General features: G+C 45.8%; 1 protein-coding gene and 1 long non-coding RNA gene across 9 annotated transcripts; one reads left to right on the top strand and one right to left on the bottom strand.

Moving 5' to 3' along the window:
- Positions 1–16,237: 16,237 nt before the first annotated feature.
- LOC309891650 lies at positions 16,238–20,427 on the bottom strand. Its single transcript, XR_014319537.1, has 3 exons — positions 20,274–20,427; positions 16,787–16,868; positions 16,238–16,462 (listed from the first exon to the last, which is right to left on the bottom strand). It is a non-coding gene; the product is annotated as an uncharacterized lncRNA (long non-coding RNA).
- Positions 20,428–20,501: 74 nt separating this feature from the next.
- Positions 20,502–49,254, top strand: LCMT2 (leucine carboxyl methyltransferase 2). 8 transcript variants are annotated; one of them, XR_014319570.1, is made up of 16 exons: positions 20,502–20,630; positions 20,924–21,048; positions 21,429–21,510; positions 21,846–22,026; positions 24,759–24,918; positions 25,626–25,815; positions 26,891–26,998; positions 28,774–28,864; positions 30,940–31,197; positions 31,378–31,605; positions 34,541–34,638; positions 38,376–38,563; positions 38,654–38,789; positions 42,039–42,245; positions 44,511–44,849; positions 47,727–47,861. XR_014319570.1 is itself a non-coding variant. In XM_082784808.1 (15 exons), the coding sequence occupies exons 1-14, from the start codon at positions 20,592–20,594 to the stop codon at positions 42,204–42,206; spliced, it is 2,052 nt and encodes a 683-aa protein (XP_082640934.1). In that variant the 5' UTR covers positions 20,502–20,591; the 3' UTR covers positions 42,207–42,245; positions 47,727–47,834. The 8 variants fall into 8 exon arrangements, 6 of the variants coding, with proteins under 6 accessions (XP_082640934.1, XP_082640933.1, XP_082640935.1 ...); XR_014319569.1 differs by lacking the exons at positions 42,039–42,245; positions 44,511–44,849 and adding an exon at positions 48,624–49,254 and having other exon boundaries at positions 47,727–47,864; XM_082784808.1 differs by lacking the exon at positions 44,511–44,849 and having other exon boundaries at positions 47,727–47,834.
- Positions 49,255–70,627: the final 21,373 nt, after the last annotated feature.

The following is a 70,627-nucleotide window of genomic DNA, read 5'->3' as shown; positions in this document are numbered from 1 at the left end:
ATTATTTTCAAATCTAGAAAATGAAGGCAGAACAGAAGCAATAGGAAGGAAACTAAAATTGTAAACAATGAAAGAAAAGAGCTGCTATTCAATGGAGAGAGGAATTAATCACTAGAATAACTAAGACAAGGTCATAACAGCTACCCAGCAGACAGGATTATCCATCTTTATTGAGAGATGTGATAGTTCAGCAAAGGAGCAGGTTTTTAAAGAGGAGTCTCTCCTTGAAGTTCTGTGGGTTTTGTGATTCAGAAAAGTCAGTGTCACCCAGTCCCAGTCTCTGAACTGCCCTTTGTGTGCTGCTTGCCCTGTTACACCCTCCTAAAGAGATGGCTGAACTGTATCAAACCATGGAATGATTTTTATGATGAGAAAAGGGAATGAGAAAATTATGAGAAGGAAACTATCTAACACATTTTAGTCTGTGAGCCAAGACAGAACTGAAATCAACATTTCCAGAGAGGGAAGTTGACTGAGCTGAGCCCTGTGCTACTGACTGCTCTACTTCCTGTCCTGGCTTCTTCCATCCTCCTGGAATCTCTTCATCCACGTTTCTGCAGCAGGGTGACCTCATTTGGCAGCAACCTCTGAGAACTTACACTGACTAAAGTGCCTCATTCTCATAGGTGCCTCTTAGAAAGTTGCTCGGTAAGGCCTGGACTTCCTCCCTGGTAGCAAACAAGTCTCCTTCTGTTCCCCTGAAAATCAGCTGGGAGGAAGTGAGATGGGGAGGTGGTTTCCGAAATACTGTGGATTGTGATTACAGACATAGTCTCAAAATCCATGTGATGGGGGTAGGGAGCACAGGACCTGCATGGGGAATCCAGATTATTTTGGTGTGAGCTGAACATGTGCCTTTGATCAGCACTGTTCACAGGCAGATAAAAACCTGACAGCAAAGGGCTTGCTGGTGTTTTGTAAAAGGAAGAAAACAATTTGAGGGATATCCCTTTCCAAAGAAAAAGGCTTTTGCTTTGGAGGAGGTGGTGCTTTCTATATATAGTGAGGTGATTATTTCAGAATGGAAAATGTTTGTTCAGGAAGGAAAGGCTCTGAGATCAGCAGAGTCAAGTCTCACCCACATGCTGTTGGCTCCATTGGGCTCTTCTGCCTAGCAGCAGAGAACTGGGAGGAGGAGTCTGCAAGGACAAGTTGGCTGTCCAGGAATCACCCATCTACACTTGTATACTTACCAGGACCTTGGGTTCAAACTCTGGTGTGTCACACAGGAACAGGTTCTGAAGTAAGATCTGATAATTCCTATGGGGAAAAGAAAACTGAAGATGGCCAAACATCCATTTGACAAGTCAAGGTTGTCATTTACAACCAATGTACACTGGAATGCTCTAGGATATGCCACAAATACACTGTATGTGCCATCAGCTAAATAGCAACAAAGTACACTCTAACCCAACAGTCCATTATTCCACATTAAATACACCACATTGGAACAGCACTATATATACCTGCCACAAATAGACACAGGAAGCTGGGTTTCTTAATGTAGAGAGGAAGACATACAAACACACGTACGCACACGCACACACGAACGAACTAGTATGATACAGCACCATCTAGTGGAAATATATGTATTACACAGTCTTAATCTCTAAAATTAGTGTTTTTTGTTTGTTTCGGTAATACAGAATTGTTTATGAATCCTAGATACAGACCAAGAAAAGTCTGTGTGACACTTATCATGTTTAAAATATTTTAAAAAGTGAAAAAAAAAATATGCATAAACTTTCAGTTTAGGCTACTGTGATGAACATAACAAAGAAGTCACCATTGAACTCAAATGGTTTAAGCTATCAAAATCATTCATAAACCAAAACCAGCCCAGAGGTTAGAAATGAATATATAAGCCTACCACATCCTTAAAAAAGTTATTTAGACCAGGTTAAATCACAGATGCCTATCTTCTCCAGCAACAGAGTCAGACTATGAAAAGAAATTTAGCTGATTCTGCTTTACATAATACTTAAAGACCATATCTGACCTAGCAGAAGTAAAAAAGAAACAGAAAAGGTTTGACATATGAACTGCCTTAATGTGTTTTAAAAGTCTAAAAATAACACAGGCCACTGTGAGGCAGACAAGAGGTAGAAGAAAGGGCAGGTGACTCGGGGAATATATCTAAGCATGTGGTCATGGGGTAGTGAAAACTGAAGTCCATTTTACTTGAATCTGGAGGGAGATGTGAAGTACAACAAGAAAGGCTTCTACAAGCACATCATCAGCTAAAGAAAGACTGAGGAAAATGTAGGCCCACTGATACATGGGATAGGTGCCCTGCTGACAAATGACACAGAAAAGTAGTCTTCAGGAATCCCAGGTCACAAAGACCAAAAGGAAACTGCAGCAAGGAAGACTTAACCTTAGGGAATGATAGCCTTCTACAATGAGATGGCTGTATTGGTACAGGAAGGGAGAACAGTGGATATTGTTTGCCTCAACTTTAGTAAAGATGTCACATATAACATCCTCATAGAGAAACTGATGAAGTACTGGGACAGTGAGGTGGACTATCTGAAACTGTCTGAAATGCCAGGACCAAGGATTGTGATCCATGGCATAAAGTCCAGCTGGAGACCAGTCACCAGTGGAGTACCCTGAAGTTACCAGTTTGTCCAGTCACGTTTCACATCTTCATTAATGATCAGGAAGATGGAGCAGCACACACACTCAGCAAGCTGGCTGATAACACAGAACTGGGAAGAGTGGCAGATACACTAGAGTGTTGTGCTGTCCTCCAGAGAGGAAGGCAAGAAGGTTACCAAGAGGTCAGCGGGGCAATCACTCCTCTCGAGCCAGAAGTGACAATGCCACATCTGGAGTACTGTGTCTGGTTGAGTCCAGCAAAGGTCCACAAAAATGCTTAAGAGACTGAAAACTCTGTCATATGAGGAGAGGCTGAGAGAGTTGGGAATGCTGAGCCTGGAAAAGATATAGCTTAGGGAGATCTTACCAATGTGTATAAAAACCCAATAAAAAAGAACGAAGAAGAGGAAGACAGACTCTTCCTGGTAGTGTCAATTTTTTACTTTTTTCCCTACTTTTTTTTTTTTTTTTTTTGGAAAAAAGTGGGAAAGTAAGTGAATGGAAACATTGTTAAAAGACTGGAAATAGAGAGAAAGAGAAAGTCACAGAATCACCAAATGGCAGAACAGATGAGGTTGGAAGGGATCTCTGAAGGTTATCTGGTTTAACCCTCCTGCTCAAGCAGGGCCACCTTCAGCAGGTTGCCCAAGACCACGTCAAACTGGCTTTTGAAGATCTCCAAGAAAGACTCCAAATTGTTGGATCATTCCACAGAGGGAAGCTGCCAGTGCAGAATTACAGGCTCTGTAGTAGGACCTCTGCTTTCAGTTTATATATGTTCAGGCTGCAAAACAGAATAATCTGTGAGGCAGCATTTGTGGCTGATCCTAAGTGTTGAGGGAAGCTTGGATGACAGACTGCTGAGGGAGAACAGAATGGCCTTAGGAGACTGAGCTAATTCATAATAAAAGTGGCAGATAAAATTCAGCAGAGGCAAATCTAAAGTGGAGCCTAAGGGAAAACAGTCTCAGCTTCACATGTCAAATTATGGGATCTGAGATGATTACTACACAGAGAGTGAAAGCTTCAACTTAAAAGAGTCTGGTGAAAACATCATCCTAGTGCTCAGCAGTCAAAAGAACATAAGAAATATTTGGAGCAATTAGGGAAAGAAAATCCAAACCCCAAACTGAACTGCATTATGTGACTGTGCAAACTTTTAATTGCCATGCATCTTGAATGCTGTGTGCACTTAATGGTCACTGTATCTCCAGAAGGTTACAGAAGAGCAGGAGAAAGTTCAGAAGATGGCAGCAAGGATGACCAAAGGTCCAGATCAGCTTCAATGCAAGGAACAATTTAGTCTCCATTCTGGAAAGGAGACAAATGAGGGGAATATGGAATAAGATAATGAAATCATGAGCAGTCTGTGGAGGGTGATTTTGCTCAGCTCTGTGGAGCTGATTTTGTTCGTACACTGCCTCTTCTAATATAAAAGAGGTATGAAATAAAGCTAACAGAAGCCAAGATCAAAATAAACAAAAGATGGTGGTACTTCTTATGAGAACTCATGGAACTGAGGAACTCTTTGCCATAGAATGCTGTGGATGCTCAAAATTTATATTGGCTCAAGGGGTACCTGGATTAGTTCACAGAATAGAAATATTTGAGGATTTCTGAATAAAGGAAACTGTCTCCAGCTCATGAACTCTGTGAGTCACAAAATGTTGGGTCTGGGGATGTACTGAGGTGAAAACCTTATGAAGCATCCTTTTCCTGTTCTTCCACACCTTCCTGTGCATCCATTTGTATCCAGTCTTGGAGACTGATGCAAGACTAGAGGGAGTCTTGAGCTTTTTCACTGTCTGATTCCAAGAAAACTTTTGTGGCTATTTGCTTCATGTTCTTCAGTCCTTCAGCAACTCTCATTAATTAAAATTAGTACCAGAACAAGATACAGATTCTAGTCATTTCTTCCTTCTTCGTGCATCAGGGATATCAAAGACAATATGAAGGGCTTCTTCAAATACATCAGTAGAAAAATGAAGACTGAGAAAATGTAGTTGGGTTGGGTGCCCTGGTGACAAAGGATACAGAGAAGGCAGAGTTGCTGAATGTCTTTTTTTGCTTCAGTCTTTACTGCTAAGATCAGCCCTCAGGAATCTCAGACCGTGGAGACAAGAGAGTAAGTCTGGAGAAAGTAGGACTTTCCCTTGGTCGAAGAGGATCGGGTCAGAGATCATTTAAGCAAACCTGACATCCACAAATCCATGGGCCCTAATGGAATGTACCCAGAAGTGCTGAGGGAGCTGGCTGACATTGTTGCTAGGCCATTATCAAGCATCTTTGAAAGGTTGTGGAGAACAGAAGTGCCCAAGGACTGCAAGAACGCCAATGTCAAGCCAGTCTTCAAAAATTACAAGAAGGATTATCCTGGCAACTACAGGCCAGTCAGCCTCACCTCCATCCCTGGAAAGGTAATGGAACATCTCATCCTGGAGGTCATCTCCAAGCATGTGGATGATAAGAAGGAAATCAGGATAAATCAGCATGGATTCACCAAGGGGAAATCTTGTTTAACCAAATCTGATAGCCTTCTATGATGAAATGACAAGCTTTGTAGATGAGGGAAGAGCAGTGAATGTGGTCTTGAGGTCTCTTCCAACCTAGAAAAAAATTCTGTGGTCTACCTTGACTTCAGCAAGGCTTTTGACACTGTCTTCCATAAAAATTCTCATAGACAAGCTCAGGAAGTGCAGCCTTGATCAACATTGAGGTTGATTGATAATTGGCTGGACGGCAGAGCTCAAAGGGTTGTGCTTAGTGGTGTGGAGTCCAGTAGGAGGCCAGTAGCTAGTGGTGTCTCCCCCAGGGGCCAGTACTAGGTCCATTATTGTCCAACAATGGTAGTCAGGCAAAGTCCCCGGTGACTGGAAAAAGGGAAACATCACTCCCTTTTTAAAAAAGGGTACAACGGAAGACACAAAGGAAAGGAGTTACAGACCAGTGAGCCTCATCTCTGTGCCTGGCAAGATCATGGAATGAATCCTCCTAGAAGCAATATTAAGGCACATGCAAGACAAGGAGGTGATCCAAGACAGCCAGCATGGCTTCACCAAGGGCAAATTGTGCCTGACCAATCTGGTGGCCTTCTATAATGGAGTGACTGCATCAGTTGACAAGGAAAGACTAACTGATGCCATCTGCTTGGATTCTGTAAGGCCTTTGACACAGTGCAACAGCCTGTCGCACACTGGAACAGGCTCCCCAGTGAAGTAGTCACTGCACCAAGCCTATCTGAATTTAAGAAGGGTTTGGACTGTGCACTTAGTCACATTGTCAAAAATTTTGGGTAGACCTGTGTGGTGCCAGGAGTTGGACTTGATCCTTATGGGTCCCTTCCAACTCAGGATATTCTATGATTCTATGATTTTATGGTCCCACATGACACTCCAATCTCTAAGTTGGACAGATATGGATTTGAAGCATGGACCATCCGGTAGATAAGTAATTGGCTCAACAGCTGGACCCAGAGAGTAGTGGTCAATGGACCTATGTCCAGGTGGAGATCAGTGATGAGTGGTGTACCTCAGGGTTCTGTCTTGGGACCAGTACTTTTCAATATCATTATCAATGACATAGAGGATGGGATCAAGTGCATCCCCAGCAAGTCTGCTGATGATGCCAAGCTGAGCGGTGTGATTGATACCAAAGAAGGAAGAGATACCATTCAAAGGGGCTGGAGAAGTGGGCCCATATGAACCACATGAGGGTCAGGGCAATCCCAGAGAGGAGTACAGACTGGGAGAAGAACTCATTGAAAGTCCTGAAGAGAAGGACTTGGGGTTTCTGGTGGATGAAAAGCTCAACATGAGTTGGCAGTACGCTTTGGCAGCCCAGAAAGCCAACTGCATCCTGGGCTGCATCAACAGAGGTGTGACTAGCAAGTTGAGGGAGGTGATTGTCCCCTTCTACTCTGCCCTTGTGAGGCCCCACCAGGAGTGCTGCATCCAGGTTTGGGGCCCCTAGCACAAGAAAGATGAAGGACTCTTTACTTGGGTAGATAATGATAGGACAAGGGGGAATGGTCTTAAACTAAAAGAGGCTAGATTTATACTAGACATTAGGAAGAAATTCTACACTGTAAGGGTAGTGAGGCATTAGTACAGGTTGTCAAGAGAAGTTGTGAATGCCCCATCCCTGGAGGTGTTCAAGGCCAGACTGGATGGGGCTTTGGCCAACCTGATTTCTGTCAATGTCCCTCTGGATGGCATCCCTAACCTCCGGTGTGTTGACTGCACCACACAACTTGGTGTCATTGGCAGACTTTCTGAGAGTGCACTCAATCTTACTGTCCATCTCACCAACAAAGATATTAAATAGTGCCAGTCCCAATACCGACCCCTGAGGAACACCACTCGTTGCTGATCTCCTCTTGGGCATTGAGCCATTAACTGCAACTCTTTGAGCACGACCATCCCCCCTACGTGGTCCATCCATCAAATCCACGTCTCTCCAATTTAGAGTCACTATACAAAAGCAGGTGTTTTGTTCTGTTATTGTACAGAGGCCTAATACCATCTTTGCATAGGCTAAGGCACCAGACTTCCCTGGATGAATACCTACTTGGAAAAGATGATAGACTTTCATGTAGAATCTATAGAAATGCAAAGGCACTGATTTCTACACCTGAGAAGCGTGGTATCAAAAACAAAGGTGCTACTAGGAACAAGAATATGGAAATGATAATTTCTCAGATTAAAACAATTAGAATTTATTTTTAATTTAGTTCGTACTAATCGTCTCCTCATCTCCTCTCCATCCCAGAAGGAAGGAATGGGCATATGTATCTGAAGCAATTGTTAATGGAGGCAATTTTTAATCGGTTCTGCCACGTTAGAGGTGAAATATTTGGTAAATACCAAATGCATTAGCTATATTTAATAAAAAGTATTTTGAACAATTATAGGTCTGTTAGCTTGACTGTAACAGAATGCAAAACTGTCCTTGATGGAATGCTAAGAAAGAGATCAATTTAACTCAAATGCAGAATACAAACTTTTAACAGCCCAAATAATTAACAATACAAATGAGCTAATTGTGTGAATATCTTGCCATTGTTAATGTCTGAATCAAAATCTGTTTGTGTGTCCCTTCCCTTCCCTTCCCTTCCCTTCCCTTCCCTTCCCTTCCCTTCCCTTCCCTTCCCTTCCCTTCCCTTCCCTTCCCTTCCCTTCCCTTCCCTTCCCTTCCCTTCCCTTCCCTTCCCTTCCCTTCCCTTCCCTTCCCTTCCCTTCCCTTCCCTTCCCTTCCCTTCCCTTCCCTTCCCTTCCCTTCCCTTCCCTTCCCTTCCCTTCCCTTCCATTCAGTTACATTACTATGGACTGAAAAACAAAACAAAGCAAAACAAAACAAAACAAAACAAAAAAGGGTAATTAAGCTGTAATTATGGGATCATGTCTGCTTTCAGCATGTCAAATCTGTATCCTGCAAATAGAAAAGGTGGCAATTGCAAAAGGAAAAGAGGTAATTTCTAAGTGGCATAATTCCCCTAGATCATGTAAAACTGAAACCAATGAAAAAGGAAAGGAGAAAATATACCTAACTGGTATATTAATATTAGATAATAAAAGCATGTTTTTGTTTTTGAAGTAAACTAAGAACAAAATAAATCCAGCATAGGGAAATCTGTTATGTGGCAATAAACTGTTAATGATGTCAAGACAGAATAGTTGGTCAGTTATCTCTTTTCTATATTGAAATATGAGATGAAAATATAAGGTGGTAAACAGTGGTCTAACAATAACAATTTTTTTTTTTTTTTAAATCAACTGACCAGTCATTTGCACCTCTCAGTCTAAAGAAGCTTGAGGAGGAAATATCTTTGGTTCACTGACCCTGCTTGAGGAAGGAGCTTTCACAAGATGACCTCAGAGGACCCTCCCTTCTCTCTGATTCTGTGGTTCTGTAATGAAGGGAAAAAATAACCTTAAACAACTTAAGCATTCTCCATTCTTCAGGCACCTGGCAAATCTGAAAAAAAGTGTTCAAAGTAAAATTATGTGAGAAAGGGTCACAATAATAGAGAAATCAGAAGAATACTTTTTTTTTTTGGACTTCAGTAGATGATTGCTCATCCCAGTAATTCCACCAGCAGTTTGAGTATCATTTCTAATTCTTCAGAAATGTATTACCATAGCAAGTGTAACACAGTGAAAATGATCTTCAGTGCAGTTTTGCTTTAATTTCATTAAAGCAAACTATTTATCCAAGAAATGGATGAAGCTTAACTTTCAGGTGTTCTTTCTCCTGCCACCATCTCCAGTAAACACTATGATTTAACAGTCTAGGCCTACACAGGAGGCATCTCTGTGATGAAATTTTTTTTTTTTTTTTTTTTTTTGTCTGGAAGATTAGATGATTTATACAAGATAAACTTCATGGCATTTCTCAGGAGCATGTGTGTTTGCATTATAAAAAAGGGAGAACTGGTAGATGTATGCTTATGTATATTAAAATAATACACACATATAAACATATTATTCTAATATATATTTAATATATTATAAACATTATATTACATACTTTACTAATAATAGAATCATAGAACCATAGAAGGCTTGGGTTGGAAGGGCCTTAAAGATCATCTAGTTCCAACTCCCCTGCCATGGCCGGGGATGCTACCCAGTAGATCAGGTTGCCCAGGGCCTTGTCCAACCTCGTCTTGAACACCTCCAGGGATGGGGCATCCACAGTTTCTCTGGGCATCATGCTAATCATGTTAAGTTAAACCAAAGATCCTGGATATCAGGAAGAGGTTCTTCATGGAGTGGGTGGTCGCATACTGGAACAGGATCCCCAGGGACATCGTCACGGCACCAAGCCTGTCAGCGTTTAAGAAGCGTTTGGACTGTGCTCTTAGTCATATGGTCTGAAGTTTTGGGTAGACCTGTGTGGTGGCAGGAGTCGGACTCAATGATCCTTGTGGGTCCCTTCCAACTCATGATATTCTATGATTCTATGACTCTATGATTCTAGTACTTTGCCAGGACTGTCATATCTGATGTGCAGATCCATACTCAGCAAGACAGCATTTCCAACTTCAATCACCTATAAAACATTGTGACTCACAGTGGCTTTAGGATCCTCTACCATAATCATGTGACAGAATGAACAATATGTAGCTTTTAGAAGCCTGTAATTCTGAGAAACATTATCCTTCCCCTCCATTCCACACAACTACAGGTTTTCTGTTTTGTGCTTATTGTTGATTCTTTATTTCTCAAGTAAAGAAGCAAAATTTAAGGCTTGTTTATCATTTATAGAAAATTAATGCATCTGACAGTACAGATTACAATGGGAAAGCAAAAACAAAGCAGAGAAAGGATCTAGCAAAGATGATGTGAACCACTAACAGATAGTGGTAACAAGATGGAGGATTAACACATGAAGAACTAAAAAGTAGGAGCAGAATGTAAACAAAAACACTTCCCCCCAAAGCATTTGAAAAATACTGATCAGATAATTTTCATACCAGGAACCCAAAGTGCTTGACTACCAGGCTACACTGAAGAAAAACAGGATGGTTGCAAGGCAAGGCATGAAAATGAAGACGAGCATCTTCCACATGATTGAAACATTCCCTGGTAGGTTATGAACTGCAGTAGCCCAGGTTGTACATTAGTCTTTAGAATGTCTTAGAAGGACAATACCAGAATGTCATGTCACCTCAGCTGAGAGATGGAAGAAAGGTGAGAAAAGCCTACTGTGCTTCCCTTACATTTCTAATTGGTGTTTGCTTCTCTATTGCTCCAAACCTGAGAGAGGAAGTCCTTTCTTCTCGGGAGCAAGTCCATTCTGGATCTTACTAAGAACTCCTTTTATCCTCCAACAAAGACCCCTTTCTCTTGGGGTAAGAACATGCTCCATTCCTGCAGCCCTTCTTGCTGTAATGGACTGGACTGGGACTACACTGTTCATCAACTCCTGCAATTGTACAGCAGGCTGGCTGCTTTGTACTGATGAGAGATAATTAAAACCTTCTCTGGTATTGCTTTCTCCACTCAAAATAGAAAGTGCCTCCCTCTCCATTACGAAAACCATTCCCAGCTCAGAACAAAGGCCAGAAGTTCCTGGCAAGTAGAGATCTCACCACAAGAAAGCAGGGCCCAACATAATTTATACTGTTTCCTCCCTTGCCATCTATGTGTGGGGCCCCAATGTGATGACATCCTGGTTCAGATGCTATAAACGAGGCCAAATTCATGGACCAGAGACTCCTGGAAAATGGCTAGATGTGTGTTAGGTTATGAATTCATGGGAGCAAAGATAATAGTGAAGCTGATAAAGGAAAGGTGAAGAAATGGGGCTTAAGACACTGGAGAGATACTTTTCCTTTGCTAGTGCAGTTCATCTGAGCTTCTTGCAAAGAAATCAGTGAATGTGATTCTAGTTTTAACACCATTTGGATGAGGAGATCTAATGTGGGGAAAGCAGCACCATGTCTGATGGCAAACATGCCAACATGCTGCTTCCTGAAACATCAGGAGATTGGCAAGAAATAGTCATCTGTTAGAAGAACATGGAAGGCCTCGTACCTAGGATGCTGACAAAATTGAACTCACAGTCCAAATCCAGATCGGACTTGACTTTCTGAAAGCCCCACTGTGGATACAAAGATAACTTTACAATCATTTTAAAACTAAAGAGACTGTGTACCTTCATTCTCTGATTAAAAGGGAGGTCTCAAACCAGAACTCCTTACAACTTAAAACCAGAATGAGTTTAAGTGCTGATCTCAGAACACTGATATTATGCCAGTAATTAATCATAGAATCATAGAATCACACAGGCTGGAAAAGACATCAGGCTGGAAAAGATCATCTAATCCAACCTTTAACCTAGTACTGACAAGTCCACCCCTAAACCATACTACTAAATTCTACATCCAGATGTTTCTTGAAGAGCGCTAGGGATGGTGACTCAACCACTTTCTTGGGCAGCCTATTCCAATCCCGTATAACCCTTTCAGTAAAGAAATTTCTCCTAATATCCAACCTAAGCCTCCCCTGGCACAGTTTGAAGCTATTTCCCCTCATCTTACCACTTGGTGCATGGGAGAAGAGCCCAGTCCCAACCTCGCTACAGCCTCCTTAAAGGTAAATATAAAGTACAATAAGGTCTCCCCTGAGCCTTTTTTTATCCAAGCTAAACAACCCCAGCACCCTCAGCTACTTCTCTAAAGACTTGTTCTCTAGACCCTTCACCAGCTTCGTTGCCCTTTCATTGGACACGCTCTAGCACCTCGATTTCCTTCTTATAGTGAGGGGTCCAAAACTGAACACAGTATTTGAGGTATAGCCTTACCAGAGCCAAGTAAAGAGGGACAATCACTTCCCTAGTCCTCCTGATCATGCTATTTCTGATACAAGCCAGGATGTCATTGGCCTTCTTGGCCACCTGGGCACACTGCTGGCTCATATTAGCCAGCTATCAACCAATACCCGCAGGTTCCTTTATGCCAGGCAGCTTTCCAGCCAATCTTCCCCCAGCCTGTAGCATTGTAAGGAGTTGTTGTGCCTCAAGTGCAGGATCCGGCACTTACCGTTGTTGAACTTCATACAGTTGGCCTCAGCCAATAGATCCAGCCTATCCAAGTCCCTCTGCAGAGCCCACCTACCCTCAAGCAGATCAACGCTTATGCCTAACTTGGTGATGCTTACACCTAACTTGGTGTCGCCTGCAACTTATTAAGTGTGCACTCGATCCTCTCGTTCAGGTCATTGATAAAGATATTGAAGAGAACTGGCCACAATACTGAGCCTTGGGGGACACCACTCATGCCTCCAGCTGGATTTAACTCCATTCACTACGACGCTTTGAGCCCAGCCAAACAGCCAGTTTTTAATCCAATGAAGCATACATCTGTCCAAGCTTTGAGCAGCCAGTTTCTTCAGGAGAATGCTGTGGGAAATTTATATTTCATTGCAGCAATGAAATATACATAAGTAGTACCAATCATCCTCTGTACATGATATTTCAGCCTGAAGAAGAGAAGGCTCCAGTGAGACCTCATTGCAGCCTTTCAATACTTAGAGGGTCTTATAAAAAAGATGAAGAACAAATTTTTATGTGGGCAGATAATGATGGGACAAGAGGGAATGGTTTTAGACTAAGAGGGTAGATTTAAAATAGACATTCAGAAGAAATTCTTTACTGGTGGGGCAGTGAAACAAGTTGCCCAGAGAAGTTATGAGTGCCCCATCCCTGGAAGTGTTTAAGGCCAGGTTGAACGGGGCCTTAAACAACTTGGTCTACTGGAAGGTGTCCCTGCCCATGGAGGAGGGGCTAGAACTAGATGATATTTAAGGCCCCTTCCAACCCAAGTTATTCAAAGATTCTATGATTCTGTGACATTGCCCTTTTTATCTACTCTTCAAAATAGATTTTGGTCTACCTATATTATCTAGTTTTATCATCAAACTGAGAATTCATATTGTATTGGTCATCTAATGCAATCAATAAATCCTTTAATTCCTGCTTTCCAGGACACAGCTACCACTCTGTAACCATGAACTGCTTTGCGGGACTCCCATTGAAATAACCCTGCTGGATGACAATTATCCACTGTTACATACAGAAACGTATTTTAAACCAAAAGTTTAAAAACACTGCTCAGTGTTCCATCAGCTCTTAGAATCATAGAATCATAGAATGTCCTGAGTTGGAAGGGACCCATAAGGATCATCGAGTCCAACTCCTGGCACCACACAGGTTTACCCAGAAATTCAGACCACATGACTAAGAGCACAGTCCAAACACTTACTTAAACTCCGACAGGCTTGGTGCCATGACTACGTCCCTGGGGAGCCTGTTTCAGTGCATGACCACCCTCTCAATGAGGAACCTCTTCCTCATATCCAGCCTGAACGTCCTCTGTCACAGCTTGACATCATTCCCACAGGTCCTATCGCTTGCCACTAAAGTGAACAGATCAGTGCTTACCCTTCCACTCCCCCTCGTGAGGAAGCTGTAGACTGCGATGAGGTCTCCCCTCAGCCTCCTCTTCTCCAGGCTGAACAGGCCAAGTGACCTCAGCCGCTCCACATATGTCTTCCCCTCTAAGCCCTTCACTATCTTAGTAGCCCTTCTCTGGATACTCTCCAATAGTTTTACATCCTTTTTGTACTGTAATGCCCAAAACTGCCTACAGTACTTGAGGCGAGGCTGCACCAGCGCAGAGTAGAGTGGGACAATCCCTTCTCTAGACCAAATAGCAATGCCATGCTTGATGCACCCCGGGATTTGGTTGGCCCTCCTGGATGCCAGGGCACACTGCTGACTCATATTCAGCTTGCTATCAACCAAAACTCCCAGATCCCACCCTGTGAGTCCAGCGTCTCATCGCCCAGTCTGTATGTATAGCCAGGGTTGCCTCGTCCCAGGTGCAGGACCCAGCACTTGCTCTTGTTAAACTTCATGTGGTTGGTGACTGCCCATCTCTCCGATCTGTCCAGGTCTCTCTGCAAGGCCTTTTGACCCCCGACAGAGTCAACAACTCCTCCAAGTTTAGTATCATCAGCAAATTTGCTCAAAAGACCTTCTAGTCCTATATCCAAATCATTTATGAAGACATTGAAGAGAACTGGCCCTCAAATGGAGCGTTGGGGGACCCCACTAGTGACCAGCCACCAGCCTGATATGGCCCCATTTAGCACAACCCTTTGAGCCCTGCCCATCAGCCAATTGCTCACCCATTGTATGATGTTTTTTTTTTTAAACTGTATGCTGAACATTTTGTCCAGTAGGATCCTGTGGGAAACTGTGTCAAAAGCTTTACTGAAATCCAAAAAGATCACATCATCTGTTTTCCCTTGATCAATGAGACGGGCAATCTTATTGTAAATCAAGTTAGTCAAACAGGACCTTCCCCTCATGAACCCATGTTGGCTGGGACCAATGACTGCATTGTCTCCCAGGTGCACTTCAGTAACTTCAAGGATAATCTTCTCCATAACTTTACCAGGCACTGATGTGAGACTGACAGGCCTGTAGTTACCAGGGTCTTCTTTCTTGCCCTGCTTGAAAAGTGGTACATTCGCCAGCTTCCAGTCTACTGGGACCTCTCCAGATTCCCAAGATCATTGAAAAACAATTAAGAGGTCCCACAATGATATCAGACAGCTCTCTGAGAATCCTGGGATGAATCCCATCCGGATCCATGGACTTGTATGGATCCAGGTGGAGCAGCAAATCCTGCACACGTTCAGTGTTGATTAGCAGTTTATCATTGCCACCGTCATGGTCTTCCTGCTCAGGGCACCCAGGGTGCCAAAGCCCATCATTAGCATTGAAGGCACAGGCAAAGAAAGCATTAAATGTCTCTGCTTTGCCTATGTCTTTGTCTGTGAGGTAACCTTCCCCATGAAGTAGTGGACCTGTGTTTTCTTTGATCCTCCTTTTTCTATTCACATATTTAAACAAATAAACAAACAATAAAACAAATTAAAAACAAACAAACAAAAAAAACACTTTTTATTGGCTCCCACAGACCTGGCCAGCTTCAACTCTAATTGGGTTTTGGCTGCAGGAATTTTTCCCCTACAAATGCAAACAGCATCCCTGTATTCTTTCCACGTTGTCTGACCCTACTTCCAGCAGCCATACACTTTCTTTTTCTGCTTAAGCTCCAGAAGAAGATCCCCGGTCAGCCAAGCCAGCCTTCTGCCCCACCTGCTTGACTTCCAATATCTTGGAATTGCCTGTTCCTGTGCTTTTAAGAGGCAGTGCTTAAAGACTGACCAGCACTGATGAACACCAATGCCTTCAAAAACAGCTCCCCAGGGGACCTTGCTAACCAGTTCCCTGAGCAGCCTAAAGTCTGCTCTCCCCATATCCAGGGCTGAAATTTTGGTGGCAGTTTTCCTCCTGTCCCCAGAAATTTTAAACTTGGTCACTATGACCAAGACATCTGCCAATTGCCACGTCTCCCACAAGACCCTCTCTGTTCTCCAGCAACAGATCTAGGAGGGCACCTTTCCTAGTTGGCTCCCTTAGCACCTGCACAAAGACGTTGGTCTTCATACACTACTGCCAAATACCTTATCGAAATCCTGTATCTGTCTCTCATGAGCCAAAATTCTTTTATTTTTTTTCTCATGTTCTCCACCTTGGAAGTAAGAAAATTATTATCTCCATTCTACAGATGGGAAAATTTGATCTCAAATCCTCCAGAGATTTGAGGAGGAAACAATGTAACAGCCAGGTATTCGAAGGCTTTCAAATCACCAGAGAAATTACTAAACAGACAGTGTTTCATTTTTGCATTTGGAGAGAAGCACAAGGCAGTGTCCTTGTCTCTAAAATACAAAGTGAGCTTGGAGATGCTCAGGTCTGATGATTAAAGCGGCTGGTGGAGCAACACCCCCATACATCAGGACTGTAAACAAAGGCAGAAAGGTTACTTCTGAAACTTCCCTAAACAGAAATTAAAGAGTCCAATCTTGCTCACACCTTTTTGAAAAACCTCATACTGCACAATAAATGAGTTTGATCTGTTTAGAGAGAGAAAGCAAATTGAGAAGGTGTGATAAGGTCTTTGAATAGCATAAACATAAGTGTAATGCAGCAAAAAATGCCATATTAGTTTACCAAAAGTATCATGGGTGCTTTGCCACAATCCATGTTTATTCACAAAATGTCCAGAGAATCACTGAATGTAAATACAAAAGACACATTTGGTAATGTATTACTTAAAATGGTGAAAGCAGCAGGTAGTATAGGAACTCTAATGGTGGGTTACAAGATAAGGAGTGCCTCCCACCAAGAAGATGAAAGCCAGACTGGGAGGTCAGTATCATTTGATGTGAAGCATACGAGCATCTTCCTGCAAGGAGAAGACTTCAAGACGTTTTTCAGACAGCTTAAGTATTTTTAAAGAAAAACTCAACCACAGCATTGCCTGAGATCAAGCTTTTGTTCTTCAATATGGAATGGATAATATAACTTAATGAAGTTCTAAATTATTAGAAAGGATATTTTAAAAGACCATAATATTGCATGGGAATAAAACGGGGAAGCAAACCTCCTAGCATATCAATGTATCTCCACTGGCATTACAAACAAACTTATTATCTTGCTCAGAAATGTATAATGCTTGTATAGTTAATGACAACCATTGCTCCCTCTCACAGTGTGTAGCAACGTTCCACCATTTTGCCCAGGTCTGATACTGTATTAAGGATACAACAATTTCACAAGATATGCCATTTTCATCCTATAAATATCAGTGCATTTGTAATTGCTCAAGATGTTTTGGTCCAAGATCTCTGCAAAACAAAAACAGAAGAAAAACAAAACCATACCTCAACATTCTTTGTTCTCACATCTCCTCAGCCAGTTCTTTTCACCCTCTTTGTCAATTCACGAGTCTTCATCCATTATAACACTGCTGCAAATATTCTCTTTCCATGCTAGTATAGCTACATTCCACCTTAGTTCCCCCTTCTCTACTGCAGTTTCTACAAGGCAATAAAGTGCACTACTTCTTTTGTCTTTTAAGAGCCCTCATAACTGTCCTGTGTGCTTCTTAACTTATCACCAGACATAAGATAACTATGTCTTCTTTCCTTTTCCATCGTCCCTGTCATTAGTATCTATTGGTATCTTCTGAACTTTGTTCCATAATTCTTTTTGAAGAGGAGAAAAGATTCCGGTGAGCACTACAGTGAAAAAAATCACAGTATCTTCCTTGGCAGCAGATTATTTTGGATTATAATGTACTGTTTTGGTTCTTTTTTGAAATTCTTAAAAATGACCAGGAGTTGGCTCCTGTGATTGTAGCTTGTTTTGTTAATAATTGTCCTTGATGACCCAGTTGTATTTTGTTAAGTACTTAGGTTGTATGTTCAAGTGTAGCATGTATGTATAGGACTTAGAAATTACGATTATAAGTTATGGTCTCTAAATTTTGCCATATTGGCCTTAGCCTGACAAGGCCTTGTCCTGTCACTCAGACCTCTCTGTGATATTACATTAAAATAAAATGATTGAGATCTGAGATTCATACCATATGTTCTCCAGGATCTTACCACATTGCCCTAGGTTAGCAGATGAGCCCAGCCCTTCCCTGTTGCAGTGACTGGGAGCAACAGGACAATATAGGTGACGTAAGAATCAATTATTTTAGCTAGCAATATTGTTCATACACAGTCCTACTGGATAGCACAAGGCAGATGTGTAACCATTTTACCATTCCTAGAGCTGCTCTGCAGATGCAAGCTGACACAGAGACTGTGCTGCAACTGATAACCTGCAGCATGCATCCAAGTGATTAAAATGGCAGGACAAATAAGGAAAAATGCTTTACTGTAGATCAGAAGCACATATTTTGTGTTGCTGAGTCAATCTATGGAGAAGTCCCAACATCTTTGGGCCACCTAGATCTGCCGCCAGAGCCTTGACTCGTGTATATAGTGTACCCTTCTGTGGGAGATAACACCTCCCATTTACCTCTTTTCTCGGTGATGCTGATGCCCTGCACCTTGTGCTCCGTATATCCTGGCTGCGCTTCTCCCTTTAGAGCACTCAGTTACTCATCTGGGGCTCTCTGACGTCAGCTCTGAGGTCAGGCAGGCAGGGCCACGCCTGTCCCTTGCCTGCTCCCAAACAAAAGACTATAGATAGCTGCTGCAGCAAATGCTTTTCATTATGCGCTCCCCTCTCCTCAGACCGCCCGCCTGGCTGGGGGTGGGAGCAGCATGGGGCCTCGAGATGCTTGTGCTGCTCTGAGATGTGTTTTATGTTAAAGGGGGTGGGTTGTGCATTCCTCACAGGCTTTGAATGTCATGCAGAGCCCCAGGGGAATCCTCAAAGGAGTGGAAGGAGAGAGCAGGCGGGAAGGTTGCCATGCACATCAGGATGAGGCATCCCTCCCCCATGTCAGCCTGCAAAGATGTCCAAACCAGAGGGAATCACAGAATTGAAGGGGTTGGAAGGGACCTCCAGAGATGTAGTAGTGCTACGGCAGCACACCCGCTGCACATAGCATCCATCCCCTCTCAGAAATGCATTTAAAAGCCTTCTACTTCCCACCAACAGAACTTGCTTAGCTAAACTTAATCTGGCAAAACACAGACCAAGTGGTGATAAATTAATCTGCTTGTACACTTGGAGTCAGTGCCAGAAAGGTAAAGGAACCATTTCATATTAAGACTAACTGTGAATCTAGATGGATATAAGATGGCTATGAATACATGCAACAAGAAGTCTGGATGAGTTTTCTAGCTATTACAGCAATCAGGCTCTAAATCATCTTTGCAAAGTAAGAAAGAGATAGAAGCAAAAATCCCAGTTGCTTTTAAACTAGAGCCTGATAAAATTACGAGTGATTACAGGATTTTATACCCGTGGAAGATAGGGTTTGGACACAAAGGCACAAGAATGGCTGCACACCATCTTTTCCTTCACCATGGAAATCCAATAAAGAGCCTCCCCTCATGGAGTATGCATGTGGTACCTTGTCCTGAGGACAGGAAACTAACCTCCCAGTCTCCCTCAAAGCTCTTTGGGTCTGTCTTCTCATGTTAAACCCAAGATGTCTACTTCACGTTTCAGTGTCTTCTCACAGAGCTTGCACAGAAGATTATGGATATAGAAATGTAGGACTTGAAAGGACTTCCTGGGACAGCTGGATGCAGTAAATTGAGTAACCATTCCCCAACTTGCTGCCAAGCATTTTTTTCCATCATCATTCTCAGGATGCTTGTAGAATTAGAAATACTGCAGGACCTGAAGTGCCAGCAGGATGGGCTAACGTTCCCTCTGAGTGATAACTGCAACTAAATCAAAATATCATCTCCAGATTCTAGAAACGTGACAAGCCCAACAAAATGATGAACAGCTACCAAAAAGGGAACTTGGAGGGAAGGGAAGCCTTGATCTCTGCAGAAACTGTGCAAACTTCTGGAATACAAGTATGGGAGCTACAGGCTATTTTGAATATGCTAGGCATCACCTAAGAGGTAACACTAATAATATAAACCTCAGAGAGGTTTATTTTAAACCTCAAATTTACACGTGGTTGTTGAAAAAATGCTAACAGTGGGTTGAGGATTGAGCTGGGACATGGGTCCCAGTCAGAAATATGCATACTGATCATTTCTCTGTAAAAGTGACATTTTCAGATTCTAACTTATTTAATGCACAATATAGTAATTTGTGGAGTGAAATATATAGAGAGATATATTGCACAGGATGCAAGCACAGTACTCAAGACACCTAACAGCTCAGGCTTCCGTGGCTCTTCTAGAACTCCTAGCGCAAGCCCTGAAGAGAAATAACACGGAACATTCTTCTCCTCTACCACAGACACCCCCCTGCCCCTGCCCGTCTGTCGTGAAGACTGCCAGATTGTGAGCCCCGAGAAGCTATGTTCCAAAATACGTGCAGTCGCCGGTGTCACTTCCAACTCCAGCGCCGCACGGAGTTCCGCACCGCTCCAGCGAGCTCTGCGCCCCCGCCGGGGAGCTCAGCAGCAGGGCCACGACGAGCCCGGCGAACCCCGGGCACCTCTGCGTCCTGCTCCGGAGCGCTCCACGCCCCGTCACGGAGATCGACAGCCTCGGAGCCCTCCGCACCGCCAGGGCGATCGGCACCCTCCGGGCAGCCCGGCGCCCTGCCCGGGGAGCCCCGCTCCCAGCTTCTGACGCGGCTCCCCCCGCCCCTCCGCTTACCGCGCGGAGGCTGCCCGTTGCCATGGCGACGTGCCTCTGGCCCTCCCTCGCTACCGGGCCCAGGTACGAGACCGCGCTCGCGATCCGCCGAGCGCCGCGGCGGCAGCGCGAGGCACTGCGGCGGGGCGGATCGCGGTCCCCGGGTCCCGCGGGGGGGGCCGCTGCAGGCCGGTCGCCCGGGGGTGGGACCGCGGGGCGGGCCGGGACGCCAGGGGGCGCGCTCCACGCTCAGCGTCCCGCCCCTGACGCGCCGCGCGGTGCGACGCGGCCTGCGCCCGGCGGTCGGGTTGCCCGGCGCTGCCGGGCGGTGCGGGCGGGATGGGCCGCGGGCGCCCGGGCGCCCCGCGCGACGCCGCCGTGAGTGTGCGCCGGCCGGGGCGATGCCTCCCGGGACGTCTCCGCGCAGGCGGGGCCTCGGCCCGGCCGGCGGTGCCTGGGCGGGCTTCGGGGAGGGGGGCGGCAGACCGGGCGAAGAGAGGCTGGGGCTCGGCGGCGCCGGTGAGAGCCGCCCAGCCCTCGGAGCCCCTGGGCGCTGCTTGGCCGTGCGCGGCCCCGCCGCCCCGCCCCGGTGGGCCCGGGTGCCTCTTGGCCTTGGCGGGGAAGCGCCCGAGTCCGTCGGAAGCGCCAGCGCGGTGTCCGTGTCCCGGCAGGTGCAGGGCACCGGCGGCAGCAGCGCCATCAGCAAGTGCTCGGCGGCGGAGCGGGGCTACTTCGAGGACCGGTTCCTGCGGCTCCTGGCGGGGCGGCGGCGGCGGCGCGCGCCGCTTGTCCACCGGTGAGGAGCGGGCGGTGCGCGGGGCCCGGCGTCGCCATTCCAGTGAGGGATTTGATGGCTTGGAGGAGCAACAGGGCGTGTAAAGGAGTTAATTTCATATTGCTATGCTGTCTGATTTGGGAGAAGGAGCTCATATGTTGGCCACCCACATTGTAGGGAAGTATCTGAACCATCTGGATTCGTACTTTTCACCCGTTGAATATTCATGCATGCAAAATGGAACAGGTCCAGTTAGGATATCTACACGTTTTCTCTGGGTTATTCGTAGTCTTGATGGTTAAGACACTGAATACAGTAATTCTGTATGTATTATCAAGGTCTGGTTCTTTTTTTGAAACAGGGCGCCAGTGTTGGAGAAATAATTGAATTTCATTTCACAGGGGTTATTATATCCGTGCCCGTGCTGTAGATCACTGTGTTCAAGACTTTCTGCTAAAGACCCAAAGCTATCCTAGGACACAGGTACAGTTTCTTTGTCTGGGTATACTTGTAGTTTCCACTGTACTTGTGAAAAATCTTTTTTGCATCTTGGCACTTTTAGCTTATTAGTGCATCTATTGTGATCTTTCCCTGGAAGAGCACGGAGAATCTGACTGTCGCTACTGGCTCTCCATTTGTCACTCTGACAGCAATATCTGGGAGGGAACAGTGTCTATACAATATCCTACGCCTTTTGGTACATTGCCTGTTTTTGTCACTCAACAGATTGTGTTCTTGAACTTGAATATTCTTCACGGGTAGATGCTCAGGGTGCTGCTAGAGTTGAATGTAACTATTTTCTGATACTTTATCTGCAGATCCTGTCTTTAGGTGCTGGCTTTGACTCCTTGTACTTCCGTTTGAAAGACATGGGTCTTCTGCATCACACTGTGATGTATGAGGTGGATTTCCCAAATGTGGCATGCCAGAAAGCTACTCTGATCAAAACAACAAAAGAGTTGTCAGCACTTGTGGGAGATACTGAAGGGGAGCGATTAGGTATGATACTTCTGGAACATGTTGTGGATGCTAAATGTTCCAGAAGAAACAAACAAAGCTTCAGCCTTTTAAATGTTAGGCATGATGGCAGAGGAACTACGAAGTTGTATATGTTCATTTTCTGGGTAAAAAAAAAAAAAAAAGGAACAAAGAAACCATTTGTAAGCATTGGGAGATAACTAGAAGATGTGTAGCTGACAATGGGTTTGTGAAGAGCTCAATTTCATTCTGTGACATCTTTTGAAGTACTATGTCCAACTTTGAGCTTACCAATACAAAAACAATGGCAAACTGCTGCATGCTCTGTGATAGGTCAGGAGAATGATTAAGGACTGAAGTATGTTCTGGAAAATGGGGAATGAAATACAACAGAGACATATGCAAGCCACTACATTTAGACTGTAATTTGCAGTTTAAATACAGATGGAGAACAGCTATCAAGTTAAGTAAAAAAAGAGAAAAGAGAGGGTTTATAATCTTTGGAAAAGAGGGCAGTCCACAGGAGGACTATAACAATGTTGTGAGGCTGTGCAGGGACAAAATTAGAAAGGCTAAAGCTCATCTGGAGCTCAATCTGTCTACTGCCGTTAAAGACAACAAAAAATGTTTTTACAAATACATCAATGCAAAACGGAAGACTAAGGAGAATCTCCATCCTTTACTGGATGCGGGGGGAAAATTAGTTACAAGAGATGAGGAAAAGGCTGAGGTACTTAATACCTTCTTTGTCTCAGTCTTCAGCGGCAAAACCAGTTGTTCTCTGGATACCCAGTACCCTGAACTGGTGGAAGGGAATGGGGAGCAGAATGTGGCCCTCACTATGAAGTTCAACAAGGCCAAGTGCCAGGTCATGCACCTGGGGCGCAACAACCCCAAGCAGCACTACAGGCTGGGAGATGAGTGGTTGGAGACCTGGGAGTATTGGTTGATACTCAGCTGAATATGAGCCAGCAGTGTGCTCAGGTGGCCAAGAAAGTCAACAGCACCCTGGCTTGTATAAGAAGCATTGTGGCCAGCAGGTCTAGGGAAGTGATTGTCCCCCTGTACTTGGCTCTGGTGAGGCCGCATCTCGAGTACTATGTTCAGTCTTGGGCCCCTCGCTACAAGAAGGACATGGAGGTGCTCGAGCGAGTCCAGAGAAGGGTGACGAAGCTGGCGAGGGGTCTGGAGAACAAGTCCTACGAGGAGCAGCTGAGGGAGCTGGGCTTGTTCAGCCTGGAGAAGAGGAGGCTCAGGGGCGACCTTATTGCTCTGTATAGGTACCTTAAAGGAGGCTGTAGCGAGGTGGGGGTTGGTCTGTTCTCCCATGTGCCTGGTGACAGGACGAGGGGGAACGGGCTAACGTTGCAGCAGGGGAGTTTTAGGTTGGATGTTAGGAAGAACTTCTTTACCGAAAGGGTTGTTAGGCATTAGAACGGGCTGCCCAGGGAAGTGGTGGAGTCACCATCCCTGGAGATCTTTAAAAGACGTTTAGATGTAGAGCTCAGTGATACGGTTTAGTGGAGGACTTGTTAGTGTTAGGTGAGAGGCTGGACTCGATGATCTTGAGGTCTCTTCCAACCTCGAAATTCTGTGATTCTGTGAAGTAGAACACAAGTTCCTGTCTCCCATGAGCAGCTGAACATGTCTTAGTGAGTAGCTCTTCCATAAGCTGGTCCAGTTTCTTCTTGAATCCATCCTCGTTTTTAATATCTACAACATCCTATGGAAAAGAATTCTGTCCATACCAGTAACTTTCCAAATACTTGAAGTAAAAGACAGTTGTCAAAACATATGGCAATACTCTGTTCTCTGTGTCTAGAGGACAAGAAGTGATGGATAGGCAAGTTAGATATTAGAAGAAAGTAACAGGGAATACTGGCATGGGATGCTTATGAAGGCCATTTAACCTCCATTAATGGATGCCTTTGAGAACAGTGTAAATTATCAGCTCACAGGACAAATTTAATTGTTGGATTGCGCTAGTATAGAGGCATAGAGCAGGCAATTTCTAAAGTCACTTTACAAACTTGCTAGTTTATGATCTGATTTTGGTTGAAAAGGTTCAAGCAGCATACAACTTATATTCTTATGAAGTACAGAGGCGTGCTGTGATAATGTACATATAAGTTGACAGTTATTTCTGAGAACAGGGATCTATAAGACTAGTCTTAGTATTTGCAGACAGTTAGCATGTCCTAGTTCAAAATCCCATACCCTTTCACAAAAATGAAGTTTGGTTTTAAGATAGTAATAATAAAAGAACAAAAAAAAATACCAAAACAAAAGCACCAAACCCACAACTAAATTTGAGAATATTCTTACAGTTGTGAGGGAAAACATTCAAATTGTAACAAAGCAATGGTGCTTTCTTAGCCTGAACTGAAGGGTCCATAAATGAGAGCTCTTGATTCTGAATTATAGTGGTAATATAAAAATGTTATTAAAGTAAACATGATAAAGTTTTATTGTAATAGTAAATATAATTCTATTGGAAACCAGTAGGAGAACTTTGTATTAGGAATAATGGAATTTTAGTTCTGAGTTTAATGGGTCTCTTACTGATGCTTCTTGTTGCTATCCCTTTGTGGTTCATTCAGTTACGGGTTTTTCTTGTATATGTTGCAGAGAAATCGAGTTGATGGACACAGCCTTATAAATGATTGCTGGTGGAGCTGATTTTCCTGTTTGTCCTTTTTGTTTTCAGTACTGCATGAACACTGTAGTGAGTTTGTATCATTTTTGTTCCACAGGAGTCACTACTGCCTTTTCTGGAGAAGATTATAAATTACTGGGAGTGGATTTATCAGAGTTGTCTAAGCTGAGTACAGCCCTAAAAGAAGCAGGACTGGACAATGAAGTCCCCACCCTTTTCATAGCAGAGGTGGTGCTCACCTATCTGGAAAACAGCAGGTAATTCAACAGGTCAGTTGAATTACCCTGTGTTAGCTAGGTGGTAAAGTGAAAAGAAGCAATTTCATTGTAAGTCATCTTGGGCTGGGAGACCTGCTGTCTTATAACTAAAAGCTCATGGATTCTGTGCAAGTCCCAAACAGCTCCTTATATCATATGTATAATGTGGTAGTTGATTTCCAGGTGACATCAGAACAAGAGGCCATGGGCACAAACTGAAACAGGAGTTTCTGTCAGAACATCAGGAAGCACTTCGTTACTGTGCAGGTGATGGAGTACTGGCACAGGTTGTCCAAACAGGCTGTGGAATCTCCTTGGAGATCTGCAAAAGCCATCTGGACATGGTCCTTGATGAGTGGTTCTGGGTGGCCCTGTTGGAGCAGGGATGTGAGCAGATGCATCCAGAGGTACCTGCTGCCTCAGTTGTTCTGTTACTCTGTGAACCTTCTATGTTTTTTTATTTTCTTAAAGAAAAAGGGGAAAAAAAAAAAAAAAAGAGGGAAAAACCTCAAATGATTGATTTATTTCTTCATGCACGGAGGAGGACATGTTCATAGGTCCCCAGCACAGGCTTCTCTTTTGTAAATTATCTCTGTCAGGATGCCTTAATAGCATGCTTTATGATGTTGCAGGAAGATTATTGCATGTGCCATATAATAACTGGACCCACAATTATTTAATTATTCTTATGTACATCTGCCTGACAGGTCAGATGCCTTGATTCAGTGGGCAGCAGAGCATTTCTCTCAGGCATGCTTTCTGCTGTATGAGCAGATGCACCCTGAGGACTCCTTTGGACGTGTCATGCAGCAGCATTTTAGCCAGCTGAACTCTGCACTTCATTCTTTGTCACAATACCCTGATTGTGAGGCTCAGCAGAGGCGCTTTTTTGAAAAAGTAAGTACCTGCAGCCCTAGGGCACACCATCCCTTGAAGTCTTTAAAAGACGTTTAGATGTAGAGCTTAGGGATATGGTTTAGTGGGGACTGCTAGTGTTAGGTCAGAGGTTGGACTTGATGATCTTGAGGTCTCTTCCAACTTAGAAATTCTGTGATTCTGTGAAACCTGATTTACCTGGGAAAGATCATAGAATCATAGAATATCCTGAGTTGGAAGGGACCCATAAGATCATTGTGTCCAACTCCTGGCACCACACAGGTTTACCCAAAAATTCAGACCATATGACTAAGAGCACAGTCCAAACGCTTCTTAAATGCTGACAGGCTTGGTGCTGTGACTATGTCCCTGGGGATCCTGTTCCAGTGTGCGACCACCCTCTCAGTGAAGAACCTCTTCCTCATACCCAGCCTGAACGTCCTCTGTCACAGCTTGAGTCCATTCCCTTGGGTCCTATCACTGGTCACTAAAGAGAACAGATCAGCTTCTGCTGCTCCATTCCCCCTTGTGAGGAAGCTGTAGACTGTGGTGAGGTCTCCCCTCAGCCTCCTCTTTTCCAGGCTGAACAGACCAAGTGACCTCAGCCGCTCCTCATACGTCTTCCCCTCTAAGCCCTTCAACATCTTAGTAGATGTAGCTTTAAATTATAGTAGATTTAACTTGATTTTAAGTTAATTTTAAGTTAATTTTACTTTAAATTATAGTAGATTGTAACTTTAAATTATTTTCGAAGTTGTCATCTGGGCCACCTATGGTTTGAAGCAAACAGGGACAAGGCAAAGCCACTGCCCTTTCTGGTAAACATGACTAGTCATTTGAAGGTCTCTGCAAACTTGCAGCCTATGTTCTGGTATGGAATTAAGGCAAGATGGGTTCCTCTAAGGCTTTTAATGTAATTACGTTTTTCAGAATTTTACAGGCAAGAGGTCTATCCTCATTGCAATCTGGGCTGCTGCTGTTTCAGCTAGACAGTCCTAAAGGCTCGTGAGGCACTTTATTTAAGGTCTTTATTTTCTTGTGGGAAGTGAGTCTCTGTTCTTCCAGAAGTAATGATTTTGAGGGATTTCTGTTTTAGGGCTGGACTGAGTGCAGTGTCATGGATATGAATGAGTTTTTCACCTGTTGTACTCCAGAAAATGAACAACAAAGAGTGCAGTCTCTGGAGCCTTTTGATGAATATGAGGTAATCCTCCTCAAGTAACATCGGAAGAAAACTCTCTTATATATTAGAAAAGCTTCTTATTCCTTCTTCAGTGAGTGATCTCCTGAGGAGGCAGTCTCAGCGTAGCAAAGTAGCTGGTGGCATAAGGGATGCTATATATGCTAAAAGTTTGCATGGGTTAAAGGAGCAATTCTTTTAATGAAAGAAATCAATAGAGGATCATTTAAATACATAAAAAGTATACCTTGTGTAAGGTTCCTGACCTGCAAATGTCTGGGAGCTTTCCTGGGTGGAGTATGTGCTTCTCTTGCATTTTCCTAGTCAACTACCATTTGTCATTGTTGAATACAGTTTACTGGCTTCAGATATCTTTTGGTCTGATTTTGTGAAGCCATTCCTATAATAATGATTGAAATTCAGTTATGACTATATTCTCTGCCATTTTTATGTTAACTGATGGCAAATTTGCAACTATTGGAAGTCTAGGAGAGAAGATAGGACAAGGACAATGAGTAACTTTGAGATGAATGTTGTGTAGGATGCTTACTAGAAGTTTCCTTTTCAACCTTGTGGTTCTCTATAATTCTTTCTAGAAATTTAATAGCCCACAGTATGAAAACAATTTAATGTACTTGCATTTATTTTGCCTCCACGCAGGATCTGCTGTGCTACATGAAAAAATAATATTGACTGAAAGATTCTGGCAGATTTGCAAAGTGGTGTAGCAATATCTACAGTAATTATTGTAGATCGAGGAAAATACTCATACAGTGAGAAAGTAAAGACTGTTTACCATTTCCTTACAGAGGAGGTTTACAAGTCCACAACGGACGTTCTGCATAACAGTAAGATACATATAAGCAGAGAGCTCTTCAATTAACCTTTCAGATAGAGTAAGATCCAAGTCTTATTGGCAACAAGCTTGATAGAATTAGGTTAGAAATGTAAAATACATACTTACTGCTGAGGGTGACTTGTTTTTGGAATAATTTTCCTAGAGACAAATAGTGTATTCTTCCACTTTAAGTATTCTGTGGGTTTTTTTGCCTTTTAATTTCATGTTTGTGCCTTCTTGTCACATAATTGTCTGAATTATTCAGTTCCCTCGGGATAAACATATTCAATTACTTGATGTCCACAAAAGCCAGGGTGTAGTTTGGTATTGCTGCTAACTTCCAGTACAGTACTCTGCTTGTGCTTCTGCCTTTGAGTGATTCCACAGCGAAACTGTAAATCATATTTAGGTATTGTCGACCGTCAGTGACCAAGTGGCACCTTTTTGTCATTTCATGAAATGACATTTGTCATTTCTTTGGAATCACTTACATTCCATGACCTTTAAGAAATCTTAATTCCGCTGGTATACAACCTGCAGTCTTTTTTTATTATCAGAACTGGGTAGCATTAAGGGAAACTGGTTCCAAAAAATCGTGTTCATCATGCAATTTGTAATGAAGCTATGGAATTCCTTGCTGTAGTATGTTACAGGTGAAAGAGGTTTATGTGAGTTTAAAAAGCAACTGTATAGGTTCTTGGATGAAAAATCCAGGGATTGTTTGATAAAACAGAAAAGCCCTGGGCTGTAAACATTTGGGAGAAGGGAAGGTATTACTGTATACGTACTTGTTCTTTCTCAGATTCAGCTTTAGGCTTTTTATTTTGGCCACTGTTGGAAACACTGTTAAGCCAGGTTGATCTAAGACTTTATCACTCTGGCCATTCTTAGATCCTTACTGCCACTTGCTCTGAGATTTTTGAGAGCCCTTATTTGTTTTTGTTTCTTTGGCTTTCTACAGGAATGGCATCTGAAATGTTCTCATTACTTTGTCTTGACTGCATCAAAGGGGATGGAACCTTCCTGGACTCCATTGTTATCCAGTACAACAGGTACATACTGACTAGTTTTTATAGTCTTTTATATCATGTGTCTCCCTGTGAGAAATTTTAGGAGGCAGTAAAATTCAGTAAGGAATGCATGTGATGCTACCACCTGATTAGCTTTCTCCATCCTCATCACAATGGTTTCACAGTCTTTAGCAAAGCCAGAGCTGTGTCCCGGCAAGTGGTTCTGATCAGTTTCATGTTAATTTCTGTTAATTTATTGAACATTCCAGTCCCAACAGTTCTTCCTTTTGTTTATAGATGGCTGCAACACAAGGCTACCCTGCTTTTCCTCCTATTTTTGGGATCCACCAGACTCTGTCTTTTCAATTTATTCCAACTTGCCTCCATATATAGCTCTCTGGGCCATTCTGTTCTTCCAGGATAGGTTGTTATATCTTATACCTAGTGCACCATCAAAGCAGTCCAGGAGAGCACTCGGGACTGTGTAACACAAGTTTTCTTTTCTTTTTTTTGTTATCTCCTGTGGGTGGAATTGTGTATGTAGCATTTCTGTTTCTGAAATCTTCTGTATGTTGTTTTTATGTTTTTTAAATGGGCGAAAAGTGATACAGCAGGAGTAAAGCCAAGACCAAGGCTGTGCTTCCATGATGAAAAAGACTTGGCAGCAGTAGCAGTCCAAGAAATTCCTGCATTTGGCTGCTTGCTTCCTTTTTCAGAGTGGAAAGCAGATTATTTTTAACCTGGTTAGCATCACTGGTCTTGTTCATAGTACAGCACCACAAGCAATTCTGTCTGCATCTGAAGATTGAAATCTGTGTTACAGGGAGCAGAAAAGGATGGAAAAGAATCATAGAATCATAGAACGGCTTAGATTGGAAGGAACCGTAAAGATTCCAACCCTCCTGCCATGGGCCCGGACACCTCCCATTAGACCAGGTTGCCCAAAGCCCCATCCAAGCTGGCCTTAAACACTTCAGGGATGGGGCATTCACAACTTCTCTGGGCAACCTGTTCCACTGCTTCAACACCCTCAGAGTAAAGAATTTCTCCCGAATATCTAATCTAAATCTACCCTTTTTTAGTTTAAAATTATTAATACTTTTCCTACAATCCCTGATAATGAGTCCTTCTCTTGCCCCCTCTAGGTACTGTAAGGTACTTTAGGTACTGCAATGAGGTCTTCCCAGAGCCTTTTCTTCTCCAAGCTAAACAGCCAACTCCTTCAGCCTGTCTTCATGGGGAGGTGCTCCAGCCCTCTGATCATCCTCATGGCCCTCCTTTGGACTCATTCTAATAAGTCCATGTCCTTCTTGTGCTGGGCACCCCAGAGCTGAACACAGTACTCCAGGAGGGGTCTCACAAGAGCAGAGTAGAGCACAATCACGTCCCTTGACCTGCTGGCCACACTTTGATGAAGCCCAGGATATGGTTGGCTTTCTAGGATGCAAGCACAAATTGCTGGCTTGTGTTGAGCTTCTCATCAACCAACATCCCCAGGTCCTTCTCTTCAGAGCTGCTTTCAATCCGTTCTCCACCCAGCCTGTATTTGTGCTTGGGATTGCCCTAGCCCAGTTGCAAAGACTTTGCACTTGGCCTTGCTGAACTCCATGACATTTGCACAGGTCCACCTCTCAAGCCTGTTGAAGTCTCTGGATGGCATCCCTAAACTCCAGCGTGTTGACCACACACAGCTTGGTGTCATCGGCAAAGTTGCTGAGGGTGCACTGAATTTCACTGTCCACGTCACTGACAAACACGTTAAATAATGCCAGTCGCAATACTGACCCCTAAGGAACACCTCTTGTTACTGATCTCCACTTGGATATCGAGCTGTTGACTGCAACTCTTTAAGACCGACCATCCAGCCAATTCCTTACTCACCTAGTGGTCCATCCGCTAAATCCATGTCTCCAATTTAGAGACAAGTTGACTCAGGGTAGTGTAAATCATTACAGCTTGATTTCTAGGGCATGTCAGATTGTCAATTGGAAGTACCGACTTGCTTTACGATTTTTTCTTTTTGAAAAGCTGAATAGTTGTGCTTAATCTGTCATTTTAAGTGTGGGTGTTGCTTCTTTGTATGAAATTTAACATGCTTTGTTTCTCATTGCCTTCAGTTCCTCATCATCATGGTCCTGTCAGGATAGTTGGGAGTATCAATGCATTGGTGTGTGAAGTGCGCTCTGAAGCTTCTGGCTTGAGACGTTATGGTCACCACTCTGCTCTTATCACACCCAATGTAATTCTGACCACTGGAGGCTTTGGGGAGGAGAATGGACAGCACTGTCGTATGAGAAATTTTCATGTGCTAATTAAGCATGAAAGCTACTGGAAGGCTGGATGTGTGAAAAAGGAAAATCATGATAAAAGATGGGGTGAGTATCACAAGGTGGGTATTGATGGCAAGGATAAGGAGGATGTTTTTATGCTAGCTATGAAATAGCATCTAGTGGAAAGTGACGTCAGAGTGCAATTACACTGACAGTCAAAGAGATGCAAAGGTTCTGAATTTCATGGAAGATCAGTGTGAACTGTGATGTCTTATGTCTCTACAGATGAGCGATTGTACCATACTGTGTCATGTCTCTCAAGCAGCCTGGCCCTGGTGGTAGGAGGACGAACATCCCCAAATGCAGCTTTGGGAATGCTGTGGCTTAAGTTCCCCAAAACCTGTAATGACTCGGATCCAAATGACATTACAGTGGAGCTTGTAAGTCTGCAGCCTGCTGCTGAACCATTTGCTTTGCGCTGGAGACACAGTACAACTGAAGTAATATTCAAAGGTAAAAGTGGGAAACAGGGACCACGGTCATTCCATGATGCTTTTTCTCTACCATTCCTTTGCTGACACTCTCTTTCCCTGCTACAGCATGGTGTTCCTCCCACAGGATGCAGTCTTTCCTGAACTTATCATATGTGAGCTTCCCTCAGGCAGCAGCTCTTCAAGAATTGCTCCCATATGGGTCCATACTATGGGGTCCATCCTTTAGGAGCAAACTTTTCCAACAGGGGTCCCCCATAGGTGGCAGCTCCTGCCAGATCACCTGCTCCTGCATGGGCTCCTCTCCACAGGCTACAGCACTAGAACAGATTCTTCTCTGGCAGGGGCTCTCCATGGGCCGCAGCCTCCTTCAAGACATATTAACCTGCTCCACCGTGGCTTCCTCCACAGGCTGCAGCATGGAAATTTGCTCCACCATGGTGCTCCACCATGGTGCTCCACCATCTGCTCCACTCCGTGGGCTGTGGAGGGATGGCCTGTACCACCATGGGCATCTCCACAGGCCTTAGGGGAACTTCTGCTCCAGCACCAGGAGCACCTCCTGTTCTCCTGCACTGACCTTGGTGTCTGCATGGCTGTTTCTCACTCCTCTCGAGCTCCTTTTGTGCAGGAGTTTTTTTTCCCTTTCTTAAATATGCTCTCACAGAGGCACAAACAACATCACATAGTGTCTCCACTCTGGCCAGCAGCAGATTCCTTTTTGGAGCTGGCCGTAACTGGCTCTTATTTGACACGGGTTAGCTTCTGGGCTCTTCTCACCCTTGCAGCCAAAACCTTGCCACATAAACCCAATACAGGGGGAAGGTGTTTTAGTTTGCTTTTAGTTTCTCACTGTTCTAGCCCATAAGTTATAGGTTATAAATTATATTAAACTCCCTATGCTGAGTCTGTTTTGCCCATAATGATAACTGGTGAGTGATCCCTGTCCTTATCGCAACCTTTCAGCCCTTTCCATATTTTCTCCTTTTCCTTTGAGGAAGGGGAGTGAAAGAGTGGCTATGATGGATTTCATCTGCTTATTAGGGTAAAACTACCACACACTCCTAGTTTTAATACAACTATCACAGACTGAGTACCCTCTAAAGTAGAAAATATATTCAAAAGGGCTCTTCTTGAAACGTGAAATATGATAATTTCTGATTACATATGCCCCATAATCCCCAGTGGTAAGCCGAATTGAAACCTAGGTATATAATTTGTTTTGGAAGACTGATTTTTTGAGATCATTTATGGCTGAAGTGATTCATGATTGATCATGCCAGAAAAAAAGCTTCAGGACTTCTTCTCTGAAGAGCAGTATTTTAATTTTAAAGCATTATGGAGTAGGATCCATGGCTCTTTTTTTGGAAGAAGTGCCTCAGAAGAAATGTTGCACTTCTGTTAGCAGTTGATAACTATTCATTAGTTGTGAGGTGTAGAATCAAGACCAGCAATGGCACACTGAAGGTTTCTCTAGTAAAGATAATGATTGTAATGGATGAAAACTAGAGCAGTTGTTAGCTAGTCAGTGGTGAGACTGAGAGTGGAATTCAGGAGGTTAAAGCTGTCCTTTCTTAAGCGATGTCATTCTCTACTAGCTGGCAAGGTGTTACTGAAGGAGAGCATCAGGAGATTGCTAAGTAGTTGTTAGTCTACTCTATAGTATAAGCGTACTTTGAATTTGTGGGGCAGTGTTTAATTAAATGCATAAATAAAATGTTATGAATAATACAGTGCTTTTGTCTTTGTTAGATTGTATTGTATCATCTTATTTTGCCTTGATTTTGCTTTTCAGCAAAAGTAATTGATCAATACTTGTGTTACTTGCACAGTCCATTATGAAAACATGATGCACATTCTTGACATCTACCCAGACTACTAGTGCACCTTTTGTACCTCCTTTTTGAGGCTTCTCCAGATTCTCCAACACACTTAAGTTACCTTGATCTCCCTTTTCTATGAAAAAATGCATTCTTGTTGTCTTAGGAGGATTCATCTCTTTTGTTGTTTTCTGTCAATCCATGTCATTGTGTTGTTATGATTTATGCTCTTAGGGTTTTCTAGAGGTGTCATCTTTCCATTGTCTGAATTTTCATTCCTTAACTCCGTTATTTGTATTTAAAAACATGTTTGTTCCTTTTGTTTTTGTGACTGTGTTGTGTGAATTACATTCAGACTTTAAACATTCAGACAGTACATAATATAAGTGGGTGATGGGGGTGTTCTCAATGATCACGAGCATGAAGTATACGGCATCTCAGTGGAAATATTTTTATTCCTACAATTGCCTTATAAAAAATCTAGATAAAAGGGTGATGCTTGTATCTCTTAAACAATTTATTGGGCTACGAAGATGGTGAAAGGCCTTGAGGGGAAGACGTACGAAGAACGGCTGAGGTCACTGGGCCTGTTCAGCCTGGAGAAGAGGAGGCTGAGGGGAGACCTCATCACAGCCTACAACTTCCTCGTAAGGGGGTGTCGAGAGGCAGGAGACCTTTTCTCCATTAACACCAGTGACAGGACCCGCGGGAACGGGGTTAAGCTGAGGCAGGGGAAATTTAGGCTGGACGTCAGGAGGGGGTTCTTCACAGAGAGGGTGGTTGCACACTGGAACAGGCTCCCCAGGGAAGTGGTCACTGCACCGAGCCTGTCTGAATTTAAGAAGAGATTGGACTGTGCACTTAGGCACATGGTCTGAACTTTTGGGTAGACCTGTGCGGTGTCAAGAGTTGGACTTGATGATCCTTAAGGGTCCCTTCCAACTCAGGATATTCTATGATTCTATGATTCTAAGTTGCTGTATGTCTTCATATAAACAGTATACATAACAGTAAACAGTATACAGCTGCATGACCAGCTATCTCAGCTCAGCTTTCCTTCCATGCAAATATAAGTTTTTGCTTTTGTGACATTGCAAATTCTAACTTCTCTTTCTCCTTCATTCTGTTTTTCTGCAGGTGAGAAGTACCTCTTTATATATGGAGGCCGCTCTGCTGTGCAGCCAGTGCTAGGAGATTGGTATTTCCTGCACACTCCAGAAATTTCCTGCGCTGTGGTAAGAACATAGGGAGGCCCTGGGGAATAGAAAGTGCTGTGCTATTGGAAGCTCAACTAAATCACAGTGGTATTACCGTATTTAAGCATATGGTAGACTGCATGATTCCAGACTGCATGGAGGAAATTCTGTTCACAGTTGTTATAAGTAGCGGTCACTTCCAGCAGCTCTGGGCCTGGAAATTCCTCCTTACTGGCCACTGGAATCCTCTCCAGTGTTCCCAAAGACCTGGGATGTATCTGTCCCAGGCTAATAGATATGGCAGCTGTTTTCTTGTGTGCAGGTTCAACTGGTAGTGAAGCTGACTGTATATCCCAAAGACACATAGATATGTGCACACATAGAGTGCACTGGCATGGCCAGCTACACTGACTGCTACAGATAAGATGATGCCTTCAACAGCACCCATGTATAACATTACCAGGACTCACATGAAATCCAGAGTCAAGTGCCTTTAGTTCCCTCCCTTCTCTTTGGCTGATAAGGACTGGAAGTTCAGTAGTCAGAGCACACATGCCTCTATTCTGTAGATTGATAGGCATGTGTGCATTTGCAGTTCCATCAAGTATCAGTACAGTCCCTCTGCACATCTGAGATGCCTGCCCAGATCCTGAGCTCTCTTACCTGCTTTGTGAGTCTCTTGATTGCCAGCTAGTACAACTTGAAATTTGCTAGCAAACATTTGTGCACACTTATATCTTACAGAATCACAGAACGGGTGGGGTTGGAAGGGACTTCCTGAAGATGATCTAGTCCAACCCTCCTGCTGAGCAGGATCACCTAGAGGACATTGCACAGGGTAGCAGCCAGGCGGGTTTTGAATATCTCAAGAAGGAGACTCCACAACCTCTCTGGGCAGCCTGCTCCAATGCTCTGTCACCCTCAGAGTAAAGAAGTGCCCCCTCATATTGAGCTGGAACCTCCTGTGCTTCAGTTTGTGCCCTTTGCCTCTTGTCTTGTCACTGGGCAGAACTGAAAAGAGACTCGCTCCATCCTCTCGATACCCTCCCCTCAGATATTTATACACATTGATGAGGTCTTCCCTCAGTCTTCTCTTTTCCAGGCTAAACAGGCCCAGTTCTTTCAGCCTGTGCTCATACAACAGGTGCTCCTGTCCTCTCATCATTTAAGTAGCTCTCCTCTGAACTCACTTGAGTAGTTCTATGTCCCTCTGGTACTGGGCAGCCCAGAACTGGACACAACACTTCAAGTGTGGCCTCAACAGGGCTAAGTAGAGGGACAGGATCACCTCCCTTGACTTGCTGGCAACACTCTTTGGAATGCACCCTAGGATACCGTTGGCCCTCTTGGCCACAAGGGTGCATTGCTGACTCATGGTCAGCTCGCTGTCCACCAGGACTCCCAGGTCCCTCTCTGCCGAGCTGCTCTCCAGCAGGTCAGACCCCAGCCTGTACTGGTGCTTGGGGTTATTTCTCCCTAGGTGCAGAACCCTGCACTCGCCATTGTTGAACTTCATGACGTTCCTCTTGTCCCAACCTTCCAGCCTGTCGAGGTCCCTCTGAATGGCATCACAGCCCTCTGGGCTATCAGCCATTCCTCCAAACTTTGTGTCATCAGCAAACTTGCTGAGGGTGCACTTACCTCACAAGCACCCTGCAGTCATTGATCTCTTGAATACCAGCATATGTCTACTACCTCTGCCTAAGCCCCTAAACCTCCTGCTAGAGGTAGGAGGCTGGCTAGACCAGCTGGCTGGACCAGATGAAGGTTGTAAGGAAGACATGGAGAACTACAGGCCTGTCAGCCTGATCTTGGTGCCAGGGAAGGTGATGGAACAGGTCATCTTGAAATCAATCACACAGCATGTGTGGGACAGCCAGGGGATCAGGCCCAGTCAGCATGGGTTCCTGCAAGACAAGTCATGCCTGACCAACCTCATCTTCTATGACCGGCTGACCCGCCTGTTGGATGAGGGAAAGGCTGTTGATGTAGTCTACCTAGACTTCAGCAAGGCCTTTGACACAGTCTCCCACAGTATTCTGGAGAAGCTGGCAGCCCATGGCTTGCTCGTTGCTGGGTTAAAAACTGTCTGGGCGGCTGGGTTCAGAGAGTAGTGGTGAATGGCGTGAAATCCAGCTGGCAACCAGTCACTGGAGGTTTTTCCCCAGGGGTCAGTGTTGGGGTCCATCCTCTTTAATATCTTTATTGATGATTTGGATGAGGGAATTGAGTGCACACTCGGTAAGTTTGCAGATGGGGGGGAAGTGTTGATCTACCAGAGGATAGGGAGGCCCTGCAGAGGGATCTGGACAGGATGGGTCGATGGGCAGAGGCCAAGGGATGAGGTTCAACATGGCTCAGTGCCGGGTCCTGCACTTTGGCCACAACAACCCCATGCAGCGCTACAGGCTTGGGGCAGAGTGGCTGGAGAGCTGTGCAGAGGAAAAGGATCCGGGGGTGCTGATTAATGCTCATCTGAACATGAGCCAGCAGTGTGCCCAGGTGGCCAAGAAGGCCAACGGCATCCTGGTTGTGTCAGGAGTAGTGCAGGCAGCAGGGCCAGGGAGGTGCTCGTCCCCCTGCTGAGGCCGCCCCTCGAGTGCTGGGTTCAGCTTTGGGCCCCTCACTACCAGAAGGACATCGAGGCCCTGGAGCGTGGCCAGAGAAGGGCAGCAAAGCTGGTGAAGGGCCTGGAACACAAGTCCTAGAGGGAGTGGTTGAAGGAACTGGGGGTGTTTGGTCTGGAGAAGGGAGCCTCAGGGCAGACGTTATTGCTCTCTGCAACTGCCTGAAAGGAAGGGGTGGGAAGCTGGGGGTCGGCCTCTTTTCACAGGTAACTAGTGATAGGACCAGAGGGAATGGCCTCAAGTTGTGCCAAGGGAGGTTTAGGTTGGAAATGAGACATTTCTTCTTAGAAAGTGTAGTCAGGCATTGGAATGAGTTGCCGAGGGAGGTGGTGGCATCACCATCCCTGGGGATGTTCAAGGAGAGGTTGGATGTGGTGCTTAGGGACATGACTTAGTGGGTGACATTAGTGGTAGAGTGATGGTTGGACCACATTATCCTGAGGTCTTTTCCAAACTTAATGATTCTATGATTCTATAATCCATGTATTTGTAAACTTAAGGTTCACAGGTGTATCTTGAACAGAGAGCAGCGTGCAAGAAGGAAAACAAAGTTACTTCTAATACATGTACAGAAATAAAACTCTATAAAGGCTGAACAATATTAAATAAAATCTAGAGAAATACTGAAGACAGTGTAAATTGAAACACTTCTATGTAGCCATCCTTAGAGGAAACCCCCATGTGTGCAGCTTGAGGATTTTTTTATTCTTCCCTATTTACTCGGGCATATAATGATAGGTCAAGAGGGAATGGTTTTAAACTAAAAGAGAGTGGATTTAGATTAGATGTTAGGAGAAAAATCTTTACTTGGGGTGATGGGGCAGTGGCACAAGTTACCCAGAGAAGTTGTGGATGCCCCATCCCTGGAGGTGTTCAAGGCCAGCATGGATGAGGCTTTGGGCAACTTGATCTAGCAGGTAATATCCCTGCCCACGTCAGGGGGATCAGAACTAGATGATCTTTAAGGTCCCTTCCAACCCAAGCCATTCTATGATTCTTTGATTCTCTGATTCTACAATTGTGCTTACTCAGTCTGTTCCCCTCCCCAGCTATACCTATCCTATGGCAGGAAGGAAAGGAATATTAAATCCCACAGGAGACAAAATGGGAAGAGAGGCAACCTTCAGGCTTGGACTTATGTTTTCTTAGATTCCTGTTGAGGGTCCAGTACCAGAAGGCCGTCACTCTCACAGTGCCTGTAGCTGGAAAGGAGGAGTGCTAATTGCAGGAGGTTTGGGAGCAGCTGAGCAGCCCTTAGGTTCAGTTTTCTTTCTGAGGGAGGCTGAGAACGGCTTTCAGTGGCAGACAGTAGAGACACACCCTCCTCTCATCCCAAGGTAAGTAGAAGGTGTTCAGCAGTGAATCTTTGGCCTGCCTCTAGCTGTCTCCCATTATTAATGGAGTTCAATCTAATTTTGAACTCACAGGTATTCACATACTGCTCACGTGCATGATGGAAAACTACTGCTTGTTGGTGGAGTGTGGCTTCACTCATTCTCTGTGCCAGGCATCACTGTCATTGACTTAATAACTGGTCTCTGCTTGGACTACACAATTAGTGTGGTAAGTACTGATTATATTTTTCAGGGTAAACAGTGTTGTGTGAAGGAAGGTGGTAACTTCAGGGCCTTTTCTTGAAATGGAATAGGGAAAGCAAAGGAGTCAAATTTGTGCATGGTAGAATTTAGATTCTACCTCTTTGTGGTAGAATCAAATTTTGAAGTGCTTTGACCAGCCTTGAGAACATAATAGCCTTAAGAGAGGGAGAGTCTGAGTGTGCAAAAGACAGAAGGGCACAGAGCTGCACTATTTCAGACTGGGTGCAGTACTAAGATGTGCACAAATATAGCAATTTCAGGATGTCAGTGGATGATGAGAATAGATTAAACCAGAGCCTCAGTTAGTTTTTATGAAGGTCTGTGGTATTATTTCACTTAAAACTTCACAGTGGGTATTGCTGTGTGCTGTAGCTGCTGCCTGAAGTACAAGAAGAAAACAGCATGGAAGTACTGGAAACTCCAATTAAATATGAGACTACTTTTTGCTGTAAGGGTGATTGAACATTGGAACAGGTTCTTCTGAATGTGGAGTCTCCATCCTTGAAGATAATGCAAAAACTGACTAGAAAAGGTCCTGAGCAACTTGCTCAACTTGAGCCTACTTTGAGCTGGGGTGGTTGTACTAGATGATGCCCAGAGTTCCCTTCCAACCTCAACTTTTCTGTGATTCTTTTCTGTAATTCACTGGAAAACAATCATAGAATCAGTCATCTTGGAAAAGACCTCAAAGATCATCTAGTCCAACCTTTAACCTAGTACTGACAAGTCCACCCCTAAACCATGCTGCTAAGTTCTACATCCAGACATTTCTTGAAGACCTCTAGGGATGGTGACTCAACCACTTTCTTGGGCAGCCTATTCCAATCCCGTATAACCCTTTCAGTAAAGAAATTTCTCCTAATATCCAACCTAAGCCTCCCCTGGCACAGTTTGAAGCTATTTCCCCTCATCTTACCACTTGGTGCATGGGAGAAGAGCCCAGTCCCAACCTTGCTACAACCTCCTTTAAGGTAAATATAAAGTACAATAAGGTCTCTCCTGAACCTTCTTTTATCCAAGCTAAACAACCCCAGCTCCCTCAGCTGTTACTCATAAGCCTTAATCTCTCAAACATAAGACCTGATCTCATCTCAGTCATACAAGTGTGCTTGTTACACAGCAGGATTTTGGCATAGTCTGGGCAAAACTTTCCTAAATCTGAACCTGTCTATGTGAGTAGCCCTAATCTGTGTTAATACTGGTTGGAGAAAGCTCCTCTTGCTTGAAAAGCTTTTATTTTTCTTTTACATAACGTAACAGATTTCCTGAGATACCTAGGATAGGATGCACATGTACAGATGAAACTGGAATTTGTAACAGATTTGTTTTTTATGATAGGCAGTATGAGGACATCTGGCTGACATTGCAGCTTTTTCCATAGCAGTGATGATGGTACAATGGTAATGAAGTTTTATCCAAAATAATAGAGCAATATAAAAAAATATATGATAAAATTTAATGTATATGACATCTCTCATATGATTCTGTAATGTATGCGACCATGTATGTGACCATGCACTCTGTGCATGGCTACTTTAAGCACATAGAGAGTTACTAGCCAAAAACTTTTGGTGCTATCACCTTCTAACACATGTATAAAAGCAGTAATACTAATAGTATCCAGTGCTGCACAGAAAACCAATACTTCCAGTCTTTCAGAACTTGGGACCAATCCACATACGCTACACAATACTGTCAATACTTGAGAACAGAACTGGTAGGTTCTAAAGCCTACAGATTTGCATCTAAGTCAAGCCAAACAATTCATAAGCAAAAGCAGCTACCAATCCTTCTGCATCCATATTATAGAATACTGCACAGGAGGCCAACTGCATCCTGTGCTGCATTAACAGAGGCATGACCTACAGGTTGAGGGAGGTGATTGTCCCCCTCTGCTCTGCCCTTGTGAGGCCCCAGTTGGAGTACTGTGTCCAGGTCTGGAGCCTCCAGCACAAGAAGGAGGTGGAACTGATAGAACAGGTCCAGAGGAGGGCCACAAAGTTGATCAGAGGGCTGGAGCACCTCTCCTATGAAGATAGGTTGAGAGAGCTGGGGCTGTTCAGCCTAAAGAAGAGAAGGCTCTGGGGGGTGACGTCATTGTGGCTTTTCAGTACTTAAAGGAGGCTTATCAAAAAGATGGAGAGCAACTCTTTGTTCAATCAGATATTGACAGGACAAGGGTGAATGGTTTTAAACTAATAGAGGGGAGATTTAGATTAGAGGTTAGGAGGAAATTCTTCATTCAGAGGGTGGCCAGGCACTGGCACAGGTTGCCCAGAGAGGTTGTGGATGCCCCATCCCTGGAAGTGTTCAACACCGGGTTGGATCAGGCCCTGGGCAACCTGATCTAGTTGATGGCATCCTGCCTATGGCAGGGGGGTTGGAAATAGATGATCTTTGAGGTCCCTTCCAACCCAAGCCATTCTATGATTCTATGGTTCTATGAAAAGCCTTACTGAAGTCCATGTAGGTAATATCCACTGATTTCCCCTCATTTACCAGGCCAGTCATTTCACTGTAGGAACTCATCAGCTTGGTCAAGCATGACTTCCCCTTGGCAAATCCATGCTGACTACTCCTGGTGATTTTCTTATCCAGTAATTCTAGAGGCCTGGAGAGTACGAAGACATTCTCTCATTCAGAATCACTGAACTGCAAGTTGTTCAGTGAGTGGAGTATCTTAGAAGAGTACATTATGGTTTCCTTGCTTTTACGTTCTTCTCTAGGTATCTTTTTTTGTCCATATTTGTAGTTGGTGTAGTTGACTAAATGGTCACCCATTGTGGTTGTCCTTATTTTTTTAATGAAGGTGTCTATATGAAGTATCTCTACAGCACTGTATGAGGTATACATCTGTTGAAGTCCTGTATGTTCAAAGATTACTTCCTAAGTCTGATCCAGATTGGTGGACACAATAATTGAAACAGAATTTACCAGGTGCCTAACTGGTGAACTTACTGCATTTCCCTTTGCTCCTTAGTATGGAAAAAAAAAAAGTCCCACCCTAAGATGTTGAATTTCTGAGTAATTAGAGAAGCTACTAGTTCTCATTCCCTTTCTGATTTTTGAGTACTTTGTCCAGACGTCCTACTGCTCTATGTCCAATTCCCCATCTTGACCTTTGTGTACCTCTCCAGAATGTGACTGGCTGGTGTCCCCCAGACTACACAGGTTTCTGTTTCAGGCTAAGGACTTAAAATCTCTTTCTTTTCAGGAGCATTTGGAGTGGCCATTAATGCTGCATAATCATAGTAGTGTTTTTCTGCCAAATGAAAAGGAGTTGTTGCTTATTGGTGGTGGTGGGAACTGCTTCTCCTTTGGGACACACCTGAACCCAAAGCCCGTCTCATTGAGCCTCAGAAATATTCTGACCAGCCACTAATTGGGACCAAACAGGACTGAACTGTGCCACTGCACCATGGTGAGACAGCTATTCGCTTGCAGATCCAAGAACAACAAAATGTTATCACAGTTTTCTATCCAGAATGCATTTGTAAAGGTGGCATAAGGAGAAGGGTTTAGGAGATAAAGTTATTACAAGCATGTATACTTCATTGATTTTTTTTTTAATTTATTCTTTGTTTTTCTGCAAATGAAGTGTCCCAGGAGTAGCTCTGTGGTGGCAGTGGTAGCTCTTAGAGGTAAAATGAGGACCAGTGCTGTGTTCAAAAGGGACGTAAGTTTGCACAGTGCTGACTTGGAAGTAAAGTGAAGCCACTGAGTTAAAAAGTCATTGGAAATATGTAGCCAAGCATAATTAAACAAGTGAAACAGAATGTGTCATAGGTCATATTTGAACATTTCTAAAAGTCACACCAGAGAGATGAAGGAATTAATTATACCTCTGCCTCATCCTGTGCGACCAGAAGCCATTAACTGTAAGCTGGGATTCTCAGAAGACATACTAAGAGTCTTGGGTTCTGCTTGCTCCCCAAGGCCTTATGGATGAAAAATATTAGGCTTGATGTTTTCCCTTTGAAATACCAAAAGCAATATTGAGAAGCCTACCTCTGGTGTCTCTGTTGGTAATAGCTGCATACTTTTGCATACTCACTTATCCTCGTGACTTTTCCTTTCAAATATTGGAAATGCAGAGGCTGTTAAACAGTCATCTCTGCTATGGTGTGTTTTGTTTTTTACTTCCCCAAACCAAAAAATGTCTTAAGTCAGTAATAGTAAATTTTTTATGACTCTCAGTCGTCCGTGTCGTTGCAGTTGTGCCTCTGTTGTGTTTCTTGACCAACCCTCTTGATCATCCTTGTCCTGCTCCCTGCCCTCTGGGTGGTTCTTCTGTCCATTTGCGCCCGCTGTCTGTTTTCTCTCGCTGTTTGTGTCCTGCTTGTGCCCTTTTCCTTCGTTTTTCTTCCTTCTCCTGTGCTTCGTTGCAGCCTGTGGCTGCAGGAGGCAATGGTTCCCCACTGGACGGATGCAGAGATGGACAGAGGGAAGGACGCTGTTTTATGCCCAAGCCCCATGGTCCCCCAGGGGAAGGGGAGAACGTATGGGCAGGGAGCCCCACTGCAGCCTCCCTCCCTCCCAGTAGTCCTGTGCACGAGTTAGTTTGCCTTCTGGCTTGCACTCCCATCTGTGTTTGTAGCCCTGTGTCCAGTGGCCATCGCCATGTCCGTGGGTGCAGGTTCCATAGCGGGGTGGGTGCGGAGGGGGCAGGGCCTTGGGGATTGACCCCGTTTTCACCGGCTGCGGGAGGGGTGTTGTCGACAGATGCAGACAGTCCCTCTGGGTGTGCAGGTCATCTTGCCAGGGAGCTGCAGGCATGGGGCCAGCGGGCAGGAGGGTAGTGGTGTGAAGGAAGGGGGGGCGCTTAGGTCTGTGCTGTCTTTGTACGGTGGGACAGGTGTCATGGGGGGGGGCTGGTGTTCCCCGGCAAGGAAGAGGGGAGGGGAGAGTGCCAGGGAGGCTGGGACCCACGGGATTGGCAGCTGGGGCAGAGAAACAGCCGGAGATGTTTAATTTCTGTCCAATTAAACTGTCTTTATCTGAACCCATGAGCTTTGACTATTTTTTCTTCCCAAGTCTCCCACGGTGCTATTTGCGCTACCTGCTTGCCAGGTTAAGCCAGAACAAGAACACGGATGGGAAAGAGTCGAATACGCACCTCCTCGTTTGGCTTTCAAAAGTAATGAACGGTTTGGGGTTGATTGGACAGGTTCTCCTGACTTAGGGAATTTGTCAGGACTACTGGTCTTCTCTGTCTAATGTTATTTTTTGTAATACCGCAAATCCTTGTTGAATTTGAAAAAGTTACAGAGAGATGGCATGTGACATCTTAGTGTCTCTCTGGAAAGGCGTAATGCATTTGCGAAGAGGTGTGACTCTTTTTGTAATCTTTCATCAGAAACTTCCAGGTAAATGCATTCTTCAACCTTATGGCTACAGATGCCCTGCAGAGTTTTCTGCCATTCCCACAACAGGGATAGCTGCAGAGGGTACCAAGCGGGAAGGAGTTCCGAGTACAGCTAATGTTGCCATTGAAAGCACTGTGGGATGGGAACAGCTGGGGACAGGATGCAGGAGAACTCGATGAGAATGAGCTGCTCTGGAAGGTGGAGGCGTGCAGCGACCTAAGAGGAGCAAAATCAGCAGGGGAAGATGGGGGGCGGGGGGGAGGGAGATGTTGGGAGAGGTGGAGCAGCAAACAGGAGTGACTTTTCCATTTCCTGCGAAGGGAGATGATGATGTGAAACCTGCCCAGAAGAAACGCGTGCTGTTTACAGTTCAGACTGTAAAGCTGCTTGTTTTCCTGAGAACAGCTGCATGCACATGGCATCACAGGCTGTGAAGGCTCAGGCAAGGATCTCTCTGTGCAAGAGAGATCTCTCCGATTATAAGGGGGACTAAGGGCCTCTCCGTGCAGTCTCTGGGAAAGCCATAATCTACTAGAAGAAAGCCCCAGGGGGGACTTATCAGAGGTAAGAAGCCTTCAACGTATGGGGACCCCTAACTCGTGTGTCGAGCATGTGAGACAAACATCCATGGCACAAAGATCGTGGATGACTTCCCAGAGGTAAGCAGCTTTCCCTTTGTTCCCCTGTCCTCTCAGGAGCCCTCCTTACTCTCTTTGCACATGCCTGAGGCCCCCAACACTTGTTTTCTCCTCTATTTAGCATTTCTAGTCCCTGCCTTACCTGCTCTCAACCCTCCCTCCTCCCAAAGAACCTGTGTGCTCTGCTCAGGTCCCTCCTGAGGTTCTGTAGGTCTTTTAAATACCACTGTTTTTTTTCTCCTGTGCCCTTTGAGGGTATCTGTACCCTTTTCAGACCTTGATTGTTGTTTTTTATTATTATTATTATTTATTTTTTGACCCAGCTGTGTAACCTTTTGTTTTCAGATAGCCTACTCAAGTGCCTGATTTCTCCTTTGAGTCATGTTATTACACTGAATTGATTTTTTTTTGGCGTGTAATCTGTTACCCTCCTAGATTATCGTCTTTTTGATATTAAAAGTTGAAGCAAAAGCATATGAATTATTGCTTCCAGTAACACTGCAAGCTGTTGATCTAAGGCAGATATTTAACACAGAGGCTGCTACTCCTGCTCTCTCTCCCTTCCCGTGCTTTGCTCCTCCCCTTTTCCAGGCTATTGGGGCGGGGTGCTGGGTAGTGCCTAATGGTATATGAGCCACAGGCATCCCATCAGAGAGCTCATCCTGCCCGAGCTGCTTTTTGGGGTAAGTGAGTTGATTTTCTTTCAGTCAGTTGCAGGTTTTTTTTAGGTAGGTCAGAGTCTATAGGCTGATGCATTTCAATGTTGAGAGAGTTAAGCATATCTTTTTGAGGTAGCAACTAGCAGGATAATTTAGAGTAAAGCCATCTATACAGTAGTAGGTGCCTTTATTGCGTACCACCCCAACAAAGGGGCAACCTCTGCCCTAAGTTGTGTAAACGCATAAAGCTGTGTGTGTTGTTGTTGTTGTTTTTCTGTTTAAGCTTGAACAGCAGTGCTGCTCTGGCAAGCCATGCCTGCTGCTCTGATTCCATGCACATGCGGAGCTAACTGAGGAGCAAGAGCCGAGCAATGCTGTAGGGCTGGCACTGCATGCCCTGGCCATGGCAACATGGCAGCGCCCTTCTCCGGAGCAGGAGCTGTGCCGGGCTCTGCTCAGGATGGGATGGCGAGGCACGGTGCCGCACCGAGGTTGGTGGTCAGGGCTGCCCCATGATGATGTGCGGGGCAAGGCAGTCAGGTGGTCAGGGCGCTGCGGTCGGTGGCTTCTGGGGAAACAGCCGTTGTGCAGGGCTGGGGGTGTGCTGGAGCAGACCCTACCGGCAGGGGGGGGAGGAGAGTCTCTGCTGTGCTGGGCTTTGGGAGTCTGGGCGTGAGGGGGGACGAACATTGAGAGATGGCAGGGGGATGTGGGAAGAGCTGCAAGAGGCAGCGGGAGTGTGTGTGTGTGTGGTGGAGTCCCCTCTTGGGTTGGATGGACTGATTTAAAGCATGTTCTTGCTGAGTGAGCTTTTTGCTCGTGTTACTGAGGAAAGAAATGGCTGTGCCACTTCATCCCTGTCGTGGTTCTGCTCGAGTGGGCAGCCGAGCTCCACCACAGCCGCTCTCTCACTCCCCCTCCTCAAAGAGGAATGGGGAGAAAATATGTGAAAAGGGCTCAAGGGTTGAGATAAAGACGAGAAAATCACGCAATAATTATTGTAACGGGCAAAACAGACTCGGCATAAGGAGATAGTAAGATTTATTGCCTATTACTAACAAGCGAGAGAAGTGAGAAAACAAAGGAAAAAAAAAAAACAAAAGCACCTTCCCCCCCATCCACCCTCTTCCACCTCCTCCCCCCGAGCGGCGCGGGGGAATGGGGGTTATGGTCAGTCTACAGCACTTCTTCTCTGCCACTTCTTCTCGGTCACTCTCGTCCCCTGTGCTGTGGGGTCCCACCCACGGGATGCAGTCCTTGATGAACTGATCCGGCGTGGGCTTCCCACAGGCAGCAGCTCTTCCAGAACTGCTCCAGATATGGGTCCGTACCACGGGGTCCATCCCTCAGGAGAAAACTGCTCCAACCTGGCTCCCCTACGGGCAGCAGCTCCTGCCAGGTCACCTGCTCCTGCGTGGGCTCCTCTCCACGGGCTACAGGTCCGGCCCGGAATCTGCTCCAGCAGGGGTCTTCCACAGGCGGCAGTCTCCGTCGGTGCAGGGCCACCTGCTCCACCGTGGTCTTCTCCATGGGCTGCAGCGTGGAACCCTGCTCCACCGTGGTACTCCATGGGCTGCAGGGGGACATCCTGCTTCACCATGGTCCTCATCACAGGCCACAGGAGACTTCTGCTCCGGCGCCTGGAGCACTTCTCCCCCTCCCTCTACACTGACCTTGGCACCTGCAAAGCTGTTCTCTCACTCCCGGCTGCTGTCTGGCGCAGCGTTTTTTCCCTGTCTTAAATATGCTCTCACAGAGGCGCAAAACAACATCGCTTATTGGCTCAGATCTGGAAAACAATGGGGCCCTTCCCAAACATGGGGCAGCTTCTAGATCTTTCTCACAGAAACCACCCCTATGGCTCCCTGCTACCAAAACCTTGCCACGTAAACCCACTACAATCCCTCACCCCTCTTTTTTTTTTTTTTCCCCCGTTCTCCCTCTAAATGAAAATTTAAAAAAATGCTAAATGAAAAATTTTAAAAATGCTAATGGTCAACAGTGACAGAATTGGGTGACATCTTCAAGGTAAAGGGTAAAGAATGTGGAAATTTCTAGTATGTTAACAAAACTGATGTACTGGCTGCTTAATATTTCTATTTTTGTTGTTTTTCTTTAAGTATTCTCCACAAAAGCTTTTGTGGACATGGTGTGTATCTTTTTTCTCCTTCCACTATTCAGTTATGAAAGATTACTATGAAATACAAGGGCTGTGGACAACCATCTACCATTGTTGCAGATGCACCCCTGCGTATTCTCTTGGTCAGGTGACAGCTGAGCCTCCAGATCCTTACAGAGGAGGAAACCGGGAGAGCGAGCGAGCGAGAAGTGTCTGAACCATGAAATCCTCTTGGCAGCGCCCAGAGTGGGAGCTGTGGTAAGCGCCAGGTCCCTGAGGCTGTGTCCCCCCTGTTCTGCATCCCAGGCTGCCTTTGCTCCCCTTTGTATCTGCAACCCTTCTCTGTCCCCTGTCTCCTCCTAGCCCGTCTGTCTCTTTGGCATGCTTTTCAGTCCTCTTCCCTGTCCTGCTTGTTTGCTCTCTGTGTGGCCTACTTCCCATCTGCATGTTTTACTGCATCCTGCTTACTGTCCCTTTTCCTCTGTGTTGCCGCCTTTCCTAGGTTCTTTCTTCTCTCTATCCTGCTCCCCTCCCCCACTTCCCCTTCCTCTCTGCTCATCCTAGGCTTTTCCTTCTCTGTCCATGTCGTTCTTTTCCCCACTCTGTCCTTTGTTCCGTCTTTCTCAATTACACACCAACTGTCCCCTGTTAATGTTTAAGTACCCACGTCTGCCCTGCTCTTTGCTCTTGTAGTCCTTCCGGTCCTTGTCCTACCTGTCCGCATCTTTCTGTCCTATGGCCTCTGCCATCGTGCCATCAAGCCCTCTGTCCAGCTTGCTCACCTGTTTCTTTCTGTGCCTCTGTCCTTCTCCCCTTCCCTTGACGCTCTTTTGCCATCTCAACCCTGCTGCACACTGCTCTCTCCTTTCTCATCTCTGTCCCATTCTGAGACCCCTCAGTCTCAGTGTTCAGGTGTTCGCCTCCCCCTGCCCACTCCCTCTAAGACCTTCTTCATTTCTCAGTCCTGTTGCCCCAGCAGTATTTGATTTTTCTCAATCTTTCTTTCCTGCTCCCTAGGTTCTTCACTGAGAGGGTTGCGCACTGGAACAGGCTCCCCAGGGACATAGTCACAGCACAAAGCCTGTCAGAGTTCCAGAAGTGCTTGGACTGTGCTCTTAGTCATGTGGTCTGAATTTTTGGATAGACCTGTGTGGAGCCAGGAGTTTGACTCAATGATCCTTATGGATCCTTTCCAACTCAGGATATTCTATGGTTGTATGATTTTATTTCTCTCTCAATTTCTTTCTGTCACTTTTTTTTTCCCACGTATGGGCAGAGAACCCTGCCACAGTCTCCCTCTGGGGAGTCCTGTATACCAGTTAATAAAGAGTTTGCTTTCTGGCTTGCACTGCTGTCTGTGTTTGTAGCTGTGGGTAAGGGGCCATCCCTGTGTCAGTGGGTGCAGGTTCCATAATGGGGTGGGAGGGTCCCCAGTTCCTGGAGCAGGGCCCCAGTTGAGGCTGCAGGGGCTGATAGATGTGGACTGCTCCTTGGCGTGTGGGGGCCATCTTGCTGGGGGGCTGCAGGCTGTTGGGCCAGGGGAGTGGGGGAAGAAGCAAAGGCAGCAGTGGAGTAGCCCTGTGATGTCTTTGCTCCCAGGGGTGGGTGTGCTAGGGCCGGTCTGCATGGAGAGAGTGGTTAGCAAGCGTGGCCAGCGCTGCTTCTGCTTGCAGAGGAGCAGGGGAGAGGTGAGGGTGTGGAGGAGACTGGGACAGGGAAAGCCTCTGACGGGGGGGGGCGGAACCGTGAGGTGGGGGAGCAGGGCTGACGACGGGGGTGGCTCCGGGGCGTCCGCAGGGTCAGGTGGCTGTGAGCACCGTGCCGCGCAGCATGCTGGTAGTTGTGGTCTTGTCAGCCGCATTGGTTTCCAGGGCACGCCGGGAAATGTAGTTTTCAAGCCACTCAGCTTTCAAGCCTGACGTGGCACGTTCATAGTTCGGAAGGGCAGTTCCTTCCGCGTTAGCAGAGTGGAGTGTCTTGCTGTTTTCGTGCGGTGTTCCGCGCAGTTCACGCTGCTTCCCTTAACGAGCAAACTGTCTCAAAGCCATTGCTGCGGTTCTGATTCCGCGCGTGAGCAGAGCAGGCTGGCTCGGAACGGGCGCCGCGGAGCTCTGTGGTGCCACCTGCTGGCCGAACATCAGTACGGCGGGCAGATAGGCGCAGAAGCGGTCCGTCGCTCTCTGCTGCCGCCTGCTGGCGAAGAATCGGTACAGCCGGAGCAGAGGCTGTGCACATGCGCAGTAGCGGTGGCCAGCCTTCGTGCCCAGCAGCATGCCGGGAGTTGTTGTCTTTGGGCTTCTGGTCGGCCATGCTGGTTCATGGGGCACGCCGGGAAATGTAGTTTAGCATTACTGCTCGGCTTCCAAGCCAGGAGTGGCATGTTGCTCTGGGCCGTTATTTCCTCCCCTAGACAGTGTGGTGTGCATTTTTTCTGCTGTTTTTGAAGGATACTGCAGGCTGAGCGGTGCCGTGCATGCACGTTTTTTTTTTTCCGTTGAGTGATGTTACTACATTGCTTTTTTATTTTTTTGGTGTGTAATGTGTTATGCTCCTAGATTTTTCTTCCTGTGTAAAAGAAAGTTTTGAGCTAATTCCAGTTGAAAAAGTTCCATTTACTTGCTTGGTTATAGTGTCCATTCTATATTAAAAGCTGAAACAAAAGCATGGGGATTGTTGCTTCTAGAAACACCCCAGTTCTCTGGTCTGCACTCTGCAAGCTGTTCAGCTAAGCTAGAAAAAGAAGAAAAAAAAAAAAAAAAAAAAAAAAAAAGGAAGAAAAAAAAAACAGAGCTGCTGCTCCTACTGCTCTTTCTACTTTCTTATGCTTTGCCTCTCCCCTTTCCCAGGTGACTGGGTTTGGGTACTGGGCGGGGCCTAATGGTATATGAGCCCCAGGTATGGCATCAGAGAGCTCATTCTGCCTTGGCTGCTTCTTGGGATAAGTGCTTTGTTTTTCCTTCAGTTACTTGCAAGGTTCTTTAGGTGGGTCAGAGTCTATGGACTGATGTGTTTCTAAGTAGAGACCGGTAAGCCCGTATTTTTGAGGTGGTAACTAGTAGGATCTGTCATAGTAAAGCAATCTAGTAGTAGGTGCCTGTATTGCATGCAGCTCTTCTTCAGGTGAGTAATTGTTATAGCATGTTTATGGATAGGATGTTGATGTTACTTTGTGTGTTTACTTTGTGGTTCCAGGTCCTCAGCATAAAAACAAGCTGCCTGATGTAACTTGTGTGCGTCTTGGTGGAGCAGAGACTCCCGGTGCATCTAGTGCTGTTTACTTACCTCTATTCATTTAATAAATTGTAAACTTTGATTGTAATCCTATTTGGGACTTAGTGATTTATTACAACAGACAACCTTGTAAAATGCAGACAACCAGAATCCTTACTGCCATTAGGTGGAAATCACGGTGTAAGAAACATTACCACCTCGAAGAGTAAAAGCCTCAAAAGAAATGTGACTTGTAACAGGCCAGCAGCTGTGTATTTTATGTGAAGCACCAGGTAGAGTATGAACCTGGATTGCACAGTTAATGGGGAAATAGGGGAGGGTCCCGGTCCTAGGGAGGAAAAAAAGAAAGTATATAAACTGTGTATGGAATTAGTAGGCACCCTCCTGCTTGTGTGACGCCCACCATTGTAATCTCGAATAAAAATGCTACTTTACTGAGATCCTCTCCTGAACCTATGTTATTTTCCAAAGATTGATTCATGGTTTTAAGGTTTCAGGGGTAGGGCACTAGGGTTGGGTTTCAGGGTAAGTGTTCTCAGGGTTTATGTTTAGGATTTTAAGTTTTTTAGGGTTGGATTTTTAATGGTTAGGATTTTAGGGATTTGGGGGTTAAGGTTTTAAGGTTTTCAGGGTTAGCGTGTTAGGGTTTTAGAGTTTTTGGGTTGTAGTGTTGATAGGTTTTTTAGGGTTAGGGTCTTAGGGTTTTATTTTAGGTAAGTTATTTAGGGTTAGGGTTTTAAAATTTTATTTATTTATTTAGGTTAGGTTCTCCAGGGTTCGGGTTTTGAGTGTCCTAATTTTTTGGGTTAGGGTTTGGAGCATCTTAATGTTTTGGGTTGGGTTTGGGTTTTGAGCATCTTAATATTTTGCGTTTGGGTTTTGAGCATCTTAATATTTTGGGTTTGGGTTTTGAGCATCTTAATATTTTGGGTTAGTGTTTGGAGTGTCCTCAATTTTTGGGTTTAGGTTTTGAGAGTCCTATTTTTTGGGTTTGGGATTTGAGTGTCTTAATTTTGTGGGCTTGGGATTTGAACATCTTAATTTATTGGGTTAGGAGTTTTAGGCATAGGTCTTCAGGGATTTAGTGTGGTAAATAGTTTGGGTTATGTCTGTAGGGGTTTCGAGGTTTTTTAGGGTTAGGGCTTGAGGCTTTCTTGTAAGGGCGGTAAGGGCTAGGGTTACGGTGTGTGCTGTAAATGTAGTTGGCTGTGATTGGCTGTGCCGGCTGTCCAAGGAATGCTGGTAGGTATAGTATAATTTTCCGGCACCAGGCTTCACCCCCAAGACCCCTCAGAATGTCCCCAATTCCCCCCAGCCCCCCTGAAACACCTCAGGACCCCCCTCAAGACCCCGCAAACCCCCTCAGGACCCCCCATACCACATCAGGACACCCCCAACTCCCCCCCCAGCCCCCTTCATGACCCCCCAGGACCTCCCTCAGCCCCCCAAATCGCCCCTAAATCCCCTCAGAACCACCCCCAAAAACACCTCAGGACCCCCTCACCCCCCCCATCTCCTCAAAACCCCCCAGGACCCCCGCCCCCCAACACCCCCAAAACGCTTCTAAATCCCCTCAGGACCCCCCCCTCAGACCCTCCAAACCCCCCAAAACACCTCAGGACCCCCACAAATCCCCACAAGACCACCCCAAATCCCCCCCAGCCCCCCTCACAACCCCCCAGAACCTCCCCAAACCCCCCAAATCGCCCCTAAAACCCCTCAGAACCCCCCCAAAAACACCTCACGACCCCCTCAAACCCCCCAATCTCCTCAAAACACCCCAGGACGCCCCAAAACCTCCTCAGCACCCCCCAACCCTCTCCAGACCAACACAGGACCCCCAAATACCTGCTCAAACCCCCAATTCCCCCGAATTTCCCTCAAAATCCCCACCAAAAAGCACGGCCAGGTCCTCAACGCCCCCCCGGGGGCGTCCCCGGCTCCAGCGCCCACTTGAAGCGTGGGCCACCGCGGCGGCCGCCATTTTGTGCAGGCCGGAAGTGGGGGCGAGCCTTAAATACGCCAGCGACGCGGCACGTGACGCGGGAGGGGCGGTGATTGGACGGCGAGAGGCGGAAGTGCGGCCCCTAGCAACGCCATAGCAACGATGAGGAAAAAATGGACTTCCGGGAAGCCATGTTTGGTGCCCAGAGCATGCCGGGAGATGTAGTTCTCGGACTCTGGACTTCCGGGAGGCCATGTTGAGTGCCCAGAGCGTGCCGGGAGATGTAGTTCTCGGACTCTGGGCTTCCGGGAGGCCATGTTGAGTGCCCAGAGCATGCCGGGAGATGTAGTTCTCGGACTCTGGACTTCCGGGAGGCCATGTTGAGTGCGCAGAGCGTGCCGGGAGATGTAGTTCTCGGACTCTGGGCTTCCGGGAGGCCATGTTGAGTGCGCAGAGCGTGCCGGGAGATGTAGTTCTTGGACTCTGGGCTTCCGGGAGGCCATGTTGAGTGCGCAGAGCGTGCCGGGAGATGTAGTTCTTGGACTCTGGGCTTCCGGGAGGCCATGTTGAGTGCGCAGAGCGTGCCGGGAGATGTAGTTCTGGGACTCCGGACTTTCGGGAGGCCATGTTGAGTGCCCAGAGCATACCGGGAAATGAAGTTCTGGGACTCCGGACCTCCGGGAGGCCATGTTGAATGCCCAGAGCATGCCGGGAAATGTAGTTCTCAGAAACTAGGGTTGGGGTTAGGGGCTAGGGCTGGGGCTAGGGTTAGGGTTTAGGGTGAGGGTTGGGGCTACGGTTAGGGCTAGTGAATGCTGGTTCTGTGTTTACAGATGGGAATGAGCGTGTTTAAACTAATTCCAGTTGAAGAAGTTTCAGTTACTTGCTTGGTGATACTGTCAGTTCAATATTAAAAGCTGCAGCAAAAGCACAGGGATTTTTGCTTTGTCTGCTCTCTGCATGTTTTTGAGATAAAGCAGAGTAAAGAAAAAAAAACAAAAAAGAAAGAAAGAAACAAAACAAAAAAACATCACAGTTGCTGCTGTGCCTGCTCTCTTCCTACTTTCTTGTGCTTTGCCCCTCCCCTTTACCAGGTGATTGGGTTTGGGTGCTGGGTGGGGCCAAAAGGTATATGAGCCCCAGGCATGGCATTAGAGAGCTCATTCTGCCTGGGCTGCTTCTTGGAGTAAGTGCTTTGTTTTTCCTTCAGTCAGTTGCAGGGTTGTTTAGGCAGGCTGAAGTCTATGGATTTCTGGATTTTAAGTGCTTGGAATTCACTTAGTAGAGGGATGTTTAGTAGAGGCTGCTGGCTCACTGTTTTTTGTGATGGTGGGATACTCTTCTGTTTTTGATCTATATTTTAATCTCTAGATGTATACACCCACATGTGTAACTGTCCTGAGGACTAAAACCAGCTTGATTGCATGGTACAAGAGGCTTGACCACGTAGGTGCAGTATTACCAAGAGACTGAGCAGGTTCACTTTTTTCATCTTCAAGGGGTAAGTCTGTGACTACCTCTGTTGCGGCTCCTGTGCATTCATGGCCTTCTGGCTTTTGTTGACGTTAGGTTGTTTGTTTATTTTTTTTTCTAGCTCTGGTTTCTGTGTTTGAGTTTTCTTCAAGGAGCTGCACTCTTTGCGTGCCCATTGTGGATGTGACCTTCTCTATTTGTTTCTTGTTGCTCAGGGCTTAGGCACGGAAACTTGAATGAGGCACGAGGGAGAGTGGATGTCAGTGGGGACTCTGAGTTTTTTGGTGGACTGTGTTAGTCTGCTTCTAGAAACACCCCAGTTCTCTTGTCTGCACTCTGCATGCTGTTGAGCTAAGCCATATAAATAAGTAAAGAAACCACAGCTACTGCTCCTCATCTTTCTTTCTTTTTTTTTTTTTTTTTTCTACTTTCCCAGGTGATTGTCTTCAGTTTCCAGGTGGGACCAAATGGTAACTCAATTGCAGGTATGCCATCAGAGAGCTCCTTCTGCCTGGGCTGCTCTTTTGGGTAGGTGCTTTGTTTTTCCTTCAGTCAGTTGCAGGGTTCTTTAGGTGGGTCAGAGTCTATGGACTGTTGCATTTTTAAGTAGAAACTGGTACGCACATCTTCTTGAGGTGGTAACTGGTATGATCTGTCATAGTAACGCAATCTAGTAGTAGGTGTCTGTATTGCACGCAGCTCTTCCTCAGGTGAGTAGTTATTACAGCAGTTTTATGGATAGTATGGTGATGTTACTTTGTGTGTTTGCTTTGTGTTTCTGGGTCCCTTATGATTTTTGCAGAATTACGGGGCTTTTAGAGAGTCTTTGCCTGTATGTCAAATCTTATCAAAGTCACAACCTTGGTGGCAAAGTGATGGAGCAGGGTTTAGGAGAAATGTATGGGCTAGCATGCTAGTGAATGCTGGTTCTGTGTTTACAGATGGGAATGAGCATGTTTAAACTAATTCCAGTTCAGAAAGTTTCAGTTACTTGCTTGGTGATACTGTCAGTTCAATATTAAAAGCTGCAGCAAAAGCACAGGGATTTTTGCTTCTAGAAACATCCCAGGTCTCTTGTCTGCTCTCTGCATGCTTCTGAGCTAAAGCAGATTTTAAAAAAGAAACAAACAGAGAAGAAAGAAACAACAGCAAAAAAAAAAAAAAAAAAAACCACAGCTGTTGCTGTGCCTGCTCTCTTCCTACTTTCTTGAGCTTTGCCCCTCCTCTTTACCAGGTGATTGGGTTTGAGTGCTGTGTGGGGCCAAAAGGTATATGAGCCCCAGGCATGGCATTAGAGAGCTCATTCTGCCTGGGCTGCTCCTTGGAGTAAGTGCTTTGTTTTTCCTTCAGTCAGTTGCAGGGTTGTTTAGGCAGGCTGAAGTCCATGGATTTCTGGATTTTAAGTGCTTGGAATTCACTTAGTAGAGGAATATTTAGTGAAGGTTGCTGGCTCACTGTTTTTTGGGATGGTGGGATACACTCTTGTTTTTGAGCTGTATTTTAATCTCTAGATGAATCAACCCACTTTTGCAACTCTCCAAAGGACTACCAGAGGACTAAAACCAGCTTGATCATGTGAGGAATGTTTTAACAATTCGTGTCCATAAAGAACAATTCTGTTTGAATCCTGTCTGCCTCTGGGCCCTGCACTGGCAATTTAATTCTTGAACCACAGATGCAGTGTGTCCCAGTCTCCCCCTCATTCTAGTTAATTTATCACGTCTTCAGAAAACACTCCTTAAATTTATGAACCTGTTTGCTTTTGTTATTCCGGACTTCTATTTCTAACAGTTACAGCCTTTTTGCCTGTCTTCTTCGAGATTAACTTAACACTGCTATAGATGTGTCTGTGAATGGCTGGGGAAGAATGTTTTAATTACTCGTGAAGCGTCAAATAAGAAAGCTGTTTGTGTTTGATGTCTGGGAGTTTCAAAACAACTGATAACAACTAGTGACTGTTATGGGATACTATGCGGATCTTTGGTATCTGGTTAGGGGGGCCGAGAGATTAAGAGGAAGGAAAAAGAAGCTGAAGGACGGCTGGGAGACAAGACCTGCAGAGAATGTTCTATAAACTTGGTATGGTGCCAAGTAAGTACAAAGGGGGAGAGGAAGACTACGAGCCTTCAGCATGAAAGACCCCTAGAGACCCCCAGAGGAGACTGATGCGCATGCTCCAGTAGGAGGGACAGGACCCCAGAAGCTAATTATAATAATCTATTTTTTTTAGAAGTAGTAATGAATATATATTAGTCTAGGAGCATAAAAATCAGCTGCTTGATGTAACTGGTGTGCGTCCTGGTGGAGCGGAGACTCCCGGTGCACCCAGCGCTGTTTGCTTACCTCTATTCCTTTATATTCTTTCAATAAATCCTATTTTTTTTATTTAATCCTAATTTGAATCCTGAGCCATTTATAACAATCACATGCTACAAGAGGCTCAACCACGTAGTTGCAGTATTACCAAGAGACTGAGCAGGTTCACCTTTTTCATCTGCAAAGGGTAAGTCTGTGGCTACCTCTGTTGGGGCCGCTGTGCATTCATGGACTTTAAGCATTTGTGGACTTCAGGGTGGTTTTTTTATTTGTCTGGCTGTGGTCTCTGTTTGAGTTTTCTGCAAGGAGCTGCACTGTTTGCGTGTCCATTGTGGATGTGACCTTCTCTCTTTGTTTCTTGTAGCCCAGGGCATAGGCACGGAAACTTGAATGAAGCATGAGGGTGAGTGGACAGCAGTGGGGGCCCTGAGTTGTTCTGTGGACTACTTCACCTGTTGGGCCAGCTTTGTAAGCACCTTGCGACAGCAGAGTACGTCTCCTGCCACGTTTCTGAGACGTGCCAGATGTCAGCGGCTCCTGAAATGCTGGAGCTGCTCGGAGTGCAAGAGGAGCTGGAAGTGCGATGCATCTCCTTGGGATGTTAGGTGAGCATAGCGGTGGTACTGGGTTGGAGCACGTGGCTCTGGGGCTTCTGGGCTCTTGTTTTACAGGAGGAAAGAAGACGAGTGGGTATAGACTGTTTTGTGGATTGTCACGTTTGTCTGTTCTTTCTGCTTGGACTAAGCCCTGTGACTTTGGCTCAGCACAGTGAATGGAAGTGCTCAGCCTGGGTCGGGAAGGTGAGTGGAGAAAAGTTGGAAAACGGGTATTGTTTTTGGTGTAGTAGTCTCTTGGTGCACCTCTGGGTGACTCCTCTTTTCCTGTTACGAAGAAGGTACTGGGAACATCCTAGCTGGCCCCTGTGGTCCACATTGATAGTGCATTCTGAGCCCTGAGAATTAAGTCCAGGGACAAATATTGTGTGTTTGGGAGTGGTTGGCAGGGGGAGGCAGGGAGTTGTCTAGAGGGTGTCTGTCTGATTTCAGTAGAGGAGCATGTCAGTTGACTACTGTTTTGTTTGAGGTGGGTGTTTCACTGGAAGAAATTTGGCTGGTGTGCTGGTGCGTGATGGCACTTTATTTCTGCAGGTGAAGAGGAGCCTTGTGCCTGAAGCAATGTCCTGGCTAGGCTTTGTGTTCCTTGGTGAGGATGGAACCTGCCTCCCAGCATTCCCAAGCTAAGTTGGGGGGCAAGTGCTATGTTTGAGTTGGGGTTGTGAATGCACCCGTAGGGTGAGGGTCTGTGCTTTTAAGTCATTGCTTTGGATGGGGCCTTTCAGGATCGATCAGGTCAGGCAGAGAGATTATGTGTGGCGAGTTCTGTCATGTACAGCATGAACATGTGCCAGGCAGGGCAGTCCCAGATTGTCATCTGTGTTGTGTGTGCTGTACTGTACTGTTGCTCTTGGTGCTCGGCAGGCCCTGGGGAAGCCATCCTGATGGTATTGAACACGTGACCTCCTCAGAATAATGCTGATGTTGAACTGGGAGCTGAGCAACGCTTGTGTTGCAGTGGGAGCTTAAGGGGATCACTTCTACTATGTGATTAATAGTTTTTTGTATCAAACATTTCCTGATATGATCATCATATCTTATGTGCTCCTCAGGTCTTGATATTCTCATTGCCTTCTTCCACTGAGCAGGCAAGACGTGCAACTGTGTAGCCACACCAAAGGCCCTAAATGCTTGTTTCGTTGTCATAGGGCTAATGCGAGCACTTCTTGTCTTGCAGTCGCTGCTTGAAGTGCAGATCTGTTTCAGGTCTTGTGCATCATATTCGGTTTGAGATCGCGTCTGTTTCCATCCTCACTCTTGCAGAAGACATCTGGGCCGCATCAGGAGCTCTTGCTTGGGAAGTGATTTCCTAAGTGTCTTCCTATGGGGTTTTCACCCCCCATCTTTCTGGTCTGTTGTCTTGAAGGCAGGCTTTTTAGGCCTCCATCATCCCAGTTCTGGCAGTCGCTTCCAGTTGCATGTTGTGACATTTGAGTCGCTTCTTGGGTCTGGTGCAGAGCACCTATTCTGACTTGCTGTTGCCATAGGGTTTTTCTCTGGGGGTCACTTCTTGTGCCTTGTGTTCTGTGTTTTTTTTGTAATGTTTGTAGTGTGCCTGTGTGTGTGTTTGGTCTGGAGCTGTCCTGCTTGGCAGTTAGTGATGACAGCTAACGTGGCAGTGCATGGGTGTACTAATACATTGTCTGGACTGTTTTGGCAAAGACATCCGGTCTGCCTCTGGGCACGTACTGAAGGGCAGCTGGCACAGTCATCTCAGTGGTGTTTGGCAGATGTTGGGGGGGGGGAGAGAGTGTATCTGGTTGCGAGCAGCTGCTCGCATAGCGCTTGAACGGTGTGCTTGAGGAGGTCTGTTGAATCTTGAAAGCTTACAGATATGGGTTTTGAAATGTTTATTTCTTTCCTGTCCCCAGTAGAGCGTATACCTTTGGAGGAACCTGTCACAGGAAAGCTCCTTTTGGAACTGCTCAGCACTGGGTAGGCAACTCGGTGACAGGCTTGATCTACTTCTGAGGTGCTGAGGCAAGGGGGCTGCTGATTTGAAATGATAACATTGTAAATGGGGTCCCTTTTGTTTTGGAGGTATGGGTGCTAATGCTGGCAGCTGAATGATTGTCTTGTATCTGTTTTCAGTTGTTAAAGCTGAAACACAGTGTACAACACGGGACTTGAAGACCAGAACTGCTTTTGGCAAGGTGAGCGATGAACAGATGTAGCGGGTACTTTAGGGGTGCAGTTGTCACTGCAGTTACTTAACTACACAAAATACAGTAAAAATCCTGTTTATATTTCAGGGGTGTTGTAGCTTGCCTAAGAGAGCAGATGGAAGCATCTGCCTTGAGGGCAGGTGAGGGGGCCGAGGTAAGGGAGCAGATGAGAGTAACTGTCCTAGCTGTGCTGTGGCTTTGGATGCTGCTTCAGCCTATGCTTTTCTTTTTGTTTCACAGGTGTGTCGCACAGGCTGAGTGGGGCCAAGCTGCACTCTGAAGAGCAGCACGAGAAGGGCAGGCTGTTTGTGAGCTGGATTGGAGCAGAACTGCCAAGTAGCACAAGGTGAGTGCGAAGGGTATCCATCTTGCTTTGCAGGTGCCATGGCAGGCTCTCCACAGAAGTGGTTGAGGATTTGAGAAGAGGTTGCAGGTCATTGAGGAGCGACACGTGCAGGGATGGCTTGAAAGTGGTATGGTTGCTTTCTCTTCTGTTTATCAGGTGTCCCAGGCAATGTGGGCTGTGATGTTAGTCTTTAGAATCTGAACAAAGCGGGTGCTGATGGCTGTCTTCTTTGGTAGGCAAAGAGGTGCCCAAAGCCCTGTCCTGTGTAGCCTGAGCACGCCTTGCTGAGGATGAAGCCTGCTTTCCAGCAGTTCCCAAAACTGTGTTGAATCTGAAATGCTGCGTCTGTGTTTGGGTTGGGGTTGTACCTTGGTGAGTGTAGGGATGGGTTTTAATTCAGTGCAGCGGAGGGCCCGGCCCCAGTGTCCTGTAGTGTGTTTTGACCCATCAGCATAGCCTTTTAGTTCTCAGATAGCCTGCTGAAGTAAGTGAGTTTTCCTGTGAGTGGAATGGAATTGAATTCTTCTTTTGGCATGTAATCTGTTCTGCTCCTAGATTTTTCTTTCTACATAAATAAAAGTTTGAGTTAATTCCAGCAGGAAAAGCTTCAGTTACTTGCTTGGTGGTAATGTCCTTCCAACATTCAAAGCTGCAGCGAAAGCATGGGGATTGTTGCTTCTAGAAACACCCCAGTTCTCCTGTCTGCTCTCTGCCTGCTGTTGAGCTAAGCCATATAAATAAGGTAATAAAACCACAGCTGCTGTTCCTCTTCTTTCTGCTTTTTTTGTGCTTTCCCCCTGCACTTTCCCATGTGATTGGCTTCAGGTTCCAGGTGGGACCTAATAGTAACTGAGTTGCAGGTGTGCCATGAGAGAGCTCCTTCTGCCTGGGCTGCTCTTTGGGGTAGGTGCTTTGTTTTTCCTTCAGTCAGTTGCAGGGTTCTTTAGGTGGGTCAGAGTCTATGGACTGATGCGTTTTCAAGTAGAAACCGGTACGCATATCTTTTCGAGGTGGCAACTGGTAGGATCTGTCATAGTAAAGCGATCTAAGTAGTAGGTGCCTGTATTGCATGCAGCTCTTCCTCAGGTGAGTAGTTATTACAGCAGTTTTACGGATAGTATGGCAATGTTATTTTGTGTGTTTGCTTTGTGTTTTTGTGTCCCTTATGATTTTTGCAGAATTACGGGGCTTTTTGTGAGTCTTTGCCTATATGTCAAATCTTATCAAAGTCACAACCTTGGTGGCAAAGTGATGGAGCAGGGTTTAGGAGAAATGCATCATCGAAGCTCCCTGTGTGAGCGTGTATCTGAAAATGGCAGCAGTGGGCATATAAGCGGTGGTCTTTCTCAGGGTTAGGGGCGGTTTGTTATATTTCTGGAGCTTTTGCCTGGGTGTTTGCTGTCTGTCGAGTCGTTAGACCATAAAGCCTTCTAGGCTTTATGTGCATGAAATTCACATATTTGAGGTATGTTTATGCGGGGTTGCCAGGTACGTTGTTTTTGGGAAACCGTGCGGTACGGTTTCTTGACCGCGTAAGTGCAGTACTGCCAAGAGACTGAGCAGGGTCACCTTCTTCATCACTGAAGAATAAGTCTGTTCGGGCACATTTTAGCGCGGCGCCGCCCGGGCACATTTCTCAGTTGGAGCTACTGAGCAGGTGAGATAAAGGAACCGGGAACAGAGAGGTATTGCACAATGATATGTTGCATTAGTAGTAGGGAGCGTTGTGCAGGACGTGGGTATTAGCTCTGGCATGCTAGTGAATGCTGGTTCTCTGTTTTTGCAAGTGATGATGAACCTGTTTGACGTAATTCCATTTGAAAAAGTTCCAGTTACTTGACTGGTTGTGTTGTCCTTTGAATATTAAAAGCTGCAGCAAAAGCATGGGGATTGTTGCTTCTAGAAACACCCCAGGTCTCTTGTCCTCTGCATGTTGTTCAGGTAAAGCAGATTTAAAAAAAAAAAAAAAAAAAAAGAAAACCTGCTGCTCCTGCTCTGCTCCTACTTTCTTGTGCTTTGTCCCTCCCCTTTACAATGTGATTGGGTTTGGGTGCTGGGCAGGGCCAAATAATATATGAGCCCCAGGCATGGCATCAGAGAGCTCCTTCTGCCTGGGCTGCTCTTTGGGGTAAGTGTTTTGTTTTCCTTCAGTCAGTTGCAGGGTTCTCTAGGCAGGCTGGAGTCTATGGATTTCTGGATTTCTAAGTCCTTGGAATTCATTTAGTAGAGGGATATTTAGTAGAGGTTGCTGGCTTACTGTTCTTTGGGATGGTGGGATACGCTTCTGTTTTTGAGCTATAATTTAATCTCTAGATGTATAAACCTACTTGTGTAATTTTCCAGGGGACTAAAACCAGCTTCATTTCATGCTACATGTGGCTTGGCAGTGTAGATGCAGCATTACCAAGAGCCTGAGCAGGGTTGAATCAGAGTCTGCTCTTTCCTCTGCAAAGGGTAAGTCTGTGATTACCCCTGACAGGGCTGCTGTGCGTGCACGTCTTCTTGGCACTTATGGATCTCAGATGGTTTTTTTTTTTTTTTTTGTGTGTGTGTATGTTCTAAGGTTTTGGTTTTTTGATGGGCAAATAGTGTGTGTGCTGAGCGTGGTTGGCAGGAGGAGGTGGGGAGCTGCTCAGGACTAGTAGGTTTGGTTTCTCAGAGTGTGCGGCAGCCTTCCTATGCGATGCGACTGATTATTGGGTGGGAATGTTCCAGTTTGTGTGTCTTAGCCATTGTAGCTTGTGTAGTGTGTGTTGTATGGCCCAGGCAGAGTTTGCTGTGGTGCTGTGAGTGAAGAATCTGAGTTAGAGCTGGTGAGCAGCTGAAGTACAGGAGCTGGGAAGAGAGAGGTATTGCAGCAGGTACGCTGTAGCTCTGAGGTACCTCAGAGTGTGCGTTTCTCTTGTCTCTATATGTGCTTTGTGCAGCTGTGGACAGGGAAGGGAAATCCTCGTGTCATGAAGCTCTGAGGGAAGGTTTGTGTTGTCAGCCTGGTCATCCCTTATCTGAAGCGAAGGGAAGATGCTCAGGTGTTTCCCTGTGAGGGTCCCAGGTGAGGCTGTTTGGGATAGAGGAGCAGTGTGGCAGGTGTGTGCTTGCAAGAAGAGTGGTCATTGTGTCCTTTTGTGTTCCCAGGTGGTGTGGGTGATGCTGGCCACTCCTTTCAAGCTTGGACCTAATTTGCAGGTACAGAGGCAAGTGGCCTGCTGTTTTGAAAGGATAAAACTCAAGATGGGGTCCCTTTTCTTGTTGAGGGATGGGTGCTACTGCTGTCAGCTGAATGTTTATCTTCTGCCTGTCTTTCTCCTTTGTTGAGGCTGAAATGCAGTGTGCAGTGCACAGTGCAGGATGTCTTGACCCGAGCTGCCTCTGCAGTGACTCTGGTGCGTGATGAGCAGAGGTAACTGTTGTTTTTGGGGTGCGGTTGTCACTGCAGTTATTTTCCTACATCCAATAGAGTAAAATTCCAGTTTGCCTTTTAGAGGTGCTATAAGTGGGTAAAGGGAACAGATGGAAGCACGTGCCACATGGGGTAGGCAAGCGGCTGAGGTACAGGAGGGGATGAGAGTACGTGATTTTTTTCTGGGGATGAAATGGAATTAATTTTGTTGGTGTATAATGTGTTCTGCTCCTAGATTTTTCTTTCAATGTAAATAACAGTTTGAGCTAATTCCAGTTAAGAAAGTTCCAGTTACTTGCTGGGTCGTATTGTCCTTTTAATATTCAAAGCTGCAGCAAAAGCGTGGGGATTGTTGCTTCTAGATACACCCCAGTTCTCTTGTTTGCACTCTGCATGCTGTTGAGCTAAAGCAGACTAAAAAATAAATACAGGAAACACACACACAAAAAACAACAATAAAAAAAAAAACAAACACCATTGGCTGACTTGTTGTGAACGCAACGATCATTTAATCCCTTTGTTTTCCCAGGTGGTGTGGATGACACTGGCTGCACTGTTGGAGCTTGGACTCGGAGAGGAACAGGTGAGCACAATCGTATGTTGCATCAGTAGTGGTCAGCATTTTGGAGACGGTGAGCAATGGGGCCGGCGTCCTAGTGAATGCTGGTACTCTGTTTTTGCAGCTGATGATGAGCCTGGCAATTGACTAAGATGACAATCAGTGCCTGTGCGTTTCTTGAAGCGGAGGGACTTTACCATTCAGCAATCTGAGAGCTAAGTTGGGGGGCACCTGGTATTTGCATATCTGGGGTGGCTAATGGGAGCTGGGAGTCAGAGCAGCATGGAGCCAGCTGGCTGACTAGACTTGGTTCCACGGTGAGGGTGGCTCAGGCTGGGTCACGTTCAGGCTGCTTGTGGCTGGGTCACCAGGCTAATAGAAGAAGCGGGATTATTTTGTAGAGTGAGTGCGTGCGCCAGGCAGGACAGTTTCCTTCTGTTTGTCTGTCTTGTGTTGCTTCTGCGATGTCTGTTCTGTGCTTCTCGGGTCTTGATATCCTCCTAGCTTTTTACACTGGACTGACTAGACAGGCGACTTGGTAGTGGTGCTGAAGGGCCTCAATGCATGTTTTGTCATCATGACTCTGATCTGAGCACTTCTTGTGTTGCAGTCGCTGCTTAAAGAGGAGGTCTGTTTCAGGTCTTGTGCATCATATTCTGTTTGAGATCGCGCCTGTTTCCATCCTCACTCTTGCAGAAGTCATCTGGGCCGCATCAGGAGCTCTTGCTTGGGAATTGATTTCCTAAGCTTTGTTTTACGGGGTTTTCAGTCCCCATCCTTCTGGTCTCTTGTCTTGAAGGCAGGCTTTTTAGGCCTCCATCATCCCAGTTCTGGCAGTTGCTTCCAGTTGCATGTCGTGACATTTGAGTCTCTCCTTGGGTCTGGTGCAGAGCACCTATTCTGACTTGCTGTTGCCATAGAGCTTCCCTCTGGGGGGTCACCTTTTCTTGCGCCTTGTGTTGTGTGTTTTGTTTGTAGTGTTTGTGGCGTGCCTGTGTGTGTATGTGTTTGGTCTGGAGCTGTCCTGCCTGGCAGTTAGTGATTAATGTGGCAGTGCATGGGTGTACTAATACATTGTCTGGACTGTTTTGGCAAAGTCATCCGGTCTGCCTCTGGGCACGTACTGAAGGGCAGCTGGCACAGTCATCTCTGGTGGTTGGCAGATGTGGATTTGGGAGAGTATATCTGCTTGTGAGCAGCTGCTCGCATAAGTGCTTGAACGGTGTGCTTGAGGAGGTCTGTCAAATCTTGAAAGGTTACAGATAAGGGGTTTTGAAATGTTTATTCTTATTTCTTTCCTGTCCCCAGTAGAGTGTAAAACCTAGGAGGAACCTGTCACAGGAAAGAGCTCCTTCTGGAACTGTTCAGCACTCCGTAGACAACTCGGTGACTGGCTTGATGTACTTCTGAGGTGCTGAGGCAAGGGGGCTGCTGTTTTGAAATGATAACGTTGTAAACGGGGTCCCTTTTGTTGTGGAGGTATGGGTGCTAATGCTGGCAGCTGAATGATTGTCTTGTATCTGTTTTCAGTTGTTAAAACTGAAACACAGTGTACAACACGGTACTTGAGCAGAGCTGCTTTCGGCAAGGTGAGCAATGAACAGATGTAGCAGGTACTTTAGGGGTGCAGTTGTCACTGCAGTTACTTAACTACACAAAATACAGTAAAAATCCTGTTTATATTTCAGAGGTGTTGTAGCTGGCCTAAGAGAGCAGATGGAAGCATCTTCCTCGAGGGCAGGTGAGGGGGCCGAGGTAAGGGAGCAGATGAGAGTAACTGTCCTAGCTGTGCTGTGGCTTTGGATGCTGCTTCAGCCTATGCTTTTCTTTTTGTTTCACAGGTGTGTCGCACAGGTTCAGAGGGGCCAAGCTGCACTCTGAAGAGCAGCACGAGAAGGGCAGGCTGTTTGTGAGCTGGATTGGAGCAGAACTGCCAAGTAGCACAAGGTGAGTGCGAAGGGTATCCATCTTGCTTTGCAGGTGCCATGGCAGGCTCTCCACAGAAGCAGTTGAGGATTTGAGAAGAGGTTGCAGGTCATTGAGGAGCGACACGTGCAGGGATGGCTTGAAAGTGGTATGGTTGCTTTCTCTTCTGTTTCTCAGGTGTCCCAGGCAATATGGGCTGTGATGTTAGTGTTTAGAGTTGGAACAAATCAGGTGCTGATGGCAGCCTTCTTTGGTAGGCAAAGAGGTGCCCGAAGCCCTGTCCTGTGTAGCCTGAGCAGTCCTCGCTGAGGATGAAGCTTGCTTTCCAGCAGTTCCCAAAACTGTGCTGAATCTGAAATGCTGCGTCTGTGTTTGGGTTTGGGGTTGTACCTTGGTGAGTGTAGGGATCGGTTTTAAGTGGGTGCAGCGGAGGGCCCGGCCCCAGTGTCCTGTAGTGTGTTTTGACCCATCAGCATAGCCTTTTGGATCTCAGCCTACTGAAGTAAGTGATTTTTCCTGTGAGTGGGACGGAAGTGATTTTTTTTTTTTTTTGGCTTATAATCAGTATAATCAGTTCTGCTCCTAGATTTTTCTTTCTACATAAATATAACATACGAAGAAAAAGAAAAGGTACGTTGTTTTTGGGAAACCGTGGGGTAGGGTTCCTTGACCACATAAGTGTAGTAGTGTTTAGAGTGAGCAGGGTCACCTCCTTCATCTCTAGAGAATAAGTCTCTTTGGGCCCATTTCGGCGCGGCGCCGCCCGGGCCCATTTCGGCGCGGCGCCACCCGGGCCCATTTTTTAGTTGGAGCTACTGAGCAGGTGAGTAAAAGGAGCTGGGAACAGAGAGGTGTTGCACAGTGATATGTTGCATCAGTAGTAGTGAGCGTTGTGCAGGAGGTGGGTATCAGGGCTGGCATGCTAGTGAATGCTGGTTCTCTGTTTTTGCAAGTGATGATGAACCTGTTTGACGTAATTCCATTTGAAAAAGTTCCAGTTACTTGACTGGTTGTGTTGTCCTTTGAATATTAAAAGCTGCAGCAAAAGCGTGGGGATTGTTGCTTCTAGAAACACCTCAGGTCTCTTGTCTGTTCTCTGCATGTTGTTCAGGTAAAGCAGATTAAAAAAAAAAAAAACAAGAAACAAAAAAAAAGAAGAACAAAAAAACAGCTACTGCTGCTCTTACTTTCTTGTGCTTTGTCCCTCCAATTTTCCAGGTGATTGGGTTTGGATATTGGGCGGGGCCAAATGGTATATGAGCCCCAGGCATGGCATCAGAGTGCTCCTTCTGCCTGGGCTGCTCTTTGGGGTAAGTGTTTTGGTTTCCTTCAGTCAGTTTCAGGGTTCTCTAGGCAGGCTTGAGTCTATGGATTTCAGGATTTCTAAGTGCTTGGAATTCACTTAATAGAGGGATATTTAGTAGAGGTTGCTGGCTCACTGTTTTTTGCGATGGTTGTATAGTCTTATGTTTTTGAGCTTTATTTTAATCTCTAGATTGTATAAACCAACTTGTATAATTTTCCAGAGAAGTAAAACCAGCTTCATTTCATGCTACGTGTGGCTTGGCAGTGTAGATGCAGCATTACCAAGAGCCTGATCAGGGTTGTATCAGAGTCTTTTCTTTCCTCTGCAAAGGGTAAGTCTGTGATTACCCCTGACAGGGCTGCTGTGTGTGCACGTCTTTTTGGCATTTGTGGACCTCAGCTGTTTTTTTTTTTTTTTGTGTGCGTGTATGTTCTAAGGTTTTGGTTTTTTTTGAGGGGCAAATAGTGTGTGTGCTGAGCGTGGTTGGCAGGAGGAGGTGGGGAGCTGCTCAGGACTAGTAGGTTTGGTTTCTTGGAGTGAGCGGCAGCCTTCCTGTGCGATGCGACTGATTGTTGGGTGGGAACGTTCTAGCGTGTGTGTCTTAGCCATTGTAGCTTGTGTAGTGTGTGTTGTGTGGCCCGGGCAGAGTTTGCTGTGGCGCTGTGAGCGAAGAATCTGAGTTAGAGCTGGTGAGCAGCTGAAGTACCGGAGCTGGGAAGAGAGATGTATTGCAGCAGGTACGCTGTGGCTGTGAGGTGCCTCAGAGTGTGCGTTGCTCTTGTCTCTACAGGTGCTTTGTGCAGTCGTGGACAGGGAAGGGAAATCCTCGTGTCATGAAGCTCTGAGGGAAGGTGAGTGTAGTCAGCCTGGTCATCCCTTATCCGAAGCGAAGGGAAGGCGCTCAGGTGTTTCCCTGTGAGGGTCCGAGGTGAGGCTGTTTGGGATAGAGGAGCAGTGTGGCAGGTGTGTGCTTGCAAGAAGAGTGGTCATTGTGTCCTTTTGTGTTCCCAGGTGGTGTGGGTGATGCTGGCCGCTCCTTTCAAGGTTGGACCTAATTGCAGGTACAGAGGCAAGTGGCCTGCTGTTTTGAAAGGATAAAACTCAAGATGGGGTCCCTTTTCTTGTTGAGGGATGGGTGCTACTGCTGTCAGCTGAATGTTTATCTTCTGCCTGTGTTTTTCCTTTGTTCAGGGTGAAACGCAGTGCACAGTGCAGGACGTCTTGACCTGAGCTGCCTCTGCAGTGACTCTGGTGCGTGATGAGCAGAGGTAACTCTTGTTTTGGGGTGCGGTTGTCACTGCAGTTATTTTCCTACATCCAATAGAGTAAAATTCCAGTTTGCCTTTTAGAGGTGCTATAAGTGGGTAAAGAGAACAGATGGAAGCATGTGCCACGTGGGGCAGGCAAGCGGCTGAGGTACAGGAGGGGATGAGAGTATGTGATTTTTTCGTGGGGGTGGAATGGAATTAATTTTGTTGGTGTGTAATCTGTTCTGCTCCTAGATTTGTCTTTCTGTGTAAATAACAGTTTGAGCTAATTCCAGTTAAGAAAGTTCCAGTTACTTGCTGGGTCGTATTGTCCTTTTAATATTCAAAGCTGCAGCAAAAGCGTGGGGATTGTTGCTTCTAGAAACACACCAGGTCTCTTGTATGCACTCTGCATGTTGTTCACGTAAAGCAGATCTTAAAAAAGCAAACAAAAAAATAAAAACCAGCTGCTGCTGCTCCTGCTCTCTTTCTACTTCCTTGTGCTTTGTCCCTCCCCTTTTCCAGGAGATTTGGTTTGGGTGCTGGGCGGGACCAAAAGGTATATGAGCCCCAAGTATGCCATAAGAGTTAATTCTGCCTGGGCTGCTCTTTAGGGTAAGTGTTTTGATTTTCCTTCAGTCAGTTGCAGGGTTCTCTAGGCAGGTTGGAGTCTATGGATTTCTGGATTTCTAAGTACTTGGAATTCACTTAATAGAGGGATATTTAGTAGAAGCTGCTGGCTCACTTTTTTTTGGGGTGCTGGGATTTGCTCCTGTTTTTGAGCTATGTTTTAATCTCTAGATGAATCAACCCACTTGTGTAACTCTCCAAAGAACTAAAACCAGCTTCATTACATAGTACAAGAGGCTTGACCGCATTGGTGCAGTATTACCAAGAGACTAAGCAGGGTCACCTTTTTCGTCTGCAAAGATTGTCTGTGATTACCCCTGCTGGGGCTGCTATGCATGGCCATCTGGCATTTTTGGACTTCAGGGTGTTTTTTTTATTTGTCTAGCTCTTGTCTCTGTGTTTGAGTTCTCTGCAAGGACCTGCACTGTTTGCTTCTCCATTGTGGTTGTGACCTTCTCTCTTTGTTTCTTGTAGCTCAGGGCATAGGCACGGGAACTTGAACGAAGCATGAGGGTGAGTGGACAGCAGTGGGGGCCCAGAATTGTTCGGTGGACTGTGTTAGTCTGCATCACCTGTCGGGCCGACTTTGCAAGCGCCTTGCGACAGCAGAGTACGTCTCCTGCCACGTTTCTGAGATGTGCCAGACGTCAGCGGTTCTAGTTCCTGAAATGCTGGAGCTGCTCGGAGCACAAGAGGAGCTGGGAGCGCGATGCATCTCCTTGGGATGTTAGGTGAGCATAGCGGTGGTACTGGGTTGGGCCATGTGGCTCTGGGGCTTCTTGGCTGTTGCAGTAGGGGAGGAAAGGAGTGGGTATAGACTGTTTTGTGGATTGTCAGGTTTCTGTTCTTGGTCTAAGCCCCGTGACCTTGGCTCAGCACAGTGAATGGAAGCTTGAAGCCTGGATCGGGAAGGTGAGTGGAGAAAAGTTGGAAAACGGGTATTGTTTTTGGTGTAGCAGTCTATTGGTGCACCTCTGGGTGACTCCTCTTTTCCTGTTATGAAGAAGGTACTGGGAACATCCTAGCTGGCCTCTGTGGTCCACACTGAGGAAGGATTTTGAGCCCTGAGAACTAAGTTGAGGGAGAAATACTGTATGTTGGGGAGTGGTTGGCAGGGGGAGGTGGGGAGTTGTCTAAAGGTTGTCTATCTGATTTCAGTAGCAGAGCAGGTCAGTTGTCTACTGTTTTGTTTCTGAGGAAGGTGTTTCACTGCAAGAAGTTTGGCCTGTGTGCTGGTGCCTAATGGTACTTTATTTCTGCAGGTGAAGAGGAGCCTTGTGCCTGAAGCAGTGTCCTGGCTAGGCTTTGTGTTCCTTGGTGAGGATGGAACCTGCCTCCCAGCATTCCCAAGCTAAGTTGAGGGGAAAGTGCTTTGTTTGAGTTGGGGTCGTGAATGCACCCATAGGGTGAGGGTCTGTGCTTTTAAGTCATTGCTTTGGATGGGGCCTTTCAGGATCGATCAGGTCAGGCAGAGAGATTATGTGTGGGAAGTTCTGTCACATACAGCGTGAGCACGTGCAAGGCAGGGCAGTCCCAGCTTGTCATCTGTGTTCTGTGTTGTGTGTGCTGTACTGTACTGTTGCTCTTGGTGCTTGGCTGGCCCTGGGGAAGCCATCCTGAGGGTATTCAACACTTGACCTCCTCGGAATATTGCTGATGTTCATTCAATTGGGAGCTGAGCACCTCTTGTCTTGCAATGGGAGCTTAAAGGAATCGCTTCTGTGCGTGTAATAGATTTTTGTATCAAATGTTTCCTGGTATGATCAACATCTGTTACGCGCTCCTCATGTCTTGAGATCCGCATTGCCTTCTTCCACTGGGCAGACAAGACGGGCAACTTGGTAGCCACACCAAAGGTCCTAA

This window comes from Aythya marila (genome assembly GCF_965140915.1).
Source record: "Aythya marila genome assembly, chromosome: 1".
Classification (NCBI taxonomy): domain Eukaryota; kingdom Metazoa; phylum Chordata; class Aves; order Anseriformes; family Anatidae; genus Aythya; species Aythya marila.
The sequence above is the reverse complement of the archived record's forward strand: the minus strand, read 5'-3'. Positions and strand labels throughout refer to the sequence as shown.

What these genes read in the sequence shown, in the direction of transcription:
- LCMT2 (XM_082784808.1), top strand. Translation starts at nt 20,592, where the DNA reads ATGGGCCGCGGGCGCCCGGGCGCCCCGCGCGACGCCGCC. An exon ending in GCGCCCCGCGCGACGCCGCC is followed by an intron (nt 20,631 to 20,923) that starts GTGAGTGTGCGC and finishes GTGTCCCGGCAG; the next exon opens with GTGCAGGGCACCGGCGGCAG. An exon ending in AGAGGCGCTTTTTTGAAAAA is followed by an intron (nt 25,816 to 26,890) that starts GTAAGTACCTGC and finishes TTTCTGTTTTAG; the next exon opens with GGCTGGACTGAGTGCAGTGT.